Source organism: Castanea sativa, chromosome 4 (genome assembly GCF_040712315.1).
Source record: "Castanea sativa cultivar Marrone di Chiusa Pesio chromosome 4, ASM4071231v1".
Taxonomy (NCBI): domain Eukaryota; kingdom Viridiplantae; phylum Streptophyta; class Magnoliopsida; order Fagales; family Fagaceae; genus Castanea; species Castanea sativa.
This window is the reverse complement of record NC_134016.1, coordinates 17354905-17426993: the sequence shown is the minus strand read 5'-3', so window position 1 is coordinate 17426993 and position 72089 is coordinate 17354905. Positions and strand designations below refer to the sequence as shown.

Below are 72089 nucleotides of genomic sequence, written 5' to 3'. Positions count from 1 at the left end.
ACTCTTGCTCTTCATCTCCAATGCTCCCCCTTTGATCTAGCTCTCTCTCTCCCCCTATCATGACACTTCCCCTGTGTCGTAAGTCATCTCCCCCTTTTTGTTACAGAATAGCTAGTCCTTATCTTCCCCTAGCTTCCTTTGGATTTGGTCTAATTGAGTTTGGAGAGATGTGAACTTTGTATCAAATCGGGTTTGGTGAGAATACATGATAGATGCTAGACTGGATACTTTGGTGCTGAGGTCTTGCATAGATGCAAGTATGTGGTCTAACTTCTCATCATTCGAGTGTGAACTAGAGCTTTCACCACCTTGAGGAGCATTAACTTCTTGCTTGACCCCCTTCTTGTTGTGACTTGGTTGAGGGTATGGATACTTATCTTCTGTTGGATGAACACCTTTGAGTTTCAATATTTTTAAAATGAGGTAGCAAAAAGGAACACAGTTCCTTGAGGCAGTTCTCTCAGCAGTTTTGCTCAAAATATGGAAGATATGAGAGAAAATATCAATTTCTTCTTCATTGACCAGGTCATGGAGGAACAAAGCTCTACCAAGATTCATGTATCCACTGCTGGAGAGAGGGTAGAGGTTGTGGAACATGATTGTTGTGAGCACCCTTAATTCGGGAGATAGTGATGAAACACTAATTGATTTCCCATTGGGGGAGAACTACTAGTTCACTCCTAGAGTTTCCCGAAATAAATCCTCTTCCGGATACAAGTCATCATACATCGGTGGCTTTGGGAACATTGGCTGGTTGGTGTCATCATGAAACTCTTTCCTTGAACCCAACATTTCAACTCATCTCCTTTAGAAATAGCATTTGCATAAAATTCCTTGACCATATTTTCATATGGTTCCTCAAAGCTGGTCAAAAGGAAGTTCCAATCCTTGGTGGCAAACCATTTCGGAATGTTTGTATCAAGAACAAAGGCTTGATCCACCACCATTTCTAACAACATTGGGGCATCCCTAAATTAACTGTCATATCTTTGAGCTGCTGCATATGATCTGAACTTCTTGGTATCATAAAAGCATGTTGATGATCGAGTCTTCTTAGACTTGGGGGTGAGGCTATCAAGGTCAATCACGAGTTCTTTTCCTTTGGTGTTGCTGCCTTTCACAGTTGATTTCTTGAAAGGTGACATCGTCAAGCTACATCATGTAATTTCAAAGAGCAAGATAAAACAAAAACGATAGAAAGCTTGATTAGCAGCACGTTAGTCCTTAAGCAGACATTCTGAATTAAAAAAATTTTAAGCTTACTTCAAAAACAAGTTGACATGAGACATCATACATCATCAATATATGATAAAATTATGACAATAAGCACTTAAACATGTCTCAGTGTGTGTGTGTGTGTGTGTGTGTGTATCAAATGCAAAAGTGTGCAAACTAGGGCAAAGTGGAAAACCACATAGTCCTATGAAGTTTCGAGATTAAAGAAACATGATTATCCCTACACCTTTGTATTCCATAGAATCCAAAGAAACACAAAAAAACATCTAAGAGACATTTTATCATGAACATGATATGCACAACATAACATAAACATGTTATAATGCACAACAATGAAGAACAAACGTGGAAAACATGTTGAATTGACATTATGCTGAACAAGGTCAACAAAACCCATATGACAAACTCAACAAAAACATCATTAAAACCATATTCAAACATCATATTTTCAAATCTCATCACAAACACAAAATCCAAGAAATCTAGGGCTAGAAACATGAAATACTTTTGAAATAAAAGAAAACCATACCTTTTCTTGAAGAGTAATGAAAGATTGATGAAGAAAATGGAGGTTTTGTGAGTGAAAATGGAGGTTTTGGAAGAGGGAGAGGCGGACAAGACAATGTAGAAGCATGTGATGCAAGGAAAAACTGAAAAGTTTTTAAAAACTGTCATTGATTTAACCACTGCCTATGGTGGTAGCGCTGATTTGAGGTGATGAGCTCAAGTAGATCTAGCCATGGGTTTTGGTCAAGAGAGCTCGAATGAGATAGCAGAAAGAAGGAGAAGGTTCTAGAGAACTTTAGGTATACAACTAGGGTTTAGAAGAGTTTTAAGGGATGCGGGTTTGGGCCAGACCCATTTCCTTACTGTCTCTTAACCATTTCTTTTAATGGGATTTGGGCCAGGTGTGCCCCAAGCCCAATTCGAGGGTCATCTTCATTTGGAACCTAGCTAACCCATCCACCTTGGGCCTTCCTTTTCATATGTTTTGGCCTTGGTCCATTCATTTTTAAAACATGACTCCTTCCTTGCTTTAAACACTTTCAGCCTATCTTCTAATTAAAAAAGGCCCGTATATGTTTTTACTTCATTTAATAAACTTCCATCTTATTTTCTATTTTTTCATATTCATATATACTTATTATATTTGCATTTTAAAACTTTTTCTCGTGCGTCTAGATCTACATGTTGGTTGCTATGCCATGAGCTTCTATAGCCCTTTTTGCCCCTTGATATCTCTCTTTCTTGTGTTTTGGCCCTCATTGGTGGGATGTAGATCTAGATCCTGTGGTCTAGGCCTACATCCATACATTTAGGCCTATATCAAAGGGTTTGAATAATTTCCTTAGCATGTCCATGTTTGTTTGCTTGTTTCTATGCTTTATCTATATATTAGCTTCTCTAGATCTAGGCTTTGCCATGCTTTGTTCGCTTCGTAGGCATGTGCTTGTGTGGTTGCATCCATCCCTCCTAGGGATTGATTGGGTGTGACCACTTGTGAGATACACCTTTATGGTGTTGGTATGCATGATATGCACCTTTCTTCGCTCCGTGCGATATTGATATGCTTGCTTTGTGCCACCCGTTTGGCTTTCTTTGCTTCTTTGCATCTTTGCACACTTACCTACATGTTCATGCATGAGTCTGTGTGCTGTTTGTACTCCAATCCAATGGAACTACGGACACTCGATCCAAACATACATTTGTCCTCCTAGGACACCCCCTTTGTTTGATAACATGTTTGTTTGTCTCTTCGCTTGTTTCACATGTTTGTTTTCCCCTGTTTGACATATTTCCTAGCATGCTTCTCCTTCCATTTGTTTCTTTGCTTGTCTACTGGCTTGTTTCTTTTGTCTTTGCACGCACGGGTGAGGAAACTTGGAGTGAAGGTACGACCTCCTAGGTGCAAGCAAAAAGGGCAAGGATGCAAGTAAGAGGATGCAAGCCCATAAAGGGCAATGATCAGTAGATTAGGGGGCCTAGCCCCTCTAGAGCAGTCTTCTCTTTCTCTCTCTCAAAGCCTTTTCTCTAGAGCATATATTAGGGTCCCCATCCATGTACCCCATTTTTATATTCCTACTCCTTGCTTGGGTCACGTTCCCTAGGTATGGAAATGTCTATTTTACTTATCCTGTACCTTGCTAGGCCATACTCTTGGAGCGTTGGTAATATCTGGTTTATTTTCTTGCTTTGTGTGATAGCATTGTCCATGATGCATGTGTGTGTGTGTATATATATGTATATATATATATATATATCTGCCTGCGTGTGTGTGGGTGATTGTGCACTTTGTATGATGGACTCTTGTGGCTATGTGAGCGACCCTCTCTAGTCATGAGAACTTTTGACCTTGTAACATGGGTATGTGCTCAAGGCAACTGTCATAGGTGCATATTTATGTTATATTGTGTGCACGATTATAGTGGTGTGATTGTCTTGATCGATGTCACCAAGTGACATTGGATTCCCTGTATATGTGACACGCATAAGCATGTTTAGCACTTTGGAGGGCTTTGGCTCATTATGGTGCGAGCATGTCAATACGTGCCGTATACACAGACGTGAAACCTTGCCGAGCACTAAATGCAAAACTCTGCCGAATTTTCGCCATGAAAATGAGGAAGCCCCATTTGCCATATTCTCACGTCGAAAGCTTGGTGAGAATAGTGTTTGGCTTGCTATGATGCTGTTAAGGACATATTTATGTAATTGGCTAATCTTTTGACAAAACACACTTTACTTGTATTTGGGTAGATCTAGGATGAATTTAGTACTTCAAGAAACAAGTGTTCAAGTTAAGTATTGAAGCCATGCAAGTCTAATCAAGAAACAAGTGAAGAAGTGTTGTTCATTAAAGCTTGACAGAATCCTTTCTATCGAGATTTAATGTTGAAGCTTGACACAAGCTGTATCTGTCGAGAATTACGAAATCAGACTTTTCAAATTTGATTACACGCATATGCTTATGTATTTGTGTAGGGTTTCTTTTATCACAATCCTAGACATATATAAGGCTTATTTTAAAGGATGTTGCATTATGCACAAGACTATGCAAAGGGGATGCGAATAAAATACAAGCATTGTGTAACCAAATGCAAAAAGTGACCTAGTTCATCATTCTCTCTGTAGAAGCTACTGCGTCTTTCTGCCAAGGGTTTTGTGACTAAGGAGCTTCTTGATCTTCATTGTTGATGAATAGAAGAACTTTGCGGCCAACAATCTTTTTCAAGTTGGTGTGTTAGTCATGTATTGGGATCCTTGCATCATTGGTTAGTTACGTACTTGGATTCATGCATTGAACAAAGAGATTGCTGTTACAATACAAGTCCAATTGTGTATTGGGGTAAGGGTTCAAATGTAGGTTGGTATTTCAGGATAGGCCAAAGGATTTGGTAAGATTCCTTGTACATGTAATTGCCTGTGATTGATAATAGTGGATTCTCATGAGTGGTGACCTTAAATTCACCTGGTAGGGTTTTGCCTCAGTGGTTTTCCCCACCTATAAACAAATCACCTGTGTCAAATTTATTTTCCGCTGCATTTTAGTTATTTGGTGGTTTGTTTGTGCTACCATGCAATTGCACGTAATTTGAATAATTAATTAACTTTGGTAATTAATTAATTTGCAAGGGGTCAATTCTTTTCAACCCAACAAGTGGCATCAGAGCGGGCACACTATGATTAGGTTTTAATCTTTGTTGTGTAATCCATTGACCCCTGTTTGTCATGGATAGATGACAGTCTCTTATTATACCTCCTTTATTTGATGGCACTAACAATGCTTACTAGAAAGTACGCATTAGTGCTTTCTTGCAGTCTTTAGATGAAAAAGTGTAGCAAGCTGTTGAGATTGGTTAGACTAAGCCAAAGGAACTGCCGGCTGATTGGGATGATGCAAAGATCAAAGCGGCAAACTTCAACAGTAGAGTATTGAACACCATATTCAGTGTGGTCATGAATGAGGATTTCAAGAAAATATCCTCGACTAAAACTGCAAAGGAAGAATGGACCATTCTCCAAACGACTTATGAAGGAACTAAGGCCATTAAAGATTCCAAGCTTCAAAGGCTTACTACAAGCTTTGAGGAGATCAAGATGGAGGAGGATGAGTCATTTGATGAGTTCTATGCCAAACTCGAGGACATAGTCAACTAAGCCTTTAATCTTGGGGAAACTATTCCTGAACCCAAGGTTGTGAGAAAGGTGCTCAGATCTCTTCTTGAGAGATTTCATGCCAAGATAACAGCGATTGAAGAATCGAAGGACATTGACTCCATTCCTTTGACGGAGCTGATTGGAAACTTACAAACCTATGAATTGGGTTTGACTAGACTTGGGAAAGGAAACAAAAGTAAGAGTATGGCACTAAAGGCTAAAAGTAATAAAACTGGTGAGTCTTCGGATGATGAAGATTCCAAGATGAAGTCCTACATCACTAGGCAGTTCAAGAAGTTCATGAAGAATGCCAATGTGAAAGGTTTTGACAATGACTGAAAGAAATCTGGTTCTTCTCAATTCAAAAGTCAAGACAGAGAAAAGAAGGATGTTAAGGATGGTGGTCAGTATAGTATTCCCTCCGGACTAAAGTGCTTCAGATGTCAAAGTTTTGGACACATGAAACAAGAATGTCCAACATATCTAAAGACGATTGGGAAAAGTAAGGGTCTTGCTGCTACCTTGAGTGATACCGAGCTTGAGACTAAATCAGATGATAGTGATGATGAGGGAATCTTGAGTGCTTTCACTGCCACAATGAATCCTACTGAGGGGATTGTAAAAGCAGTGGATGAAGAAGAGGACTTGATGGAATCTAAATTTGAGAAAATGGACAATCAAGATGACATCCATACAGCCTATGCTAAGTGGTTAGCCACTTAACAGATCAACAGTGTGTTATCATCTGGTGGTCAAGGTCAGTTTCCACCATCTATGGCTCCTCTTGGAGATCTTCTCAAGGCCTTCATGTTCCTTTTGAACTTGAATGGTTTCAATTTTTCCCCCTCTCCTCAAGATCAAAGGTTTGCACAAAGGAAAGGTCCTTCCAAGGTGTGGAAGGAAAAAGGCTCAAAGTGATTCAGTCACTCTCTCTCTCTCTCTCTCTCCCTTTATGTTTCTGTATTACTTGTTTGTTTTGCTTTCTAGCTTTTGAGTTGGTCTAGTTTTATGCTTCGTGTGTGTCTTTATGTTTTTGTTTGGTTGCTTTTTAGTTTTTGCTTTATTTGTTTTACATAAAAATAAAAATCAATAAAAAATCAGAAAAATACAAAAATAGTGGATGTATGTGTATATTTGGCACTTGTGTACCTTGGATGGCCATAGAAACAAAGTTTTCTAAACTTTGTATCTCTTGTAACTTAGATGAGCACTTTAATGCATAACTAAGAAAGTGAGCTTTGTGGCTCGTGTTTGTGATGAGTACGATTAAGTTTTTCTCTTTTACACTTAATACTTATATCACTCTTTTTGATGAGAATGACTAGAAAATTCTAAGAGAAAGGCATAAATAACTATCTCACCACTCAAGCCTGCACAATCATGTATAACATCTGTGTGCTTCGGCATAGCAAAATTGTGATGTTTTGGCTTACATAATTGGGTATTTCTTCTCTCTCTATATATGCCATGCATTATATGTTCAAAAAGAAAATATGCAAAGAATATAAAAGCAAAAGGAATCAAAATGTAAATATGGTTGCAAGTGTGTTTCTAGGAGATGTGAGAATTATATGATGTACCTTGAAGGTGATAGTCTCCATCAAACAGTTATGATTGTGTGTGTGTATTAGATTCTCTCATATCTCAAATCGTCATAATATGAGAAACTTGTGCACACTTGTTATGTTTTCACATACAGCACACAAAAATTCTTTGTTACTTTTGATACATGTACAAGTACGATGTGTTTTGACCATCACAAGGAATACATGTGTTAATATATGCTAACTAAACTATCTTAAATTGTTTTGAAACATAAAATTGGTTAAACTTGTTTAGTGTGTATGTGTGTGTTTTTGGATTTATGGATGCTATGCTTATACATTGAGAGATGTTTTGAGAGCTTAGTATGCTATTTTTATCTTTGGTCGAGTAGCTTGCTTGTTGCATTCATCTTTATGTGTTTTTCCTCCTTGAAAAATGATAAGCCAAAAATGTATTGTTCCTTTGTGATGAATTAATTGATTAATTATTCAAGTTTATTAATTAATCAAATTAACATGCAATGTACGTGGCAACACAAACAAATTAGCAACTAAAACTAAAATGCAGCGGAAAATAAATTTGACAATGTGATTTGTTTTTGAATGGGTAAAACCTACAAGGCAAAAACCCCACTGGGTGATTTTAGGGTCACCACTCCCGAGAATTCACTATTATTACAACCAGCGGTTACAAGTAAAGGAATCCTAGTACCTTATACCAACCTATAGTTGAAACCTTACCCCAATAACTCAATTGGACTTGTTCTGTAGTGACAATCTCTCTTTTTAATGCACGGCTCCCAACATGTGACTAACCAATAGATACGCAGATCACAGTACGTGACTTGATCACCAACTTGAGAAGGATGTTGGCTGCAAAGTTCTTTAGTTTCTCACACGATGAAGATCATGAAGTTGCTTGGTCGCAAAACCCTACGATGTATAAACATAGCAGCTTCTTCAAGATGAACTCGGGCAAACTAGGTTTTCGGTCACAATTTGCATGAACAACTCTTTGCTTCACACTTGTGCAACTGTGCTCCTTGTGACAGCCCTTAAAATAATCTTTATATATGTTTAGGATTGTGAGAAAAGAAAACCCAAACACATACTCACGGATTAGCATGAAATCAGAACTGAAAATCTGATTTTCATAATTCTCGATAGATACCCTATTTGTCGAGCAGCTGTCGAGCTTCGTGCTTAGACAACTTTTTAAATCTCGATAGATACTAGCTGTCAAGCTTTAAAAACCAGTAATTCATCACTTGATTCTTGGACAGACTTGCATGGCTTTAACACTTGAACTTGAAACCTTGTTCCTTGATGTATCAAACACATCCTAGATCTACTCAAATACAAGTATAGTGCATTTTGTCAAAGGATTAGCCAATACATGAAAACATATGTTCCTAACATGAATCACATATATCCTAACAAAAAACCCATTTTCTTCAAGCTCGATAGCTTCTCGACAGATTCCTTTTCTATCGAGCCTTTCTTTCTTCAGCCTCAATAAAATCTTGACAGATCTTCAATTCATCGAGATTTCTAGGTTTCTTCTCGACAACATCTCAGCAATTTCTCGATCCATCGAGCCAAATTTCTAAGAAGCCAAATTTCTAAGCATTCTGTTTGATCGATAGATTCTCGACAGCTTCTTGATTCATCGAGGTGTTTTTTCTTTCAATAGATCCGTAACAGTACCTCGACATATTCATTTCTATTGAGATTTAGTGCTCAAAAAATCTTGATAGCATCTTCGATCCATTGAGCTATGATTTCTATATAAAGAACTAGCGTGATTTAGACTTCATTTTTTCTTTCTTCTCCTCGACATAACTCACTTCTTTCTCGACCTAAAACCTTTTCTCACTCCAAAATCCTTTTACCCATCAAGTTTTCGGCCTTATCCAGGTTCAAATCACTTGGTAAGACCTCTTAATCCCTTTTTCTACATGCATTCATGCATTTTAGACCTAGGTTTTAGGGTTTTTCAAAAATTTTGGGGTTTTTGATTTCTTGAATTTTTTGGGTTGGGCTTTGTGATTTTGTTGTTATATGTTCATGCATTGCATTCTCTATGCATTAAAATAATGTTTCATGCATTTTAGGATTGTGTGCTTGATTAAAAATGTAAGTGCTGTTAGTTTGGATTGGGTTTTTGCCCATGATGCTCTTACTTTTTGCATGCCACATGCTCAAGCATTTTAATGCATACATTCTTTCATTTTCTTTCTTTTTCTGTGTTGTGATGTGTTCTATTTCTTTCTCTTTCTCTCTCTCTCTCAGATAGACTATGCTATGGCACCTAAACAGCGTAAATCTACTCCGGCTTAGAACCTCTTTGTGGTTTTGGGTCTTCTTCTTCTTCTTCTGATCCTCCCTTTCACATCCAGTTCCATGATGGGAAGGCCCAGATTTACTTCTCGGAGAACTTCCAAAAACGTGGCGTTCATCCGGAACGCCAGGTCATCTTGTCAAACTTTACTAACACTTCTCTCCCTGCTGTTATTTGGACCTAGGGTTGGGATTCTCTTTGTGAGAGTCCCTTTAGGTGTCCTATTGTGTTTATACACGAGTTTTACTCCAATATACATGGCATCGATACCTTTATGCCTCGGTTTACAACTTATGTCCGAGGTACACATATCGTAGTTACTCCGGATCTCATTTCCAAGGTACTACATGTTCCTAGGGTAGTGCATAGACTACCTTGGCTATGAGCATCTTTGGACAGTGTCCAGAGGCAAGCTTCTCTCTTACTTTTGTAAGACTCCTTCCACATGGGGTGGTAAGCTAAACACCCCATGCTCGGGCTTTGCCAAAGGCCCGAGGTTCCTTAACATGGTGATGACAATTACTTTTACTACATTGTCTCATTATAACTCCATCATTGAGCCTCGTGCTCATTTCCTTCTTACTATTTTAGAGGATCTCTCTATCGACTTTCTCTCTCATTTCATCACATCTATTATGGATGTGTATTTAGACATTGCCACCTGTGATAAGCTCATCTTTCCTTCGGCTATCACGCAGATCCTTCAAAATTTCTCCATTGATATTCCTTCCTCTGCACGGTGGAAAGAGGCCTAGCTTCATCCAAAGCGGCCACGAGTGGAGGGGACCGATCCTGCAGCTTCCGTTGATATTCCTTCTTCCTCGGCTCCTTCTACCTCTGCAACTGGTGGAGTGACTCTGAAGGCCATCATGGCGCAGCTTCAGAGGATGGAGGCTGACTTTGGTGGTCGTCTTGACTATCTCACTGGTGAGATGTGTTAGATGAACACTCGAGTTGGTCGTATTGCTCGCCGACAGGCTTGCATATCTGGCTTTGCACCTTCTCCCTCTCATTCTCTAGAGGCCTCGGCTGATGAGGATGGTGATAGTGATGATGATGAAGATGATGCTAGCTCTTATGGTGATGATGAGATGACACTCTCTCAGTGACTTACCCTTTGTCATTCGAGAGAAAAAGGGGGAGTGATTTTGGTTTGAGAGAGTAGTCTTATATTTAGGGGGAGTGTTTATAGTTTTGAGGGCTGTAGTGAGGTTTACATGTATTTTCTTTTCTCTTCTTTACATTTAGCCAATTGTATATTGGTCTTGAGACCATTTTATTATGACATACATTGTATTTTACTTTCTTATATATTGATGATGATGTATGTTCATTTTCTTCACCTATCTTTTCATGTGTTGTTTCTTTTCTCTCTTTATACACACGTTTCTTTATGTATGCAATCTTTATTTCTGTTTCACATATGATGCGTTGATGAGTTTTGTTTAAGTGTTTAAGAAAGACAGGTTGTAAAAGTCTATCATGCCATGAACTTTCTTCTTGCAAAGTTTTTCAAGAGTTTATGTTAGGGTTAGATTTATGTTGTATTTCAACAAGTGGTTATGAGTTGAGTAATTTAAGACTTCTCTCATGATTATTTATTTTGTTGTGGTTGTGTCACGGATTGCCAAAATGAGCGATTGTTAGATACATATTTATATAATTGGCTAATCTTTTGACAATACGCACTTTACTTATAATTGGGTAGATCTAGGATGGATTTAGTACTTCAAGAAATAAGTGTTCAAGTTAAGTATTGAAGCCATGCAAGCCTGACCAAGAAAAAAGTGAAGAAGTGTTGTTCATTAAAGATCGGCTGAAGTCTCGACAGAATCCTTTCTATCGAGATTTAATGTTAAAGCTCGACAAAAACTGTATCTATTGAGAATTACGAAATCAGACTTTTCAGATCTGATTACACGCATATGTTTATGTATTTGTGTAGGGTTTCTTTTTTCACAAACCTAGACATATATAAGGCTTATTTTAAAGGCCGTCGCATTGTGGACAAGACTATGCAAAGGGGATGCGAATAAAATACAAGCATTGTGTGACCGAATGCAAAAAGTGACCTAGTTCATCATTTTCTCTATAGAATCTACTGCGTCTTTGCGCCAAGGGTTTTGTGACCAAGGGGCTTCCTGATCTTCATTGTTGATGGACTGAAGAACTTTGCAGCCAACAATCTTCTTCAAGTTGGTGTGTTAGTCATGTATTGGGATTCGTGTATCATTGGTTAGTCACGTAGTGGGAATCGTGCATTGAACGGAGAGATTGCCGCTAAAATACAAGTCCAATTGGATATTGGGGTAAGGGTTCAATTGTAAGTTGGTATTTTAGGATAGGCCAAAGGGTTTGGTTATATTCCTTATACTTGTAACCGCTTGTAATTGATAATAGTGGATTCTCGGGAATGGTGACCTTAAATTCACCCTGTGGGGTTTTACCTAGGTGGTTTTCCCCATTTGTAAACAAATCACCTGTGTCAAATTTATTTTCCGCTCCATTTTAGTTATTTAGTAATTTGCTTATGCTACCACGCTATTGCATGTAATTTGAATAATTAATTAACTTGGGTAATTAATTAATTAATTAGTTTACTAGGGGTCAATTCTTTTTAACCCAACAGATGCATTTGAGGTGAAGAGCTGCTGAATTTCCACCTTGAAAATAAGGCGAAATGTTGCCGAATTTTCACCTTAGAAATTTGGTAGCAACTGCAAACACACTGGAAAGCATCGATCGAGACCACACCTACTCTAAAATCAAACCTCAAAGCCCAACACATTTAAAGCCCCAAAAAATAATGCCAATAGCTCGTTTTCAATTTCCAATGTCCAAAATTTTTTATTTTAACAAAACAAAGGACTGTCTATACATAGGCGTTGTGGGGTGCCTAACACCTCCCTCACATGTAACCAGACTTCCAAACCCAATAATCAAGATTTTTTGCCCATCCATATTAGATTAAGAAAAATGACATTTTTCTTAAGCTAGAATCAATAATAAAATCAAATAGAGTTAGGTGACCAATCACACCTTAGGAAAAACCCAATGATTGGTGGAGACGTCACTTATCCTTAGTAATTTCCTTAAAATCGACTTAGATTCCAATCACAAACCCGAGGTACGACACACCTCCATAACAATTCTTGCACTAAGATATAGAAAAGCGTGCGAGCGTCGCCGTAATAGGTGGTTGAGCTATCGCAAGGCGTCGACAACTACCTATTTTGAAAATTTAACAATGATATGTTCTTTATACTCTTAAAAATAACACACATTAAATATTTTGCTAATCGGATTATATTTACTATATGATACATAAACTTATTTTTTATGCATAATTTTATACTATAAAAATTTAGGATTTAAACAATTGATTAATGACATAACTTCTAATTTTTGGGTTTGGCTTACCTCTAGTACTTTTTTAACTGGAGGTCTGTTTTTATTTTAAATATACAATAGCAAGTGGTAGTGGGATTTAATCTCCACCTTTTATTTAGTTAGTAGGTGATGTGACAGTTTCTCATTAAAACAAAAAGAGATTCCAATTAAAAAGGTACTGGCAGTTAGCCAAACTCCTGATTTTTAATCTTCTGGAAGTTTTGCAAACATGAAGGATATAAAAAGAAAATATAATCTTTTGGTAATTTTTTGTCAAAATTCACATCCAATAAAATGGTATTAATTGAAGTTGTAACCTTATATTGCAACTAAATTGCTAACTAAATTTTGTACTTTATATTAAACCTTGGTACAGAATAATTACTGAAATGATAAATTTTGTAGTATTGATAAAGACTATCAATACATTCAAGAAATAAAAATAAAATTTCAATACTCAATTTCCTCTAACTCTATAATATTCACTAACTTCTAATAGTAATTACATTAAAATTTCACAAGAAAAGAATTGCATCAAGACCATGAAAAAAGGTGTTATCTAGCCAGGAACTGCTTCGATTTCGTCTCAAACTCTTTGAGTAGGCATCAGATATCAACACAATGGACACAAGTGACTCATCTCTAACCACTTCACAATACAATCCTTATGGTAAATATGCAAACATAGCATAACCATAAACTCAGAGCCATCACAAAAATCATCCAAACAAATACTACATTGATAATTACTTGTGCAAGAACCGTCAAATTTCACTTTCTTTAAGGCTTTAATAGAGGACTTAGTGGCTGGTTCCATGAAATTTGTACGTTTTTAGATCCCTTAAACACAACCAGATTAACCTAGTTATTTAGCCAAGTGATTAACTTAGGTAAATTATGCAAATCTAGGTTAACACATATAAATCATATCACTGTAAAGTGCGTAAAATAAAGAACACAACAATATGATGACCCAGGAAAACTAAACCGGTAAAAAAGCTGGGGAGGATTTAATCTAGCAATCCTCAAGGTAAAACCGAATCCACTATGAAAGAATTGAAGTTTACACAATAATGACTTAGACCACTAACATCCTATTGCTACCTTGAGTAGGAAACTTACTACCATGATCATATGACAACTCTGAGTCCACAAACTACTTCTTTCTTGGATTCCCAGCAAGCACAAGTACTTTTGCTTGTATATCTTTAAGCTCTTGAATCTGCAACTGAATTGATCACCAAGCTCTTGACATCAATCTAGATCTTGATAACCCTAAGTGTATGTGAAGGCAAACACCTCTAGATCTCACAAAAGATTCACATACAGAGCATAAAGAGCCACACTAAAACGTGGCTAGGGTTTTCCCTTTTATACCTAGGGCAAAACATAAAACCCTACATTTAAAATGGGCTTGGGCTGAGTTGAAAAATTCTATAGAAAAATAATCTGCACGAGTTTCGATCAATCAAGTCTAATTTTGGATCGATTGAACCAAGCAGATTTACACAGTAAATCCTGCAGAACACTCGATTCCAACTTTACAACTTAAACATACTTTGAGCTAGTCTAAAACAAGACTAAACGTTTTGATCATGGTTTTCCAACATTACAAATTGAAATTCTAATACATTTAAACCTAAAGTCTTAGAACCCAACAAACTCCCCCTTTGGTAACTCATGACAAAACACAAACTTAACAAATTGCTCAAAGTTACAAATAAAAACAGCCCAATATAAAATCATAGCCCAACACAACAAATTCAACCTAACTACTATCCATCAATTGCAAGTGTAGACAGCAGTACGACTGAATCAACCTGTATATTCTTGTAACACTTAACAAACACATAAACACATGTGAGGACAATACAAGTAAACAAATATAACTTCTTGATTTCACATAACACAAAATAAAGACATATATCATGAATAACCTCATAAATATAAACCAATAAATAATGTGAAACAAGAAACATATAACATCAAAGTATCTCCCCCTATCATAACCCAAACACAATACATCATGAGCCAAAAATGTAAATACATCATGAAGTACCTAGATACAATCTAAAAACTCCATAACTCCAAAACATCAAAAATCTCCCCCTAACAACAAAAACTCCTCTACATATGTACTCCCCCTTTTTGTGACGAATTACCAAAGGGCACTCACTCATCATCAAAAGGAGGTGGCGGTCTAATACTCTCCAAATCCTCTCGCAAAGCATGAAGTCCATCAAGCATGTCCACCAAAAGCTGACCATGAGCCGCCTAAATGGTCATGATAGTCTCCAACATACTATGAATGTCGGAATCATTCGAAGTAGAAGGTGGAGGAACATCAGTAGCAGTAGCAGGATCGACAGATGGCTCAGCAGAAGTATCACCTGTAGAGGACGGAGGAGGAGGGGTGACACCAGAAGACTCAACCCTAGGACGTTTAGAGCTTGCTCTCATCTGAGCAGCCCTTTGCCTAAGAAAGGTGGCAACTATAGGAGCAATAATATGAACAGGCTCAGACGTGGGAAAGTTCTCTAGACCTAAATGTAAAAGAATCCGATGAATAAAAACAGGGAAGAAAAGAGCATGAGAAACAGAACTACTCAGATGAACCTCAGTCAAAGACTGAATGAAAAGATGAGGAAAACTCATAGGAGCATCGGTTAAAAGGGCATACAAAAATGCACATCTCTCGATAGGAATGGTGTGCAAATGAGAGATTGGCCACAAAGAATGACAAGCAATCCTGAAGAAAAGATAATGAATCTCAGTAAACTCAGCAGACGTGATCCGAGAATCAAAACCCCACTAGATAGAAGTACCAGTGATGTATGACATGATGTCATCAAGAGGAGGAGACTCATTGTAAGGATACACAGGATGCTAGACAATTGGCACCCCAAGAGCAGTAGCCACTATTGAAGGAGTAATGGTGTACTTGTCACCTTGTATCCAACTTCTCACAAGAGTAGTGGGATCATAAGAGTGGACCGAGAGGTTCGAGTAGAACTCTCTGATCAAGGTAGCCGGAGGGGGATGAGAAATACCTAGCAATGGTAACCAACCCCTATGCTCAAAGTTTCTCCTAATCTCAGGATCAACCTCATCTAGAATAACTTTTCTCTCAGCCTAGACGTTCCTAAAAAGGTTCAAGGTCTCATACGTTTCCTGGTTTTTGTCACAAAAAAACCTATCACTCTCAAAAGAAGGTGTAGAAGAAGAGGAGGCTTTCCTATTGGCTCTAGTTTTCCTAGGCATGGTTCTAAGGATAGGACAAGGCACATAGACAGAAAAACCAAAAGAAAAGAAAACAAAAGACCAAGGGCAGACTGCAAGTTAGCACAAAACAATATAGAAAAATAACAATCTATATGATGCATGAACAGTACAATTGAATGATGCATGATTTAATGTAGTGAGAATAAGTTCAATTAAACTTTAAAAACACAAAATTGGCTTGATGTGTCGTGGAGTCTCCACACCATTTTCATGAAGGACCCTCATAATTAGACTTGGGAGAATAATCTTTGGCCTTGAGGATGTCCTTGTAGCTTCGACAAGAATGGTGTACAAATGAGCACCAATGTCATTGTAGAGTTTCTCATGAAGCTGCATGAGGAAGATGGTTCCAGCATTGTTGATGGTGGTCAACTTCCTTACCGGATACAAGTTGGACATCATGATGTAGGCAAGGCATCTCAAATTCGAAGGAAAAGTGCTTGTGTTGAGACATTATCCTTCTCTAAAGCCACCAATTCGGGATTGTACCATTTCTAGAGAGACCATTCTGTCCTTGTAAGGAATGAAATCTTCATGATCTATTTCTCCATGTCCAAGGATATCATCAATGTCCCCCACATCAAGAGTGAATGCATGACCTCTAACCTAGCATTCTATGAAACCTTCTTTGAGTGCATTTGCATAGAATTCTCTGATCAGAGGTTCACAAACTACGAAGAGATCACCAAGGAGCTTTTCTCAACCTCGTCCTTCAAAACAGCTAGGGACGAAGGAATCCTTGAGGTCAACAAAATCCACATATCTCTCTTGAATGATTGGAGCCTTTTCAAAGTGCTTGGAGTATCTCTCAAAGTGATGAGGAGATCGAAATAGGTCATTGTCCATGCGTTTCCTCTTGTCACCATGCTGAGCAGTGGTCTTTCGTGGAGCCATTTGCAAAAACAGAGCAACAAATACCATAAAACAGAGCACAATAGCCAGTAACAAACTTGATCAGTAACAAGTTAGTACCAAAGCAAAATAAACTTTGAATTAAAACCCTAAAAATTGGAATTTAAAGAGCAATCCAAAAAAAAAAAAAAATTGACATGTGAAGATGCTAAAAATCACATCATAATAGAATCATTGGCATTATTCACTCAACATGTCAGAGGGTGTGTGCGTGTGCATCATATGCAAAAGTGTGCAAATTAGGGCAAAGTGTGAAAACACATAATCATTTGATGTTTCAAAATCAAAGAAACATGATTATCCCCACAATCTTTGTACTCAATGGAGTCCAAATATATAGGCAAAACATCTAAGAGACATTTTATCATTAACATGGTATGCACAACGCAACACAAATCATAGTAAAATGCATAAAAATGAAGAACAAACATGAAAACATGTACAAACGACATTATACTAACAAAACCAACAAAACCCATATATCATACTCATCAAAACATGAACAAAACCATATTCAACAACCATATTTCAACATCTCAACATATACACAAAATCCAAGAAAACTAGGGCTAGAAACTTGAAATACAGTGAAAATAAGAGAAAATCCATACCTTTTCTTGAAGATTGATGAATGATTGAAGAAGAAAATGGAGGTTTTGTGAGTGAAAATGGCGGTTTTGGAAGAGGGAGAGGCGGAGAAGACAAAGGGTTATGCACGTGATGCGAGGGAAACTGAAAAGTTTTTTAAAACTGTCTGAGATTTAACCCTATTTGTACAAAACATGTGATTTTTGTGACTCATATAACCCGCAAGCAAGTCACAAAAACGAGTTTCCAAAAACCCTTGAACAAAATTTTGAAAATTTTGTATGTCTTTTTCTTGACTGGGAGATCCACTCATGAGTGAATTGTGAAAGCTTCTGTTTAAGCTCGCGACTAGAGCTTCCACTCGCTACATAGTCACGAAAATGACTCATGCAAATGACCAAAACCAAGAAATTTTGAAAAAATTTCTAAGTGTTTTTCGTGACTAGAGGACTCACTCACTAGAGAGTCGCGAGAGCTTCAGAATAAGCTCACGACTAGGGCCTTGCAACTGGCATGACTCGCGAGTGAAAACAAAAACACTTTCCAAAAAAAACTAGAATACTCAAAAATATTTTTGTGTTTGATCAACATATGATTGAGTATGTACAACACATTTAATCAAGTACAATCACACAAATGAATAAAACATTCATTAAACATAGACATGTGTGATGTGTGTGGATACCAAATGTGAGATAGTCCTTAGTCTAGTATGAAACTTCAATGATCAATTCAACCAAGACATACACAATTAGCACTAAGTAAAGTGACCAATCTCAATTATAGAAGTGTGCATATATGACCTTCCACAAAGAACTTGATTACATAACTCTGAAACTTTTCATTTGGCTTCTTTCAATTCATTACATCTCATTTTGAGATTGATGTCTGAAATTTTTGATATTCCAATTTTATGAGCAAGCCTTTTGCTTTTTGGGCACCATACATTTTAATACAAGTCGCTTTCCTTTTTCCTGGTCAAATGCTAGTATGTGTGACGGCTTTTGTAGCTCATTATCTTTTTTCAAGATTTGACATTTGTTGAGCTATAAAACAAAAACATAAAAGAGTGGAAAAATATATAAGCACAAGTCTGTGCATGTTTCAAGAATAACAAAACTATTGGCTTATCATTCATGACAAAGTTAAAGATCTATTTACAATAGTCACATAGATGTTAAGATTTTTCCCACAATGATATGAGTGCATAAAGAACAAGCTAAGCTTTTGAATGCACAAAGCCATTTGTACAGAGGTACAAGGCTAAACATACGTGTGACAAAACACAAAAATACCGATCAAACTTTTTGAATTTTCTACTTTTTATGTGTTTTGGATTTTTGACACAATGCAAGTTGAATGCTCGAATTTGTGTTAAAAACACTAGAGTTGTTTAGATCCCAAATTAATAAATTAAGGCTCGGTTGATTTTACTCTAACTTAAACTAAGTGCAAAATATAGTAAATGCAAACGAACAAACAAGACAACTACTCTAAGCCATATTCAACAAATCACAACAGTAAAATGAAAGCTAAAAGAGTAGGGAAGAGAGATGCAAAAACAAGATAACACTCCAATATGTTATCGAAGAGGAAACCGAAGAACTCGGCGAAAAACCTCTCCGCCGCCCTCTAAGCGGTAAATCGATCCTCTAGACAATAAGTTGGGATACATGAATAGTAAGAGACCCTTTAAGCCTAGTCTACCCAGTGCACCTAAGCCCTCCAAGCTCCTACTCCAACAAGGCTTCTCAGAATCGTATCTTGTCTAGCTTTTCGGAACCCGCAATGCGCCCGATTGCATCCACCAAAGCTTGGCTTCTTCCAATACTTCCCAGCAGTGCCAAAACCTCACTAGACACTCAGTATGGGTGTGGTAAGTGTTTGGACTATCAACCTCTCAAGGATATGGAAATGAAGAGGTAGGAGTAGAGGAAAACCACAATAGATGGTGTAGAGAATTGTGGGTATGACAATCTCACACTCTCAAGGGTTTGAGGCTAGGGTTTTTTCTTTGAAAAGCTCTCTACTCAATATGTGGGTAATGATGGTATATATAGTGTGTATGAGGATATAGTGGAGCAGATAGGATAAAATAGCAAAACAGACTGTTTCGCGGGTATCCTGCAGGAAGGCCTTACTCGTGAGACACTCGCGAAAACCAGCTGTCACCATCTGTCATGACTCTTTGCATTCCAGTCATGTGCTGGGCACATGCATCACTTCGCGGGATGGCTAGTTACGAGCTACCCGCTAAAACTCCTTTTTCTTCAATAGATGCCTTGAGTCTTCACATTCTCTCTCTCATACACAACCCTTACAAATAAGTCCCACATAAAATACAGGGTACAAAAGATTGAATAAGATTACAATCAAATTTGGTACGGAATTAAAGCCAACACAAAATAATTGTAAATTACAACTTTACACAAGTAAAGATTGATCAAAAAGAAAAACAAACATTCAAAACTTTTTAAACAATAAAAACATGTTAGAATGAAAACATAAGCAAACAACCAATAATGTCACAACATATCGAAAGAATTGATGCATGGACATGTTCTAGTGCTTATCATGAGTACCCTTCTTCACCCACACGGCACGTGCGTTTGGGGTGATATTCTTAGAGGATTGGGTACTTGAGTTGTGATTCTCAAACCTTAGGGTGAAGTTTGCCAAACACGAAGTGATGGTGTCTATCATCTTCATCACATCACCAATATCGAGATCTACTTCTCGCCCTTTAGATTGCTTGGGGTTCCAATTCCCCTTTCCTTGCCTTTTTTTGCCTTTGAGGACCCGCATTCTTCAAGGCTTGAAGCTTGTGAAAATTTGGCCTAGTATGTCCTCGGATTCCATAATGGTGGCAAAAATGTTCAATTTGAAGACCTCTTTGTGTCTTTAGAAGAGACTTCCCTTTTGTCTTGGGTTGGCCACAAATGGATTTGGAGGCTTTGTCGAAACCTTTTGAGCAATCACATTTGGCATCTTCTCAACCTTCACATTCTCAACAGGTGGAGTTGGTACCATTGGTTCCTTGGCTTTAAAAAACTTCATCTCCTTAGACACATTAGCGCTTGAGCTACTTTCGCTGGTGTTTCCCAAACCACTTCTATTAGAAAAAGGGCTTTTGATATGCAAGCACCTCATCAAGTTTCTTTGAAGCAACCTACTCTACTTTGGCATTGGCTTGAATAACCTCAAGCTCAAAAAAGTGGGGCATTCTTTCTTCACATACCTCAACCTCATCAAGTGCTACTTCGTTAACTCTTCATTCAGTGCCTCAACTTCGCATTTTGTCTTTTTATACCTCACAGGTATGCTCTTGTAATTCTATTCAGCTTTCTTCATTTTTCTAATGGCTGCCTTAGCCACTTTAGCATACTCTCCAGTCTTCTCAAGAGGAGAATTATAGGATTCTTGAAATCCCTTTGCTTCTTCATAGCTGCATTCTTCATCTTCATCATCGGATTCCTCTCCAAGTCCCATAGACTCCACTTTGGTGTGTTCACCGAGCTCTTCCACTGGAGTACTCAAATCATCCGAAGAGTCCATGGGTGTAATAGTCATAAAGGCGTTGTAGTTTCCATCTTTGTCACAACTTTCTTCCAAATCCAAGTTGGAGCTATCTGAGTCACTAAGGGAAGTAGCAAATACTTTACCCTTTGCCTTCAAATAAGTGGGGCATTCTTTCTTCACATCGCCATGCCTTTTGCACTTATAGCACGTGACTGCTTGAGATGAAGAGGATTCTTTGGAGTCCTTCTTGAAGTCCTACATATCCCTTTTGAAATTCAAGAATTTACCTTTCTCAAACTTCTTCCCATCCTTCTTGAATTTTAAGAACTTACAAAAGTTCTTTGCAAGGTACACCACCTCCTTTTCAACCTCATCCTTATCCGAAGAATCTAGAGCTTCCGACTCTCTCATTGATTGTCTTGAGAGTAAGAGATTTGCTCTTCCTTTGTGATGGTAGAGATAGCTCATAAGTTTGAAGAGAACCGATGAGTTCTTGAATTTTTATTTCATCAAGATCTTTGCTCTCTTCAATTGCAGTGACCTTGGCACAGAAACTCTTTGGCAATGATTGTAGGATCTTCCTAACAACCTTGGAGTCCTCCATTTTTTCACCCGAGTTAAATTTGCCAATCACCACTTCATTCAACTTCCCATAGAAGGAGTCGAACGATTCATCTTCGCTCGTCTTTAGTTCTTCAAAACGAGTGATGAGAATTTGTAGCTTGGTGTCTTTCACCTTCTTTGTGCCTTCATAAGTGGTCTCCAAGATTTGCCATGCTTCCTTGGTAATTGTCACATGGGAGATCCTGTGAAATTCATTGGGTGAGACACCACAAAATATAGCATATAGAGTTTTACTATTAGCATTGGCCGCTGCAAGTGTTGCCTTATCTCAAGTAGATTTGGCAACCTCCGGCCTAGTCCATCCACTCTCAACAACATCCTATATGCTCTCATCAATAGAGCACAAGAATGCACGTATACGCACTTTCCAAAAGGCATAATTACTCCCATCAAAGAAGGGAAGTGCATTTAGGATTTGAGACCTATCCATTCTAGGGTCAAGGATCACACTTAGGATATAGAAATTTGACAAAGTGTACCTGCTTTGATACCAATTGAAAGTTCACTTGGTGTGTAAAACACTAGTGAATATTTAGACCCCCAATTTCAAAATACCAACATAAGCTTATATTCAAACAATGTATGTGTGGAATAATAAATATAAGCTATACCCAAACAAGTAAACTACTCTAAGCCATAATTTAATCACAACACAATAGTAATTAAAAGTAAAGAGTAAGGGTTAGAGAGATGCAAACACAGGATAACACCGGCAATTGTTATTGAAGAAAAATCAAAGAACTCGGTGAAAAACCTCTTCGCCGCCTTCCAAGTAGTAAAGTGATCCACTACAAAATTAGTTGGGACACATGAATAGCAATAAACCCTCCAAGCCTAATCTACTTGATGCACCTAAGCCCTCCAAGCTACTTGCTCCAATAGGGTTAAGCCTAACTTTGTCTTCTCTAGCTTACCGAATCCCACAATAAGCTCATTGCATCAGCCAAATGAATTGATCCTTTCTGAACTGCTTCCCAAGCACCAAATAACCTTGTCATTGATATAGGTATGGTGTGATAAGGATTTGGCTAAAGGTCCTCTCAAGGGTATGTCAATGGAGATGGTGAGAGTAGAGGAATTTGAGAATCAAACGTATAAGATTGTGGATGAGTCAATCTTGTTTTTTTCTAGAATTTCTCTCTCAAAATTCTCCCTGGAAGCTTTCTACATTTCATGGATATAAGGGTATTTATAGTAAGGTATGAGAAGGAATGTGAAAAGTCATTTTTTTGCATAACAGGGGGTTTTGACGACTGACTCGTGACTGTGACTAGTTGCGAGTTTTAGTCGCGAAATAACTAACTGGCCAGACTGTATTTTTTGTCCAGTAATGCTCTAGCTGTCATGACCCTTCAGCTTCTTGTATACTTCACATGTGTGGCACTTCTGGTGAGTCACCACTTGCAAGTCACTTGCGAGATCCAATCGCGAGAATCCTCTTAATTGCACACAAATTTGAATTCTTCACACTCTCGCACACAAACTTGAATTCTTCACACACAACCCTTACATGATTCCCACCTAAATACTAGGCATCTAATTGCTGAAATACAAACAAATTTAGTATGGAATAAAGCCAATAAGTGATTGAATAAATTCAACCTTACAATAAAAAAAAAAGATTTGGAGTTAATGAACGCAGTGTTTTGGTCTATTATGCTTTGTCTTTTAGTTTTTTTCTTTTTTTCTTTTTCTTTTTTTGAGCCAAGAGACATTATAATTTTAAACATTAAAATTCTCTAACTAGCTTGGAATAATGTATTTCATCATGACCAAGGTCAATAAATATGTTAGTCTTTTTCATGGGGCATTGAGATGCATGGATGCCTACGCTGGTTGCATCTTGGGACACAGTACCTGGTGCATCGGAAAACATGTTGTCCATGATTATTGTGGTTTTATTGAAGAGATCGTTGGATGATACGAGGAAAGTGGTTTGTGAGTATTCTTCTGAGACTAAGCGAAAGTATAAGTTGATGAAGAAATATGGGGTGTTGGGGATGATATCGTCAACATTGTAGTCGGGTAGTTCATCTTCTTCCCATATGTGAAAGTTATAGGTGGACTCCATTGGAGACCAATACACAAGAGTGTGTTAGAGAAATTAGAGAGTGCTTTAGTTGTGACTGAGTTACAGAGAGAATCAGAGATGGTCCTTTCTTCAGTGGAAACTATTACACAAATATAAAGTCCTTTGCTGCTATGTCGGTTGTCCTAGCTTCTTCTACTTCTTCTAGGATTCTATAATCTTAAGCCGACTTATAATAAGTGGTCTCTTCTCATATATAAGTTTGCGACTTTGTTAAACAATTACGTGAGTTGATATATACTATAGTCGGTTCAACTTAGCGGCTATATGATAGTTCCTTCCTTGTAATTACTGAATTGCTTTTGATTTTTTTAAAATTTCAAATCAACTCACCGACTCAGTGGGCTGTTTTTGTTTTTTGTTTTTTGCTTTTTAATTTTTAATTTTTAATTTTGTTTTTTTAAGCAAGGATAAACTCATAAAAGGGTTGTTTTGGAATTTTTAAAGGCTGCAGTGGAATTTTAATTTTTTTTTTCCACTATTTTTCCTTGTTGGATATATGCATTAAATTAATTAATTTTTTTTTTTCACTTAATTATATATAGGCTGGTTTCGCAAAATAATGCATTTTGGTAAGTTATTTCGTCAAGGAGGTAGCTTTCAAACTTGAGTCAATATTTCCCTACCTCGAGTCTACACTTCAAAAAAAAAAAAAAAAAAAAAAAAAAAAACCATTTTAAGAGTTGAATTGTGCTGAAAATCGATTTACTTCACGTAAAATTTATTTTCTTAATTAAAACTCACTTAAGAATTATATACTTGAAAGTTGAAACACAACTCTTTAAGGGTGAGAGTATTGCTACAATGAATTTTCAATTGAACTTAACTCATAGGGATTGGGTTAGGGTTATCTTGTTACGCCTAATAAAAACTCGACTGTTCATTAAACGATTTAAACACATTATTTGATAAATTATGATAATTTACACAATTAGGTCTAATATTTCAATTTTTATCAATGTTAAATCTCAAAGTACCATAATAAATCAAGCTAACAAATTTGAACTAAGTCCCAAAATCCAAAATAAATCAAACTAACCAATTTAAAAATACATACATATTTTAAACCATTAATGAAATGGATTGGATTGGATTATTTGGGTTGAAAATTTTGCCAATCCAAACCTGATCCACCCAAACTTTAAAAAACACTATATTAATAAGAATTTAACTCAACCCTTTTGTCAACCCATATAAAACCAACATATGGCCATAGTTACTAGTAATTTGGTGAATTGATACCTAAATTGGTTTGGTTGTTTAATTGGACCACTTATGCAATTGAACCAGTAAAATCTAATGATTTTTTTTGCAAAATGTGAAACTTAGACTGGACGTTTTCACCTAGCACGTTTGTAATTTTGAAAAAAAAAAATTTGTTTTTATAGGTCAATTTTTTCTCAATTTGGAACGTAATAAAATAAGGGTTATGTAATGTGGTTTATATTATACTTTCCAATAGAAATTTAGCATCGATTCATCAAAAAAAAAAAAGGTTTAGCTTCAAGTTTTATCTTATATTGTAATATGTGGGATTAAAGTAGTTAGTAAGATATGTAATATGAATAGAATCTGAATTTGGGTTTTAAGATATACTTTTATTCCTAAATTTTAAGACATGTCATGTAATGATGTAATGGGATTTTATTTACGAAAAACTTGGCTACAATTCTATGACATTTTATTATTTTATGTTTTCTAGTCATGTTACTTGTAAAACCTTGAATTTGAATTATAAATGTTGGGAAATTTAGACCCCGGTTGATAGAATTAACAAGTTTTAAACCTAAGTTTTAATTAGATTTATTATGCATAAAACTTGTTAAAACAAACAAACATCAATATCATGTCAAATATAAGTGCAGCGGAAAAGTAAATAAGACAAGATATGATGACTCAGGAAAACCAATGAAACCAACCAGTTTCACAGTAAAAAACCTGGGGGAAAACCTTCTCGAAAAGTAATTCACTATAGTAAAGAGAAGTTTCAGATCTAGTATAAAACCTTTGTCCCTAGACTTTACAATCCCCGTAGATGAACTCACAGTAGAAACCTTCTACCACTTCAGAACCTCTGAACTCTTCAATATATGAACGCCACCCTTTGATGCACGAATCCCAATACGTGACTAACTCCTTTGCACGAATCCCAATACATGACTCACTCACCAACTTGAGAAAGAAGAATGTTGGCTGCAAAGTTCTTCACTTCATTAACAATGAAGATCAAGAAGCACTTGGTTACAAAACCCTAAGGCGCAAAGATGCAGTAGCTTCTTTTTAAGAGAACAAGGCTTCGATCACCTTTTGCATATGTTCTCCTTGTATTATCTTATGTGGCGGCCTCTAAAATAAGCCTTATATATGTCTAGGGTTGTGAGAAAAGAATCCCTACACAAATACAAAAGCTTGGTCCAAAAATCAGATCTGAAAATTTGAATTTCCGTAACCTTAATAGATACCTCGATCGATCGAGAAGCTGTCGAGCTTCATCAAACCTCGATATATAGAGGTGTCGAACAGCTGTCGAGCAGGTGTCCGCAGGTGTCCAGCTATTTGTCCAACTTTAGTGAACACTTTTTCTTCACTTGTTTCTTGGTCCAATCTTCATGGCTTTAATACTAGACTTGAACAACATGTTCTTTGAAGTATTAAGCACATCTTAGATCTACCCAAATAGAACTAAAGTGTGTTTTGTCAAAGGATTAGCCAACTACATAAAATATGTCCTTAACAATCTCCCATTTTGGCAATCCGTGACAAAACCACAACAAACAAATGAACATATGAGAGAAGTCATAAATCACTCAACTCATACTCACTTGTTGAATACAATAAAATCTACCCTAACACAAACTCTTGAAAAACTTTGCAATAAGAGAGTTCATGGCATGGAAGACTTTGACAATCTGTATTTTTGAAACACTTAAACAAAGCACATTAAGGCATCTTTGTGTGAAGCAAAAATAATAGATTGCATACAAATAAAGAAGCATGTGTATAAAGATAGAAAAGAAACAACACATGTAGAGATAGGTGAAGATAACATACATCATCATATATATATCAAAGATAAGCACAATGTATGTAAACATGGTCACAAGACCTAAGGTACAAGAACAAGAAGCTAAAAGTAGCTCCTACAACAACAAGAGGTAAACACTCCCCCTAACAAGATGAAACACATCTCCCCCTTACAAAAGCATGTATTTCTCCCCCTAACTTGTAGAATCTTAAAGCAAGAAACCACAAATTCTCCAATTTCTCACCCTTTTTGTCATGATTGACAATAGGTACAAGAAGCTAGAAAGCTTCACTCGAGAAACATAAAGATGATAAAAAATGATCAAGGGGGTACAAAGGATTCATAAAAATGCATGAATGTAATGAAACAAGATGCTATGGATGACAAGATAAGAGAAACATGCAAAAACATGTGAAAAAACAATGCATGCAAAGGATCTCGATGAATCAAGAGGTGTTGAGTCATCTGTCGAGGAATGTGTCGAGAAAAGCAATGTCGATAGATAGAGCTATTGAGAAGGTGTCGAGGAACAAAGCAAAGACACGAGAACAGAAGCTCGATTGATCCACCAAGTGTCGAGAAGCTATCGAGAGGACATAAGTTTTCTCGATCGATCCACCAAGTGTCGAGAAGATGTCGAGATTGCGATAAGAAAAAGCTCGACAGACAGCCAGGTATCGAGGAGGTGTCGAGCCAGCTTTTAAAAGCAGTTTTTTGAGAAGGGAAAAACACAGACATGAATGTAATCACGCATGCAACTCAGCCAATGATCCAATCAACATATTAGACTCTCAAAATCATTTCTCAACAACAATTTTAAGCACATGGATCCCAAAACATACACACACACACACACACACACTAAACAAGTCTAACTGTTTTTATATTTCAAAAACAAGTCAAGATAGTTTAGTGAGTATACATCAACACATGTAAACCTTTTGATGGCCAAATCACATTGTACCTGCACATGTATCAAGTACAGCAAAGAATATTGCGTGTTGTGTGTGAAAACATTGCAAAAATGCATAAGTGTCTCTATATTATGACGATTTGAGATATGAGAAAATCACTTTAACTCACACACAATCATAACTGTTTGATGGGGACTATCGCTTTTGAGGTACATCCTATAACTCCCACATCTCCTAGAAAACAAGCTTGCAATCATATTTAAAGCACTTTGTTCTTTTTGCTTTTATTTTTCTTTGCATATTTTCTTTTTATTAAGCAAACCATGCATGGGTATACAGAGGAGAGAAAAGAAATACTCAATTATGTTAAGCTTTTGACATTGCACTTTTGCTATGCCAAAGCATACAGATGTCATATCATGATTGGCGGGTAACAGTGGTGAGATGGTTATTTATGCCTTTCTCTTAGGATTTTCTAGTCCTACCTATCAAAAAGAGTGATACGAGTGTTAAGTACAAGAGATCACTTAACCTTACTCATCACAAACAAAGAGCCACAAAGCTCACTTGCTTAGTTGTGCATAGAGATGCTCATCTAAGCTACAAGAGATACAAAGTTTAGAAAACTCTGTTTCAATGGCCATTTTAAGGTTCACAAGAACCAATGTACACAAGCACACACTGTTTTTGTATTTTTCAATTTTCCTTAATTTTTTTAATTTTGAAAATAAAACAAAATAAAAACTAAATAACCAAACGATAACAGACAAACAACATCAAAGTATCAAAGAAAGATGCATATGCATGAAAGCATGATAGAAAAATACAGATGCATGAAAGCATGATTCCAAAAGCATATAAGAAATCAAGCAAGGAGAGCCCTACTTTAGATAGAAAGAATTAAAGTAGAGGACAAACAAAAAAAAAACAATGAAGTCTTAGGCTCCTTTCTCACCCACACAGCACGAGTCTTTAGCTGTAAAGATGAAAAGGCACGTGTCCTAGTATAACTAATAAAGGACATAGAAGAATTAGAATTCCTCTGAAATTGAGTTTGTGCGTACCCAGATATGGTTATTGGGCCTGAGAGGTATTTGGGCTCACAATCTATTTGTATGATGGGCTCTTGGATGTCCTACAATGGGTGATGCTATGCTCAGCAAACACAGTATCCCAGTTTCCCTTGTTACCCTAATCTCTTTCCATCTTCTTCTAGGATGATCTCTTGCTCTAATCTCACTTCTTCGGATCTACCAGCCCCCTCTATTGAAGCTTCCTTGCCTATTTATAGCCAAAATTAGTGGAATGGTCATGATCATTCTCCTGGTGGGTGGATGGAGAAGTCCAATACTGTATCTCCTAAGTAGAGTCTTTAACTGTGAGTGGGAGAGGGAGGCAGTGGCATTGGAACTAGCTCCACCACTGGGCCTGATGCTCAGTAGGGGCATTCCCTAGGCAACGGAGTGAAGGTCCAATACCATTTCACTTAAGTGGAGGTTTGGTGATGTATGGGATAAGAGGACAGTAGCGTTGGAACCCACTCCACCAGGAGGTTCTGTACTCGGCGGTGGTATCCCCTAAGTGCTGCCGAGTGATATTCCACCCTCGCCGGCCATGCCGTGAGTGCTTCCACTCGTGATCAGTGATAGATTCTCACACGTGTTATTACATTAGTGGGCCTCTGGGTGAGTGGGCTTGAAGGAGGGTGGCACCCGTACAATAGCCCCTCCTTGATTCATGCTCCGCTTATGGTAATGAATCAAGGATCCCGAGCAGATCATGATGATAATTTCCCGTGAGTGCCCATTCCCTGCACGTGGTCAGGGCAATCGTCATTGTAGGTTTCTCGAAAACGGTGTCGCACTAGGTTGTCACATCAGTAATTAAGAATCTGGAGTTGGTGACCCGCCCGACGGTTGGTGAACCGCCTGACGGTTCGTAAACCGTGCCCTCACATGTGGGGTGGTTACCTAATAGGAGTTTGGGAGGTTTTTCCCGGTTCTACCTCATTAAATGCCTCAAAGTCCTATAAATAGCCCATTCTGGGCTCCCGTTTGATTTTTTGTGTTCCTTATGCTCCCAATCCCTCCTTTGCCGAGCATACCTTTTCTGCGCAAAAAACTCCTCCTCAGTTCTCCACTCCCTAAAGCCCAAAGTAAGTTTTCCTTACCTCTCTCTTTTTTCAATTCTTTTTCGTTTCACACTTTAGGAATGGGGTATTCTCACCTTCTCACCCATGGGGCAGCCTTGGCTAGTTTTAGAGAGACCTTTGGTGTCCTAGAGGATGTCGACATTGCGTATTGCAATATGGGCAATATCGAACTCGAGAGGGCCGCTGATTCGAAAGCGGCATTTTTTTTGCTGATGTCAATACTTGAGGGTGGGGTTAGATTCCCTGTAGACCCCCTCATAATAGGTACCCTAGGATTCTACGGTCTATGCCCCGACTAGCTCCCCCCAAATTTTTATAGAGTCGTTAGTTGCGTCAGCCAGCTAAATCAGCTGTTCGGATTGCAACTAAATCATCATGACATCAATTTTATGTATAAACTGTGCGGCCATTTTTCAAGTGACTATTATTTGAAAACTAGAGATATGCGAGTCCGGCTTATCTCTTGCCTGCCTGACTCTAATAAAAACTCAGCCAACGAGTTTGTTCAGGTGCGCGACAACTGGCTTGCCGGTGAGCTACTCTACCCACTTTTGCCGCGTAATGTTGGTCGGTACCAAGAACCTTTGATTACTTTTGACTATGCATCTTTTCATTGTTTGATCCATTACCTGATCGGTCTGTTTTCGAATTTGCTGCAGAATCAAAAAGGTTTTTGCCAGACTCCCGATTCATACATGCACGGGATCTTAACTTTGTTTTGGGGTCGGAGATTTTTGTGCACGACAACGGGAAACTTCGAGCCTCTCATCTGATCCTCGGCATTAATCCGGTGTACAATACTTGGCAAAACTTCAGCTAGACACTCTTGGTAGATAGTCCGCTCCTGTTGTACGTCGACGTTCGACAGAAAAAATTCCTTCCTCCCGCGCTTACTACTGGTGAAGCTCGAGAACTTGGTCCTCGGTATACAACTGCAGATGACATTTCTCCTGTGAGGGTCGAGTCTGTCGAGCGCGTGTCCCAAAACCAAAGAAGGCACAAAGCTGTCGAACAACCTAAAAACGCCGCTCTAGCGGCCGAGGAAAGAACGACCGAACCAGCAGGTACTTCGGGCGCTAAATTCGACAACGTGGGAGAAATGGTGAAGCATAGGGAGATGACTCTTGCTCAGTTCATTCTTGGCGCCAGATCCGTTTCTCAACCCCAACTCCCCTAAGGGACTGGTCCAATTCTTCCTGTGGGTGAAACCAGGAAGAGAAAAAGAGTCGCAGAGAAGAATGCTCCCCCCCCATCTGACACCCTACGGAAGACTCCGCCCTGCGCAAGGGGTGGGTCCAGGATCCAGGAGACACTGGTTGTCACCCCACCAACAGCTTGGGTCGGGACGAATGTGGTGTTTTCTTCCCACTCGGAGGTCGGTTGGCAACCCACTTTTTAGTTGGGTGATAAGCCTTTACCAGCCAGTGCCAGCGTTCGTCTGTGGGACAAGGGCGAAGGGCGAAGGGGGAAGGGTAGCTCAGAGCTCGGTGCACGACCTCCTGCTTCTCGAGGAAGTCCATTATTTTTCAGAAGGCGACGATGAAACGCTCGTTAGGCGGCTACAATGGCACACCATTGCTGTGATTTCCTAATCTCTTTACCGCATTCGTCGTGTTGTATAGCTTTTCTCCCAATTTCACTCTTTTGTTCCTTTTCTATTTTTAGGCCGCCCAGTTGACTGGTGTTATGGACGGGAGGTTGAAAGATGCAACTGAGGCCGCTGAGCAGGAAAAAGCATTGAAGGACGTGGCCGAGGTTACTGCTAGGGAAAAAGGGGAGGCTATCGTGGCATCAGAGAGGAAGGAAATAGATGCTGAGAAGGCCCGACGAGCAGCTGAGAACAGGTTGACCATCCTAGAGGAGAAGCTAGGCAAGATTGAGCTCAAGCTGGCAACGGCGGATAGCTTGAATCTAACTCAAGCCGATCAAATTGCCGACCTGAAGGAATCCCTCAAGGCCTGCGAGGAAAAATGGTACAACGTGGGCTTTTCGGAAGCTGAAAACTCTACGGAATCGATCATTCACCAGGCTCGGCGCCATGGGTTCAAGGAGGGGTGGCTAGCTGCTCTTCAGGCAATGGGAGTGGCTGAGGACTCCCCGCTATGGAATCCTGAGCAGATCCCTTACCCGACCCTTCCACTCCCCGCCGTTTAGAGTCGGGCCGACGCTACTGATGATGAGGAGACTCCGAGCATGAGGGATTTTGTGCGGGATATTGATGCTCATGTGGAAACAGATGAACCGGAGGTTATGAGCAATGTCCGTACTGGAGCCAACGCTGTTCAAGACCAAACCCCACCGATAATCCAGACAGCTGGAAGCGGAACCGAGCAGCCCGTTACTCCCCTTGCGTCAACTGTCCCTGCCGTTTAAAAATCTAGTTCTGTTCTTTTTCTTTTTGTTGGTTTTGTGTCTGATGAACCTAAATTGCCGGGTTGTGGCGATGGAACAATTTCATTACCTCTTGGATGACTTTGATTAATATTGTTTAAATATCGCTTGTGTTTCCCTATCGCTTGTTTGATAAATGCCAATTTTGCACATGTTTATGGTCAGGCCACTCATCATACCTTTCTCGCTTCTCGTGAGCGGGGACTAGCCCTCCCGCCCTTAGGTTCTTGGTAACTCGGTGTCGCGGGCAGTGTCGAGGGCGAGTCTCTGTCTCAAGAGTGATGTAGTTTAAGGGGTCGAACCGAGGATGGATTTTTGTCCTTGGGTGAAAAAAGTTTATGGTTTCAACATGCTCGGTGATAGGAATCAAACCGTGGATAGGTTCCTGTCCATAGAATGCGTGTAGTTTAAGGTTTCCATCTGCTCGGTGATAGGAATCGAACCGAGGATAGGTTTCTGTCCTTAGAATGCTTGTAGTTTAAGGTTTCCATCTGCTCGGTGATAGGAATCGAACCGAGGATAGGTTTCTGTCCTTAGAATGCGTGTATTTTAAGTTTTCCACTTGCTCGATGATAGGAATCGAACCAGGTTTCTGTCCTTAGAATGCCTGTAGTTTAAGGTTTCCACCTACTTGGTGATAGGAATTGAACCGAGGATAGGTTTTTGTCCTTAGAATACGTGTATTTTAAGGTTTCCACCTACCCGGTGATAGGAATCGAACCGAGGATAGGTTTCTGTCCTTAGAATGCGTGTAGTTTAAGGTTTCCACCTGCTCGATGATAGGAATCGAACCGAGGATGGGTTTCTATCCTTAACGTGACTAAGGTGTCTTCTCATTCGTGATTCTCTCTATATTTATTTCCCAGCACTAATGACCTAAAAATAATAGGGTAAAAACCATCAGTCAATGAACAAATACCGTTATAATAAATAAGTTGAAACGCAAAAATTACACCAAGTCTACATCCTCAGAAAGTAACCGATTAATGATAGAATTTTTTCAAGTTGCGAACATTCTAGGGCCGAGGAAGCGACTTCTCCTCCATCTCCTTCAAGTAGTATGCCCCTGCACCTGCAATAGTAGTCACCCGGTAGGGCCCTTCCCAAGAAGGAGCCAGTTTCCCTGCACTAACGTTTCACGTGTTCCCCATGACCTTGCAAAGTACTAGATCTCCTGCCATGAACTCCCTCTTTCTTATAGCTCTATTGTACCTCCGGGCGAGTTTTTGCTGATATTCTGCCAGCCGAATGGTGGCTGCTTCCCGGTGCTCTTCTAGCAAGTTCAACTGCATTGCCATTAGCTTCTCGTTCTCGTCCAGAGCGAATCCCATGACTCGGGCGCTGCACAGGTTCACTTTGTCGGGGATGACGGCCTCTGCCTCGTAAGTTAGGGAGAAAGGTGTTTCTCCCGTGGATCTCCTAGGGGTGGTTCGGTATACCCACAGGACGCTCGGAAATTCTTCGGCTCACCTGCCTTTAGCGCTCTCCAACCTTTTCTTTAACCCGCTCACGATGGCTTTATTGGTTGCTTCCGCCTGGCCATTACTCTGCGGGTATGCTGGAGTAGAATACCGGTTCCGGATACCGAGGTTACTGCAGAATTCTCGGAAGGCCTTGCTGTCGAACTACAGACCATTATCCGATACAAGAGACTCTGAAACACCAAATCTCGTTACGTTGTTCCTCTACACGAATATCTTGACATCAACATCTCGAATATTTGCCAATGCTTCCGCCTCTGCCCACTTGGTGAAGAAGTTTACTGCCACCAAGAAAAATCTCCGGTTGCCCGTAGCCCTGGGGAAAGGCCCGACTATGTCCAGCCCCTAGCGGGCGAACGGCCAAGGGTTGCTTACTGGGTTCAAGTTTCTGGCAGGCTGGTAGATCATCAGTGCATGTATTCGACACTGTTCACATCTTTGGGAATGCTCGGTTGCATCTTTCCTCATCTGCGACCACCAAAACCCTTGAGTCATTGCCTGGTGAGCCAATGATCGTCCCTCCACGTGGCTACCGCACACACCCTCGTGCAGCTCGGCTAGGAGCTCTTCAGCTTGGTTAGGACGAAGGCACTGCAGGTACGGCCCTTCGAACGATCTCCGATACAATTTTCAATCAGGAGATAACCAGTACCGAGCAGCATTTCGTCTTACGCTGGCAGCCTTTTTCTCGTCTTCCGGGGCTTGGTCTTCTGCGAGGAAGTCAATGATGGGGTCTATCCAGCACTTCTCGGCTATGGTTACTTGAGCAATTGGCGTTCTAGCTACAATACTTAGTTCGGTCACTAACTCCACCCTGATCAGCTAAGGTACCATGTCAGCTATCGATGACGCCAGTGTTGCTAAGGAATCGGCGTGCTGGTTCTGTCCCCGTGCTACTCGTTCAATCTTGACATTTGAAAATTGCCTAGGGTTTGTTTTACCAGCCGTCGATACTCAATCATCCGGGCGTCTTTAGCCTTGAAGTTCCCTTGCACCTGATTAACTACTAATAGAGAATCCGAGTAAACTTCCACTTCTTTGGCCCCTAAATCCATGACGACTTTTAGCCCAGCGAGTAGGGCCTTATATTCGGCCTCATTATTGGAAGCCCTGAAGCCTAGACTGAACGAGTGCTCTAGCTTTAGCCCTTTTGGGGTGATGACCACAATTCCGGCCCCTGCTCCCATTGCATTGGATTCACCATCCACAAATACTTTCCATGGCCTGATTTTCGTGAGGCGGATTACATCCATACTTCTCGGCGAGAATTCGGCAATAAAATCCGTGAGTACTTGCCCCTTCACCGAATTCCTCATCCTGTATCTGATATCAAAAGAACCTAGCCGAGTCCCCCACTTAGCTATCCTCCCCATAAAGTCAGATCTTCTCAATAATGACTGAAGTGGATACTCAGTCAATACATGGACGGTGTGAGCTTGAAACTAATGGGGCAACGTACGGGTGGAATGCACGAGTGCTAGCACCAGTTTCTCTAGTGGTAAATACCTAGTCTCAGCGTCAACTAACGTCTTGCTGATGTAATAAACCGGGAGTTATACACCATTATCCCTCAATAGCACGGCGCTGGCTGCGTGCTCGGATACCGAGAGGTACATGTACAGGTCTTTTCCTGGTTCTGGGGCTGTCAACGTCGGTGCCCACCCAAGGTAGTCTTTAAGATCTCGGAAGGCTTTGTCGCACTCCACGTTCCATTGAAACCCCTTCCACTTCTTCAAAAGGTGATAAAATGGTTGGCACCGATCAGCAAACTTGGAGATAAATCGGTTGAGAGTAGCCAGCATTTTGGTTAATTTTTGAACCTCTTTTGGATTGCCCGGTGGTCTGAGGTGCATCACGGCTTCGATCTGATCGGGGTTAACTTCAATCCCCCGTTTAGTAATAAAATAACCCAAGAATTTTTCGGACCCTACGCCGAAAGCGCACTTCTCGATGTTGAGGCACAGCTGGTGTCGCCGAAGTATCTCAAACACCTCCTTAAGGTCGTCAATGTGCTGCTCCTCTTGCTTGCTTTTTATCACCATGTCGTCAATGTATACCTCAACCGTGCTTCCAATCTTGTCTCGAAACATCCTCGTCATCATTTGTTGATAAGTGGCTCCCGCATTCTTCAATCTGAATGGCATCACGGTGTAGTGATAGTTAGCATCGGGCGTTATGAATGCCATTTTTTCCTGATCCTCAGCGGCTAAAGCAATCTGGTGATATCCTTGGAAAGCATCAAGGAAGCTTATTCTTGGGTGCCCGCATGTAGCGCCCACTAATTGATCAATTTTCGGCATCGGGAACGGATCCTTTGGGCATGCTCGGTTTAGGTCGGTGAAATCAACACAAACCCTCCACTTACCAGACTTCCTCTTCACGACCACTGTGTTTGCGAGCCATTCTGGAAAGAACGTTTCCTTTATGGCCCCCGCCTCTCTGAGCTTCCCAACCTCCTGTCTGACGGCTTCCATATGCTCCTTAGCGAACCTTCTCGGTTTCTGCTTCTTAAGAGGGCATATAGGATCCACATTTAGCTTGTGAACTATAAATTCGGGGTTGACCCCGGGCACTTCATATGGGCTCCAAGCGAATACATCCATGTTTTGTACAAGAAATAGCAGCAACTCCGCCCTTTCCCCGTTATTCAAGCTTGCCCCTATCAAGAAACTCCTTTCTCCTCCTGGCAGAATTTTTACCCTCACCAAATCCTCGGCAACGTTGGTCCCCTCCACCTAGGACCGCTGTAATTGCTATAGGGGATCCTTCATGGTTAATTCCATTTGCTCGGTTTGTTTGCTTGCTGCGGCTACCATGCACTGCCTGGCCACTCGCTGATCACCCCTTGCCACTGTAATCCCCTCCTTTGTTTGAAACTTGACTTTTACGTGCAAGGTGGAATGGTACAACCCCCATTTCGTGGATCCACGGCCTTCCGAGTATTACAGTGTATGGCGAGAAAGAGGCGACCACTATGAATGTCACCACTACCTCCTTTCCTCCCATGTTGACCGGGAGTGAAAGCTGCCTTTCTAGAGTCACTATATGCCCATCGAATCCCATCAACGGCGTATCATACTTGGACAAATCCTCCTCTTTCAGGCCGAGCCCCCTATATAGGTCCGGGTACATCACGTCTGCGCCACTCCCCTGATCTACCATTATTCTCTTTACTATGAAACCCCTTATGCAAGCTGTGACTATTAAAGCATCGTGGTGCGGTTGAGTGGTGCCTTCCAAGTCGTCATCGTCGAATGCTATGGGTTGTCTAGTGTACCTCGGCTCCTTCCCCGGGGATTCTTCGTCCACGCAGCCTTCTGCCGATACCATGGCAAACACCCCTCTTGTTGTGAGTGCTCTAATGCCCCTCGGCATTGCATGGATGACCTCTATTACTCCCAAAGGGGTGGGGAGAGGGTTGCGACGCAGTAGATCTGCTTGCCTTGTTTCCTGATTACCTGTCTCCTCCAAAAATTCTTTCAAATGCCCTGCCTTTACCAATTGTTCCAAGTGATCTTTCAATACCCTGCACTGCTTGGTGGTGTGCCCTTTATCTCTATGGTAGGTGCAATACAAATTCTGGTTTCTTCTCGATGGGTTGCCCACCATCCTATTCGCAGTTTGAAATACGACTCATTTTTTATCCTGTCAATAATCCTATGCATGGGCTCCTTGAATGTCGCATTGACTCCCCCAATGGTTGGGCCGGGTTCTTGAATTCTCAAATCCTTCCTGTGTCTGGGGCTGAAGCCAATATTCCAAGGAAAATTGATGATTGGGGCCTTCCCCTTGGTTTGCAGCCAATCGTCTTTTAAGCGCTTGTACTCCTCGATACGCCTCATCAATTGCCTCATATCCTTAGGAGGCCTCAGGGTCAAAGATTCCCTCAGCCCAGATTCTTCGGGTAACCCCATCCGAAAGATACTCGCCGCAATCTTTTCATTGCCCCAGTATCGATTGGCGTAGTTGCGAAGGGCTTCCCCAGCCCCCATTCTTATTGACAGTAACGCGTCTACGGGCTGCGGGACCCGGCTGCAAGTCATGAACCGCACTCCAAACTCCTGGATCAATTCTGAGAAACTATGGACCGAACCTTTCTTCAATCTGTTGAACCATCTCAAAGCAGTGGGGCCGAGGCTCGAGGGGAAAACCTTACACATCAATGCATCATTATGGGCGTGTAAGACATCATTTGAATATAGTGACTTACATGTTCCACTGGGTCTGTCTTTCCAGTGTAGGAGTTGAACGGAGGCCTTGTGAACCTGTTCGGCATAGGAGGGCCCTCGATGTCTCTCTAGAATGGAGACCGGACGGCTTGGCATAACGCTCGGCTCATAGTATCCATGGCCACATTTCGAGGCCGCCCCTCATCCGGGGAAGTTGACTCACGGTCTGCATAATCCCACGAACGTTCACAGCGTCGACGAGACTCGGATTGGTAGGATCCTACCGCATGATGATTCCCCACACTGGCTGACCTTTCCCTCTGTTCCTCATGGTCCCTCCTCCTACGTCTATCCCGCACTTGCAACTCCAAATCCCTCACCGCCCTATGCAGGTACTCAAGTTCTTGATCCCTCTACTCAAGCTCCTGGTTTCTCTGGTCGTGGCGACTGCGTCCCGAGGCGTCGGACATTGTTCGGAGGGTTTGGTACGATCCTTCTCCAGGCTCAGATTCTTTCGCTTCCTCGCGTCTTCTGTCCTCCTGCCTCTTTTGTCTCCTTTCCTGCCATGTAGAACCTCGCGACGAGCCTCCAGAGCCGCTCTCTGCATGGCTCCCCTGTCTACTTCCAGACATTCTCCCGTGTGCGCCTAGATAGTACCACAGTTACGTAGGAGGTCCCCATAGACGACACCAATTGTGCGTACCCAGATATGGTTATTGGGCCTCAGAGGTATTTGGGCTCACAATCTATTTGTATGGTGGGTTTTTGGATTTCCTATAATAGGTGATGCTATGCTCGGCGAACACAGTTACCCTAATCTCTTTCCAGCTTCTTCCAAGATGATCTGTTGCTCTAATCTCACTTCTTAGGATATGCTAGCCCCCTCTATTGAACCTTCCTTGTCTATTTATAGCCAAAGTTAGTGGAATGGTCATGATCATTCTCCTGGTGGGTGGATGGAAAGGTCCAATAATGTATCTCCTAAGTGGAGTCTTTAACTGTGAGTGGGAGAGGGAGGCAGTGGCATTGGAACTAGCTCCACTGCTGGGCCTGATGCTTAGCAGGGGCATTCCCTAGGCAACGGAGTGAAGGTCCAATACCATTTCACTTAAGTTGAGGTTTGGTGATGTGTGGGATAAGAGGACAGTAGCGTTGGAACCCGCTCCGCCAGGAGGTTCTGTGCTCGGTGGTGGTATCCCTTAAGTGCTGCCGAGTGATATTCCACCCTCGTCGGCCATGCCGTGAGTGCTTCCACGCGTGATCAGTGATAGATTCTCACACGTGTTATTACATTCGTGGGCCTTTGGGTGAGTGGGCTTAAAGGAGGGTGGCGCTCGTACAAAGTTAAAAAGCTCAAAACTTTTAATAACTCACCAAAAGTTTCATGACAACGGGGGTCAAGGATTACACTCAGGAAATAAATCCAATCAGAGTGTACTCACTCTAATACCACTTGTTGAGAAATTTAGACCCCGGTTGATAGAATTAACAAGTTTTAAACCCAAGTTTTAATTAGATTTATTATGCATAAAACTTGTTAAAACAAACAAACATCAATATCATGTCAAATATAAGTGCAATGGAAAAGTAAATAAGACAAGATATGATGACCTAGGAAAACCAATGAAACCAACCAGTTTCACAGTAAAAAACCTGGGGGGAAACCTTCCCGAAAAGCAATTCACTATAGTAAAGAGAAGTTTCAGATCTAGTACAAAACCTTTGTCCCTAGACTCTACAATCCCCGTAGATGAACTCACAGCAGAAACCTTCTACCTCTTCAGAACCTCTAAACTCTTCAATATATGAACGCCACCCTTTAATACACGGATCTCAGTACGTGACTCACTTCTTTGCACGAATCCCAATACGTGACTCACTCACCAACTTGAAAAAGAAGAATGTTGACTGTAAAGTTTTTTACTTCATCAACAATGAAGATCAAGAAGCACTTGGTTACAAAACCTTAAGGCGCAAAGACGCAATAGCTTCTTTTTGAGAGAATAAGGTTTCGGTCACCTTTTGCGTACGTTCTGCTTGTATTCTCTTATGTGACGGCCTCTAAAATAAGCCTTATATATATATATATATATATATATATATATATATATATATATATATATATATATATATTTAGAGTTGTGAGAAAAGAAACCCTACACAAATACAAAAGCCTGACCCAAAAATCATATCTGAAAATCTGAATTTCCGTAACCTCGATAGATACCTCGATCGATCGAGAAGCTGTTAAGCTTCATTAAACCTTGATAGATAGAGGTGTTGAGCAGGTGTCCGCAGGTGTCCACAAGTGTCCAGCTATCTGTCCAACTTTAGTGAACACTTTTTCTTCACTTGTTTCTTGGTCCAATCTTCATGGCTTTAATACTAGATTTGAACAACATGTTCTTTGAAGTATTAAGCACATCCTAGATCTACTCAATACAAGTAAAGTGTGTTTTGTCAAAGGATTAGCCAACTACATAAAATATGTCCTTAACAATAAATGGCTAGTTTTTTAGTCTTAGTTTTAATTAATAATATATACACACCCATTTTTTGTATTTACATATTTATTTTATAAATCAAACTTATTTTTTTATTGGCAAAACTACACTATCTATCCCTAAGGTTTACTCTTTAAGCGCAATTGGTTTCTCAAGTTTCAAGTAAGCATTATTGATCTTTCAAGTTTAAAAAATGAGCAATGTTAGTCTTTTTGCTAATTGTAGTTAGTTTTATTGCCTATGTGGCTAATGGAACAAGGATGTGGCATGTGACAATTTAAGTGTCAAATGACACGACACCTATTTAAAAGGTTGCCACATAATCTTTAACTGATTATTATTTATTATAATAATAAAAAAATAAACTGATTGGCATCAGAGTTTTGGCCTCCCTTCCTCCCCTATTTTTCCTTTTTCCACTTTGCCGTCTTACAGACCTCTGATGGAGTCATGACACACGAGACCACATGTGGACACAAATGTTAGTAATGTTAATTTATCACAATTTTCAGATAAGTATAATTTTAACATTTTAGTAATGTTATCACAACATTATTTTATCACGATTTTCAGATTCATCACATCTATTGGCACAAATTTTTTTAATAATTCAATAGTTACAATAATGGAAGACGACATTACCATTAAAAATACTAGAAAGTATTAATTGAATTACAAACAATATATTATTATTAAACTTATTATTAACATTTAATTTAATAATTAGTTAATTAATCAAAGGCAAAGTTCATGCCTTAGTGCACTGAATATTCATTACAACATGTCACCGTCACAAGTTCTGTGCACTAAAGTATCAGAGCCAAGTCCGTTGTTTGAAATGTCAAAATCTATAGTCTATACTCTATACCATAGTCTTCTTTCTTTATAACTCCTCTCCCTCTACAGTCTTTCGTTGCAACTCCTTTACACACAACATTCAAACACACAGAGAGAGAGAGAGAGTTTGGTTGGCTTTGCTTGCTTTGGTTGTAGCTAGAGAACCACAACTAGATATGGGTACTCAAATACCAATAGCTTACCAATCCGGCACATCTCTAGCAGTGCCAGATTGGTTGAACAAAGGAGACAACGCATGGCAAATGATATCAGCCACACTGGTTGGCCTACAAAGTGTGCCAGGGCTTGTCATACTCTATGGTAGTGTTGTCAAGAAAAAATGGGCTGTAAACTCAGCTTTCATGGCTTTATATGCTTTTGCAGCTGTGGTAATTTGTTGGGTTACATGGGCATACAAGATGTCCTTCGGTGATAAGCTCCTTCCCTTCTGGGGCAAAGCTGGACCAGCTTTAGGCCAAAAGTTCCTTTTGAACTGGGCTACACTACCCGAAACTGCGCAATATAATAGTACTGGTGGGTTAGAGACGGCTATGGCTCAGCCATACTACCCCATGGCAACGATGGTGTGGTTTCAATGTGTGTTTGCTGCAATCACTTTGATACTTTTAGCTGGATCTTTGTTGGGGAGGATGAATATTAAGGCATGGATGATGTTTGTGCCACTTTGGCTTACTTTCTCTTACACTGTTGGAGCATTCAGTTTGTGGGGTGGTGGGTTCTTGTTCCATTGGGGTGTCATGGACTACTCTGGTGGTTATGTCATTCATCTTTCTTCTGGGATTGGTGGATTCACAGCTGCTTACTGGGTCAGCTCTCTCTCTCTCTCTCTCTCTCTCTCTCTCTCTCTCTCTCTCTCTCTCTCTCTCTATATATATATATATATAAAAAGAAGTTTACTAAATGAGTTAATTGGAGTCTCTAATTCTTTCACTATTCACTCTTTTTGAAAACATAGTATCAAACAAATTTGTTTGCATTATGAGTACTCAAACAAAATACATATTTAAAGTGAGTTCCAATTAACTTAACTGGTAAAGTTTCTAATGGTTGAATAAGAAATCTGAGATTCAATCTCCGTCTATACTAAAAACTGAATGGTGTCTTAGTCTGATAATAAAAAAGCTATCATCAAAAACGAATACCATAAGTTGAAACTCTTTTAAAAAAAATTCAACCACAATTTTTATCTGATTTTGAAAATCAAAACTAGTCATTACTGCTACAAAATGGGCCTTATCCTGTACTCATTTTTCATGCACTTAAGGTGAAAAATAATAAGGTCAACATTTCGCCACTTTAGTTGAGACATTATTAATGCATACCAATATGTTATTTGAATATGAATCATTTATTACTTAACAAGGCCTTTGTTGTCTTGTAGGGTTTTTTTGTTCACCCACTTTTACTTAAATTTATAAATCAATCGGAAGATGAATTTAATTTAATTTTTTTTTTTAGAGCAAGAAAGATGAATGTAAAATTATAAAATTGTTATGAACATTGATGTGCTATACTTTCTTTGATAGATTAATTACTACCTCATAAGCTAGACTTGTTTTTTCGGTATGAGCTTGACTAATTCAATTCTTACAAGAGTAGATTTTTTGCAATTTTTTAGAAACTTCAATAAGCTAAAGAGAGAGAGAGATAGTTTTCAATTTTCTTGGTTGATCGAAAAAGCAAGTGTTGGGAGAGTATTACAATCTTTTTGCTGTTTATTTGTTCAATATTAATAATTCTGGTTGCTTTGCGATTAAGGGTCTGTTTGGAAACCGCTTATTTTCCTGAAACTGAAAACTTTTTGTTAAAAATACTGTAGATAAAAGTAAAAAATAACTGAAATAATACAGTGAGACTCATTAATTGTATCAAAAAATGTAGTGGGGGGCGTGAATAGTAGCAAAAATAAGCTGAATAGTAAAATAATTTGGTTTTTCATCTGCATCCAAACGCACACTAAATGTTTTAGTTCACCCTTGACTTAGTATATACAATGAAATATTATTATTATATGATTAATTATTTTCAATGAATCTTGTATTATATTAATTAGTGAAAGTTGCTCTTTTAGATTCCATTTGGTTTTGATTCTTTTGAATATCCATCATGCATGATCGTCATGTTTGACTTGTAATATATAATAAGATGAACCATGCTTATTGTATTTATCGCGAAATTGGATAGTCTAATTTTGTTAGTAAGATGGTAGACAGTTTTATCGGTTGATCCCATGAAAATATAACGAAAGAATTTCGATTGGATAATACTTGGAATCAAATCTTAGAACGCTCTCGCATAGCAATAGTTGCCCACTTGAACCACTTTTGTTTCTAATAGACTCAAAAAATAAGAATCAAATCTCAGAACACAGATGAGTTTAAAACGACTTAGTGACACTTTTGTTTCTAGTAGACATGAAATTGGAATCAAATCTTAGAACCTGTTGGGTTAAGATAGCTTGACCCCGATTAATTAATTTAATTACCCAAGTTGATTAATTAAGTTCAATTGCATGCAAAATGTGAAGACAACAAAAAATCACCAAAAATACTAAGTGCAGCAAAAAATAAATTGAACATGGTGATTTGTTGACAGATGAGGAAAACCTCGCAAGGCAAAAACCTCACTAGGTGATTTTAAGGTCACCACTTCTAAAAATCCACTAATTAATAATTAAGCAGTTACAAGTATAAGGAATCTTACCAACTACCCTTGGCCTATCCCAAAATACCAACCTACAGTTGAACATTTGCTCCAATACCCAATTGGATTTGATCTTGTAATAGCCTTCTTTCCCTTTATGCACAAACCTTCAATTTGTGACTAAATCTTTGCACGGATCCCAAGTACGTGACTAACTCCAACAACTTGAGCAAATATTGTTGGCTGCAAAGTTCTTCACTTTATCAACAATGAAGATCTAGAAGCATGCGGTTACAAAACCCTATGGCATACAAATACAGTAGTTTCACACAGAGAAAATAAGTTTCTTGGTCTTTGTATCTATATCTCTGTGTAACAGCCTTTAAAATAAACCTTATATATGTCTAGGGTTATGAGAAAGAAACCCAAAACAAATATGCAAGGCGGGGCCGAATTTTAGATCTGGAAGTTCTAAAATTCGTAATTTTCGATAGATTGAGATGCTGTTAAGCTATCTATCGAGCTTCACATTAAGTCTCGATAGCAAGCTTCTGTCGAGCTATCAGTTGAGACTTAAAGAACAGCTTTTTTCACTTTTTTCTTGGACTAATCTTCATATGTTTAATACTTGACTTGAACAAAATGTTTCTTGAAGTAGTAAACCCATCTTAGATCTACCCATATACAAGTAAATTGCATTTTGTCAAAGGATTAGCCAATTACACAAAATATGACCCTAACAATCTCCCCCTTTGTCAATCCGTGACAAAACCACAAAAAGCAATTATGAGAGAAGTATAACACAACTATCCCATAATATACAAAATTACAAAAGTCTAACCCTAGCACAAACTCTTGATAAACTTTGCAAGAAGAGAGATCATGACATGGTAGACTTGCAGCATGTCTTAATTGAAACACTTAAACAAGATTCATCAAGATATCAAATGTGAAATGTAGACAAGTTGTATACAAGAAGAAACATGTGTATAAAGATAGAAAAGAAACTACACATATGAGACATAGGTGAAGAAAAACATAAATCATCTCATGTGTGTGTGTGTGTGTGTGTATCAAATAATACAATGTATGTAATAAAAGTGGTCACAAGACCATGGTACATGTAATGAGAAAATAATACATCAAAATCTCATTACATCCCTAAAAAAAACTCAAAAACAAAAACTCTCCCCCTATCTAGTATATTCTATATCCTATGCTAGCTCTCCCCCTAACACCTAGACTACTTTTATCTACAAAATTACTCCCCCTTTTGGTCACGAGTGACAAAGGGTGTATCACTGAGAGGTCATCATCTCATCATCATACTCCGAGCCAGAAGCATTAACATCATCATCTCCACCATCTGAAGAAGAAGACTCCTCTAAAAGCTCCAGTGAAGGTGAGGGTGCAAAACCACCAAGCCGAGACTGGCGGCAAGCGATGCAACTGATTCTGGTGTTCATTTGACACATCTCATTGGATAGATGGTCCGGATGACTACCTAAGTCAGCATGCATGTGCTAAAGCTGCTCCATGATATTAGCATGGGAGACAATGGCTCAAGATAAGGAAGAAGGGGCAGAGGAGGAAGAAGGTTGAGAGGAGGGGGCTGCATGGCCAGCTGGGGCTGCATCAGAAGGCTCCACTCGCGGCCGCTTTGCAACAAGTTGCGCTGCACTCCTCCAAATAGACTTCTTGCTAATGGCACCCATGACTTAGAAATGAGGAGATAGAGGAGATTGGTGAGGATACGCATGATAGCCAAAGGAAAGATGAGCTTATCACGTGTAGCCGTGTCAAGATAGCAGTCAATGATAGACTCTATCATGTGTGAAGGAAAGTCTATAGAAAGACCTTCCATAAGAGAAAGAATAAAATGAGCATGATGCTTAGTGATGGTGTTATAGTATGACAGTGGAGTGAGAACAAAGGCCATCACCATATTAAGGAACTGTGGTCCCTTAATGAACTCAGTTGTGGAGAAATTAAGTGTACCTCCCCACAACATGGCTTTCTCACAGAAGAGTGAGGCCAACTCGTCTCTAGAGATGGAAGTGAGATGAGGATGGCTAGGGTAATCTGGACGATCCACCCTAGGGACATGTAGTACCGCGTAAATGAAGTCCAAGGTAACTACGATACATGTAACACGAAATACTATAGTAAACCAAGGCACGTAGGTATCGGTGGCATGCATATTGGAGTAAAACTCCTTTATGTACATGTCAGGACACCTCAAGGGTTTCTCACAAAGAGAAGCCCATCCCCGAGAGCTAATAGCACCAAGTAGAGGAGTGTCTGGAAAATCAGACAGAATGACATGGTGTTCTGAATGAATTGCTTGGTCAAAAAAGTTCTCCGAGAAGTCAGTTTGTGCCTTCCTATCATAGAACTAGATAGAATCAGCATGAAAAGAAGAAGAAGAAGAAGAAGAAGAAGAAGAAGAAGAAAAAGAACCACGACGAATCAAGATTTTAGAATGGATAGACTTTTTGGGTGCCATGATAAAGAAACTAAATGGGATAGACAAAGAAAAGAACAGAATCACAACAGAAATGTTTAGGTACAAGAAAGAAGGAACAAGAATATGCAATGCGTGAAAATGCATGAACATGTGACATGCAAAATAAAAAGCATCATGGGTAGAAACCCTGTGGGGGGAATTGGGCCCAAAAAATACATGGGCCAATCTACTAAGTCCCAATGTCAATTTGAGAAGCCAAGCCCGGTCCATTTGAAGGAAGTAAACTTTAGGCCCTGTCATAGCAGGCCTAGCCTAAAAGCTTGGGTGATAGGTCCAAAAGATGAACGCTCAGGGAAATCCTCCGGTGGTCAGCTTAACACCGAATGATGATAAGGGAATCTAAGTAAGCAGAGAATACAACTGAATCGCTAGTCAATGATCGGTAGTGCCTTGGGAGAACTCGCTACCGAACAGTGTTTGGAATCTAGAACAAGTTTCTAGAGAATCCTCAAAAGGAATGATGATTCCTTGGGATTCTAATGGAAGTGGGAATACATGAAAAGTGGTGAAAATGTGATGATTAGTAACCTACTTAGGAAAGGCTATATAAGGGGAGAGAGGCACCCAAAGAAGTGGTTAGAAAAACACGGAGTGAGAGATTGAGAAGGAGAGAGTGAAAACACTGGGGAAACAGTGGGGACAAAGTGAGAAAGATTCAACTTGGATTGACTAGGTGAGTTTGGAGCTCAACTTGTAGAATCATGACCAAGCCCACCTATAAATTAATTGTGGACCCAGATCCAACAACCATTGTCATAATCCTGGCAGGACTGGGTGTCACAAACCCAATCCAACCTAACAACACTCACATTGTTTAATCAAGCACACAATCCTAGTCTTGGGACTTATATTGAAAGAAGGCAGTTTGTTTGCAAACCTTATCACCAGCTTTGACATTCGCATTTTTGATAAATTTCTTCAACTGTCTGGCGATATATGACTTTAGCTTGGTATCCTCATCATCAAATGACTTATCATTGTCATTATTCTTGGTCTTCAAGGCCATATTCTTGCCTTTGGCACCTTTGCCAACCCTTAGTACAAGTTTGCAATCAATTCAGTCAAAGGAATAGTGTCAAGATCCTTTGATTCTTCAATGGCAGTGATCTTGGCATGGAATCTCTCTAGAAGAAATCTAAGGATCTTCCTAACAATCTTGGGCTCTAGAATCTGTTTTCTAAGATTGAATGTTGAATTCAATATGTCCTTGAGCTTGGCATAGAATTCATCAAACGATTCATCCTCATCCATCCTAATTTCCTCAAATCTAGTAGTGAGCCTTTGAAGCTTAGAGTTCTTAACAGTTTTAGTGCCCTCATAAGTGTTCTAAAGAATTGTCGAAGCTTCCTTGGCATTGTCAGTTAAAGAAATTTTCTTGAATTCTTCATTTGTTATAGTGCTAAACAAAGCATTCAGTGCCCTAGGCAGCCTTGATCTTGGTGTCATCCCATGTTGCGGGTTGCTCTTCAAGCTTTGTCCAACCAACTTTAACTGCTAACCAGACTTTCTTATCTAAGGACTACAAAAAAGCTCTCATGCGTACTTTCCTATATGCATAGTTAGTCACATCAAATAAATGAGGAATAATCAAAGATTGTCCATGATCCATAACAATAAGGGGTCAATGCATCACACAACAAAGTTTAAAATCTAATAAGAGTGTGCATGCTCTGATACCACTTATTGGGTTAAGATAGCTTGACCTCAGTTAATTAATTCAATTACCCAAGTTTATTAATTAATTTTAATTGCATGCAAAATGTGAAGTACCAACAAATCACCAAAAATACAAAGTGCAGCGAAAAATAAATTGAACATAGTGATTTGTTGATAGATGGGGAAAACCTCACAAGACAAAAACCCCACCTGGTGATTTTAAGGTCACCACTCCCAAGAATCCACTAATCAATAATCAAGCGATTACAAGTATAAGGAATTTTACTAACTACCCTTGGCCCATCCTGAAATACCAACCTAAAGTTGAACCTTTGCTCCAATACCTAAAGTAGCCTTCTTTTCCTTAATGCACAAATTGCCAAGTTGTGACTAACCCTTTGCATGGATCCCAAGTACGTGATTAACTCCAGCAACTTGAACAGATGTTGTTGGCTAAAAAGTTCTTCACTTCATCAATAATGAAGATTTGGAAATACTTGGTCATGAAACCCTATGGCGTACAAACGCAGTAGCTTTTCATAGAGAAAATAAATCTCTTAGTCTTTGAATTCATGTGTGACGGCCTTTAAAATAAACCTTATATATGTCTAGGGTTGTGAGAAAATAAACCCAAAACAAATATGCAAGGATGGGCCAAATTTCAGATCTGGAAATTCTGAAATCGTAATTCTAAATAGATCGTGCTACTACCAAGCTTCTCATTAAGTCTCGATAGCAGGTTTCTATTGAGCTATCTGTCAAGACTTACAAGAACAGCTTATCTTCACTTGTTTCTTAGACTAATTTTCATGTCTTTAATACTTGACTTGAACAACATGTTTCTTGAAGTACTAAACCCATCTTAGATCTACCCAAATATAAGTAAAGTGCATTTTGTCAAAAGATTAGCCAATTACACAAAATATGACCTTAATAGAACTCACGAGTTTGAATCACTTGGTAACACTTTGTAGGGAATTAACACGAAATTCCCAACCTATGAGAAGCAAAAAATAGAGAAAACACACGCCAAACAAAAAAAGTCACATACACAAGACAGTATTTACATGGTTCGGAAATTTGCTTACGTCCACGGAGTTGCAGGGATTTCAAATACAACTAGGCTCCACAAAGCCCAACAAATCTCCCACTTAGAGACTAGCTCAATCATCAACATCAGCCTTTATCTTCCAAAAAAATTCCCTCATCCCTGCAACTTATCCTCTTGTCCTCAAGCTAGAAGACCAATTGAAGCTGCACATAGCTTTAGCTTCTCAGTAGTGACACCCTTAGTCAACATGTTTGCCGGGTTCTTAGATCCACAAATCTTCTTAAGTTTTATCAGCTTATCTTCAACAAGGTACGGGATAAAGTGGTATTTTGTCTATATATGCTTTGACTTTGAATGAAGAGCTGAATTTTTAGTAAGGAAAATTGCACTCTGATTGTCACTATGTAGAATGCTCATCTCTTACTTCTTACCTAATTCATCTAAAAAGCCATGTAGCCAAATCATCTCCTTTCCAGCTTTAGTTGCTGCAACATACTCAGTTGTAGTAGACAAAGTAATAATCTTTTGTAAATTTGAAGCGTAAGGTATAGTTGTACCACCTAGAGTAAATACAAACCCAGTAGTACTCTTTCTACTATCAATATCACCAGCAAAATCAGCATCTACATAACCCTGTAGTTTCAAACTTGCACCTGTTTTGCAAAGACATGTATCTGATGAACCCCTCAGATATCTCAGAATCCACTTGACTGCCTCCCAATGCTGCTTTCTTGGCCTACTCATGAATCTGCTCACAACTCCCATTGCATGTGCAATGTCTAGCCTTGTACACACCATAGCATACATCAAACTGCCAATAGTTGAGGCATATGACACCTTGCTCATATAGTCCCTTTCTTCTTCTATCTTTGGTGACTATTCTTTGGTTAGTTTCAAATGACTACCCAAGGGTGTGCTCATTTTTTTAGCTTCATTCATGTTGTATCTACTAAATATTTTCTTCACGTACTCTGATTGTGAAAGCTTCAATGTACCATTAGCCTTGTCTCTAATGATTCTCATACCAAGGATTTGCTTTGCAGCTCCTAAATCCTTCATTGCAAACTGTTTTGACGATTGCTTCTTCAGATTACTAATCTCCTCAATGCTAGACCCTGTAATAAGCATATCATCCATATATAACAGTAAAATGATGTAAGAATTGTCAAAGGACTTAACATAGCAATAATGATCAGTTTCACATCTCTTGAACCCAATTTTATGCATAAAACTGTAAAACTTCTTGTACCACTGTCTAGGAGCTTGTTTTAGGCCATATAAGCTCTTTCTCAGTTTGCAGACTAGATTCTCTTGTCCCTGAACAATGAACCCTTCTGGCTGAATCACGTAAATGTCTTCCTCCAAGTCATCATGAAGGAATGTCGTCTTCATATCTAACTACTCAAGATGTAAGTTTTTTGTAGCCACCATTCCCAGTACCAGTCTAATTGTTGACATCTTCACAACTAGAGAAAATATCTCTGAGTAGTCAATGTCTTTCTTTTGCTGGAACCCTTTAACAACTAATCTGGTCTTGTAACTTTTGCTACCATCATGCTCATTCTTTATTATGTATACCCACTTGTCGTGCAAAGCCTTTTTTCATACTGGCAATTTAGTTAGTTCCCATGTCTGATTCCCCAACAAGGAATCCATCTCATCCTTTATGGCTAACTCCCACTTGCTTGAATTCTCATCTTGTAAGGCTTCATCATAGCACTCTAGCTCACCACCATCAGTCAACAGGAGATATTTAGAGTGGGTGAATAACACTATGGAGGTCTAATGGTCTTGGAAAATCTGCGGACTTCAGCTACAGGTGTACTCTGATTTACTTGTGAATCTACATTCTCTTTATCTTCTTCACCCATTTTCTAGATGGTACTTTCAGTAAATTCATCTAAGTTGACAAACTCAGATTTATTTTGATCTATCTTTGTAACATCTGGCAGTACAGTTGACCTGCCCTTATACATAACCTATTCATTAAATATCACATTTTTACTTTTGATGATTTTCCTGTTTTATTCATCCCAAAACCTATAGCCAAATTTCTCATCACCATAGCCAATGAAAAAACATATTTTAGACTTTGCATCAAGTTAACTACGAGCATCAAAATCAATATGAACATCAGAAACACAATAAAAAACTTTTAAATGGGAAAACTTTACCACTTTCCAGCTCCAAACCTCCTCAGGAAGTCTAAACTCCATGGGAACTTATGATTCTCGGTTTATCAGGTAAGCTACAGTGCTAATAGCATTAAACCAGAAAGTTTTTGGTAGTCCAGCATGCAACCTCATACTCCTAGCATGCTCATTGAGAGTTTTGTTCATGCGCTCAGCCACACCATTCTACTGTGGTGCCCCAGGAATGGTCTTCTCCATCCTAATTCCTTGTGTAGCACAATACTCACTAAACCCTCCATCTATCTACTCTCCTCCATTATTTGACCTCAAACATTTTACTTTCAAACTTGTTTCTATCTCAACCATGGCCTTCCACTTCTTAAAAGTTTCTAATACATCAGATTTATTTTTTAGAAAATAAACTCATACCTTTCTGCTTGAGTCATCAATGAAAGTGATGTAGTACCTTAAACCTCCAAGGGATGCAACTAAAGAAGGCCCCCATAAATCAATGTGTACTAATTCCAATTTTTCAGCCTTTGGTGTCCTGTCAGTTTTCAAGAAGCTCACCTTTTTTCTTCTTTCCTAAGATGCAGCTTTCACACATCTCAAAATCAATGGACTTCAAATTTGGTAGTTTTCCTCTTGACAGCAGCATCTTCATCCCTTTCTCATTCATGTGACCAAGTCTGTGGTGCCATAGGCTTGTATCAGTACTTGCTTCAGCAACTGCAATTGTGTCTCTTGGACTTGAGGTCATATATAGAGTACCAGTCTTCATTCCACGAGCCAATACTCTAACTCCCTTTGTAACCTTCTAAGTACTACCAACAAATAGTATTGCATGCCCTTCATAATCAAGTTGTCCAACAGAAATCAGATTGCTCCTCAAGTCAGGAATATGTTGAACCTTCTCCAGTAACCAAACAGACCCATTGGACAACAATATTTGAACGTCTCCCATACCCACAACATCTAAGGTTGCACCATCAGCCAAATACACCTTACCAAAATCACCTGCAACATAATTCTGTATGATTTCTCGGTGTGGAGTGGTATGAAATGAAGCCCTACACACTTGTTTCTTGTAGACTTGGAAATTCAGATGAGTTTAAAGCGATTCAGTGACACTTTTGGTTTTAATAGACCTTGAAATTGGAATCAAATCTTAGAACACACCTGAGTTTAAAGTGACATAAGTGACATTTTCGTTTCTTCTAGACTTGGAAATCCGAATCAAATCTTAGAATACATACACAGTTTAAAATGACTCGGTGACATTTTTGTTTCCAATAGACTTGAAAATTAAAATCAAAGCTCAGAACAAACAAGTTTGAAGTAACTAGGTGACACTTTTGTTTCCAATATACTTGGAAATTGAAATCAAATCTTAGAACACAAGTCAGTTTAGATTGTGTTGTTTGATCTCACAACCCATAAATAAAGATCAACAACTATCATGATTTTCACTAAATTATATGACAAAATCTACTTATTTCATGTTTAAGTTTGACCCATAATGATAATTAAAAAAAGAAATAATATAACTTTCGTGACTTATAATATATTTAACGACACTAATGAGTTTGCTCCTAAACAAACTAAAGATAACATTATTTTATGTTAACAGAGAAAAATAATGAATTATTTGAGTCCAAATCAAAAGACAACTTTCGTAAATATTAATACTAAAACCATAGAACACCAATGAATTAAAATCAAAGAAAAGGAAAAGATGCAAATTTGGGATTAGTGGGACTGAGTCACAGACACTTTTCTAGTTCTAGAACTGTTCTATTTCTAGGTTGATCGCGAAGTATTAGATGTTGGGTACGATATTATCAACGATATCATCTTTGAAATTGGGTTCTGGGTCTTTTAAAATGTGATACTCCATTGGAGACCGAGTGCTCTCTTACTTACAACAAAAGATTTGCAAAGGGAGACTTAGAGCGTGAGAGAGAGAAATTGTGAGTCCTAGTATAGTCGGTTCAAAGGGATTTTTTTTTTTCAAAATAACACCCATCTTCAAACAATTTCGTTAGTGTTACTTAGCATCGATTCCAAACTATATAGGAAAGTAACATCTCGAGTCTCTTAGACTCGAGTGCACTATAGCAACTCGAGTCTGAAAGACTCGATTTCCAGTTTGAAAGATTCGATTTCCAGTGGAACTCGACTATTAGAGACTCGAGTTCTTGCTCTGCACAAATAAAAAAAGAAAAAGAAAAGAGAGAGAGAGAGAGAGAAACAGGGGAAAATGAAACTATGGCCTAAGGAAGAAGAAAACCTTTGCACAAATCCTTCGGCTAGAGCCTTTGCCGCCTAGGTTTAGTCCAAGCCGAGGGGTATGGGTTAGGGAGATCTGGGTTAGTGGGTTTTACCATGTGGTTTCGCCACTTGAGTTTGTGGGTTTTGTTGCTTGGGTTCGTGGGTTCATTGTTGGGTTCGTGGGTTTACCACTGGATTCGTGGGTTTGTTGCTTAAGTTAGCCGCTGGGTTCGTGGTTTCTGTTTTGATCTCTTGCTTCATTTGGTTTTTGCTTTGATCTCTTGTTTGTGTTTGAGTTTTTAATGTTTCTTTGGTTGTTTGTTTACTCGTGGATTTTTTTTTAGACAGAGAAGACAAAGAGACCGGAAGAAGAAGAGACTTGCGTTTTTGATTTCTTGGTTTTCTTTTGTGGAACTCAAGTCTTAGAGACTTGAGTTTCACGTGAATTTTCATAGAAATCGAGACTTTGATATTCAAGTTACTACAGTGAATTCGAGTCTAAGAGACTTTAGTTTCCTAAATAGTTTGAAAACCATGCTAACTAATGAAATTGTTTGAAAATTGATGTTATTTTGGGAAAAAAAAAAGAAAAAGAAACTTGGTTCAAAGCCCTAACGGCTATATCATCTTCCTTCCTTATAATTACTAAATTACCCTTGAAATTGATTAAATCTCAAATCAACACCAACTCTCTGTCACGATACCATATTTGATATTACCATAGACTGATAGGGCTGTTTTAGAAGATTTCACATACAATCTTATCGGTCTTTTGTTTAATTCTTTTTATTTTTTTAATTATTTTACATAAACAAATTTCATCAATCTAAGGTAGAGATGCAAAATAAATAAGAAAATCCAACAAAAAATGAAAAAAAAATGAGAGAGAGAGAGAGAGAGAGAGAGAGAGAGAGAGAGGGAACCTTTTAAGATGAATTTGTAAAGACAATATATTTATATTGTAAACAAATTAGAAGTAAAAAGTAAATATGAAGAAGAATAATGACATGGCGGATGAGGTGGCTCAACAAGAGCGCAACAATAATAAATGCTACACTTCAACTTTTACAAATAATATATATATATATATATATATATATATATATATATATATATATATATTCAAGACATATATATACATGTAAATAAATATTAAGAATTTGAAGGGGCGAAGGAATCAAGATGCATGGTGAGTGGGTGACCACTTTAATTTAATGACAACAACGTTATACACACAACAAAGTTTCACAACTTTTCTCACAGTTTATTGAAGTACCCGATTGTGATTTATAATATATTACTTTCACATGCATGAACTATTACAAACTTTATTTTTATTGCAGATCAATTATAAATTACTAACTTCAACAGTTGTGAATTTTGTTATGAAATAATTAGTTGTACCCTTACTAACTTAGATGGATTGTTTCAATGATAATGCAGGTAGGACCAAGATTGACAAGAGACAGAGAGAGATTTCCTCCAAACAATGTATTGTTGACGTTGGCAGGAGCAGGGTTGCTGTGGATGGGATGGGCAGGATTCAATGGTGGAGATCCATATGCAGCAAATATAGATTCTTCCATGGCTGTTCTGAACACCAACATTTGTGCTGCTACTAGCCTCCTCATGTGGACATTGCTAGACGTCTTTTTCTTCAATAAACCCTCAGTCATTGGAGCCGTCCAGGGCATGATCACTGGCCTTGTTTGCATTACACCCGGTGCAGGTGATATTATTAACTATCCTTAATTAGTTTCTAATTATTTACTTGACAATGATTTATAAGATTATTCATGTGTATTATTTAAACACATCACATGATTCATTAAAAAAAATTATGTAACTAATAACATATAAAAATGATATCTTCAATCGTTACATAATTGATTGGAAGATGATAACTCAAAACTGGTTTGAAGTCAAATTGTTTTCCCTATTATTATTATCTATCTATCTAGCTTTGTAAGACAAGTCAATTAATTGGTACCTGTCTCCGATGAATTTTTTTTGCTTTGGTCATTAATTTCACGTGCAAATCCATGAAAAGTTGAAGACTTATTTAATTTGTACTCTTGAACATGGGAAGCCTTGTGTAGTTTACTAGACAAGAATTATTATCTAAGTTTATAACTAACACTAGTCGCACACTCACGAATTGCGCGTGATAATTTTTTAAGAGTTATCTTATATATATATATATATATTGAAAGCTTGGATTTGTGTTAAAAATACAAAAGCTGTTTAAACCCCAAATTAAAAGATTACGACTCGATTAATTTTACTCTAACTTAAACTAAGTGTGGAATAGAGTAAATGCGAGTGAACAAACAATAAAACTACTCTAAGTCATATTCATCATATAATAGCAGTAAAATGAAGACTAAGAGAGATGCAAACACAAGATAACACGCTGATGTGTTATCGAAGAGGAAACCGAAGAACTTGGCAAAAAATCTCTCTGCTACCTTCCAAGTAGTAAATCGATCCATTAGACAATAAGTTGGGATACACAAATAGCAAGAGACCCTCCAAGCCTAATCTACCTGATGCACCTAAGCCCTCCAAGCTCAATCTACCCAAGGCACCTAAGCCCTCCAAGCTCCTACTCCAACAAGGTTTCTCGAAACCGTGTCTTATCTAGCTTTTCGGATCCCGCAATATGCCCGATTGCATCTGCCAAAACTTGGCTTCTTCCAATGCTTCCTAATAGCACCAAAACCTCACTTAACACTTAGATTGGGTGTGGTATGTGTTTGGGCTATCAACCTCCCAAAAATATGGACATGGAGAGGTAGGGGTATGAGGAAAACCACAAAGGATTGTGTAGATGATTGGGGGTATAACAATCTCTAACTCTCAAGTGTGTATGCTAGGGTTTTCTCTCTGAAAAGCACTCCTTCCAATATGTGGGTAATGTGGGTATATATAATGTGAGTGAAGACATGGTGGAGTAGATAAGCCAAAATAGCAAAACAGAATGTTTCACAGGTATTTTGTAGGAAGGCTTTACCCGTGAACTACTTGCGAAAACCAGCTGTCACCAGTTGTCATGACTCTTCGCATTCCAGTCATGTGCTCTGCATGTGGCTCACTTCGTGGGAAGTTTACTCGCGAAATACCCCGTGAAATCCACTATTTTTTCAATGCAAGTTTGAGTCTTCACACTCTTTCTCACACACAATTCATACAATGAATCTCACATAAAATATAGGGTAAACATGATTGAACAAAATTACAATCAAATTTGGCACGAAATTAAAGTCAATACAAAATAGTTGTAAATAACAACTTTATACATATATTATTTTTATTATTATTATTGTTTTACTTTTGTCTATGTTACTTATGTAAAATTCTTATGTGGTAAATTTATCCAAATCATGCTATGTAATAGAATAATATTATATTTTTTATAATGCAATAGGATAACATTTAACAATCAAAGAGAACAAAAAAAGAAAAAAGAAAAAAACTTAAAACACAAAACTAAATTGCATCAACTCAAAATAAAGTTCTTAAAAATACAAAAATTAATAATCTAAAGCAAAGACGCAAGAAAATAATCTAATTCAGTACTTACCCTTTGTAAGTCAAAAGGCTACACATACAATCTAACACGCATCATTACCCAACAATGTTTCAACTCACCACACAGCAAAGTAATCATGCAAATGAACTTTGAAATATCCATTTGGTGTTACGATCGATGGTATGTAGCTTTCATGAAAAAATATGTAGTAGTGGTAAATTAAACAACAATACTATTCAACTACTCAGATTTATCATGATATGAGGAGAACATGAATGCATTGTGACCCCTTTGTTCCTTATGTTACAGTTGATTTTTAATTCAAATGATTTAATTGGCCTAATTAGTAGGGTATATGCTCCACAAACTTTCAAAAGATTAGAAACATTAGCTACATAGACAGACCAAACATTAGTTTCTCTCACACTACTTTTAAGGAACAATGTATAACTTAAAGGAGTCGATCCCTATAAAGCAAATTATTGTAGAATTTATTTTACTTTTATTTTATTTTTCATATTAATTTCTCTATAGAATCCATGGCCCATACAAAATTTAAACGATTGGAATTAAGAAGAAATAGATTTCTAAATATATAAATATAATAGTTTTTGTTAGAAGTAAATCACTGCATATGAGGGGAGAAAAAAAAAATCAAATGAAAAGATAATGTATCAAGTCTAAAAGGAATTTCATAGAACAAATGTCATGTTGTACAAAAATAACATATATATAGAACAACTAAATAGGTGAATTCAAAGCAACCCAAACTAAGAATTTAAAGAAAAACACATGTAATAAAATTAAAAATTAAAAATTAAAAAGAAAAAAAAAACTTTAATCACAAAACTAAATCGCATCAGCTCAATATAAAGTTCTAAAGAACATAACAATTATCAACCTAAAGCAAAGATGCAAGAAAAATAAATAATTCACCAAAAAATTGAGAGAGAGAGAGAGAGAAACATTTTTTTGTGAGGGAAAAGTATGTAAAGAATAGAAGAGAGAATGACAAATTTATAGTAAAAGTGTGTCAATAAGAAAGTACAAAAAGAAAAAGGAAGATGCAGGGAAAGATGAAGAGTGATATAAAGGTAGAGGATAGTGGAGAGATGAAAAAGTAAGGGATAGAGAAAGGTTAAAGAAAGTGTAAATATTTTTTAAAAAAAATGAGTAAATGTTAAAAAAAATTATAAGAAAATTGGAAAGCAAAAAGATAGTGACGTGGACGCTGATGTGGCTCAACTGGAGCGTAGCAACAATAAATGCTACATTGCAAGTTTTAGATATATATATATAGATGTCAAAAAACTATGCGTGTATGTTTACAGTTCGTTCTTATGCATGCTTCTTTATGCGTGTATGCTTTTTTATATTTACCGTTACTAATTTTATATATATATATATATATATATATATATATATATATATATATATATATATATATTTTGTTGGATATCTTTTATATACACCTAACGTATCAATTTCTCCTTCATATGATTTTCTTTCAGCTAGTGTGCCTTCTTAGCACATGCAAGCTGCATGTTAGTTCATTTTGAGCCTTAACTTGATTAAATTATCTTTCTTTTGTTTCATTTTTAATTGTATCTTTGCTTGATGCAAGAAAAATCATGAAAAACAAAAATTAATATGTATGCATGTTCACTGCGAATGCAAAACCTATTTATCAATTTTTAACAGAAAAACTATTAAAGTCCTAAAGAAAAGTACTACCTTTCAGAACCAGCATCGCTAAAGTCCACCTCATGCCAAATCATGGACTAATAAAATATAATTTTGCATATTTTTTGTAATATTTCTAAATTACAATTATATATGCTTGTATCTTACATAATCCTCTTGTACATGTAGACTTTAAAAACTATTTCTATTACATAATCCTCTTGTACACGTTATGCTCAAAAACTATTTCTATTCAAAATGAAATAGGATTAATTAAGCCTTAATGTTATTAAATTTCATGATTCTTTTGAGTAAAATACAAGTTTAAAATAATTTTGGGAAATGGAATCTAGAATTCTTGCCAGCTTATGGAATGTTGGCATGATATCAGTTGGCTTAATTAAGTTCTCTCTAATTATTATTATTATTATTATGGAGATAGTTTCTCCCTTAAGTTGAAACTCACTTCAGTCAATGTAAGCAGGAGTATTCAATTAACAACAATAAACTTTATTAGTCAAGTGAATCAACTAACACCACATTACATGATTTTCATTTAATTCATCTATGTAAAGCTACATTACTAGGGGAAAAAGTCACCACCGTGCACCCTTAGTGTAGTGGTCACTCTACAAGTATAAGTACTTGTGGGGTGTGGGAGCAAAGACCGGGGTTCAAGTCTCTAGAAGAAAGCTTTATACACATATACACTTAGATTGGGCTAGAGTAGAAATTCTATCTTGTAAAAAAAAAAAAAATCAACAAAAAATGAGGATGCTTTTATTATTATCTTACATGCGTTGCATCGTTTTAGCAAAAGTAATTAATCACACCTTATGCATAAAATGTCAAATATATAGGTCCTTCAAATACATGATGTTCAAATTGACCATATTAATTTACTTATGATTATTCAATTATCAATGAGGGGGTACATCATGCAATTATACTAATTGAATTATCTTCAATTAATCTTAGGTCTTGTTCAAGGATGGGCAGCTATAGTGATGGGAATTTTTTCAGGAAGTGTTCCATGGTTCACTATGATGATAGTACACAAGAAGTCAAAACTACTCCAAATGGTTGATGACACACTAGGTGTGTTCCACACCCATGCTGTGGCTGGATTACTTGGTGGAATTCTTACAGGTGTCTTTGCTGAGCCTGAACTATGCAACCTCTTTCTGCCGGTTCCAAACTCTAGGGGAGGAGTCTATGGAGGAAACGGAGGAATACAAGTTGGCAAACAGATTGTAGGTGGCTTATTCATCATTGGATGGAACCTTGTTGTCACAACTATCATCTGCCTTGTGATAAAATTGGTGATCCCTTTGCGTATGCCCGATGATTTATTACTTATAGGGGATGATGCTGTTCATGGTGAGGAAGCATATGCATTGTGGGGCGATGGAGAGAAGTATGATTCTACTAAGCATGGCAATTATTCAGATGAATCAGTGCACCCCAAGCTATCAAATGGTGCTACTCAGGAGGTCTAGACTCTAGAGGGACCTGAATTTATTTTTCCAAGGGAAAAACTTAGTGCAGCTATTTAACTCTATTATATTAAGATTTTCAATCAACATATATATAAAAGTAGAGACCTCATAAGAGAGAGCATGAAGATTTGCCATGTAGCGCACTCTATGAAAGAATTGAAATACTCTTATGCCACATCAGTGATAAGAATAAATTTAAAAATAAAGACTCTTTATTTTTTTTGGTTCAATGTTTCAAGACAAATTTTTATTACATTTTTTATTCAATGTTTTAAGACTACTATTTGTTTCATTTGGTTGTTTCGAGATTTTTTCTCTTTCTCACACACAAAAAAACTCTTTGTATTTCCATTCACCCTTCTAACTTCTACTCCTTTATATACACATGCCACAACCCTTGGTTTCATGCCATTCCATCTCAAATACACTAAGACAAAAAAAGATACCATTTACCTTCAACCTTTCAACGACACTTACATAACTCCAACATTGTAGTACTATTTGATCCTAACTCATATGAGTAGGCTTTGCTAAAGGAAAGGGGCTTGGGTTTTTATTTAGTGATGGTAGCTTACGATTTTGATGTTATAGTCGAACATTATGGATTTTGTGAAGGTTGTGATTCACTTTGAGTCTTTGAATTTTGAGATTTTGGTTTGGGAAAGTCATAAATGTATTTTGTTTTAGAACTAAAGAAAAAGAAAAAGAAAAAGAAAAAGAAAACGAAAAAGAAAAATTCTAATCGATTATTTATGAAGTTAGCTATTTTTTTATTCTGTGTTAGAACTCATAATTTGTAGGTTTCTTTGTAGGTTTTTTACTGCTATTTTGTGCAATATGAGTCATAGTGATAAAAAATAAAAATTGATGATGATTGTAAAAAATTTTCCGCTTTTTTTTAAAGGATACGAAATCCCAACTAAAGACAATTAAATTTTGTTAAAATCTTATTTTATGCTTTAAATTATTATCTAAAGATTTCAAAATTATTTAATCCATTTAAAAAATAAAATCTATTTTTAACGGAAAATATTATAATATGCTATAGTCTTATAGTGTTATACATTTAAAAAAAAAAAATATATATATATATATATATATATATATATATATATATATATATATGAATTAAGAAAATTAAGTTTCAAAGTATTCAACAATATTGTGAGCAAACATAAATATTATTATACAACAAAAAAAAAGTATTTTATGTAGGTCTTAATATATATATATATATATATATATATATATATATATATATATAAATTATTTCAAATGAAATTATAAAATAGTCCGCGCGTCTCGCAGGACATCATCTAGTTATATTCAAACAGGTCTATATTGATCAATACATGTCTATATGCAAACGAGTCTGTAGCACCCCGGTTGTTAATTGTAATTTGAAAGAAACATGATGGGCAAATTGGTAATTTTACTTGCAACATATTTTAGGGACAAGCTTGGAAATAGGCTTCATCCCGTTAAGTCACCCCCCTCCCCCTCACTTTCACATTCACGTCTCTCTCTCTCTCTCTCTCTCTCTCCACGGTCTTCCACTAAAGCTACTTCGGCCATGAGTTTCTTTTCAGGCTATCACCACCAATTGTGAAGAAAAGAATTTAGGAAGAGAGGAACCCATTTGGCCAAGCAAGGAATTTGAGGTAAAATTCCTATTTTCCTAACAAAACTAAGTAAAATCTAGCTATAGGGTTTATGCTAGAGCAAGCTTATTGGGTTTATGTAAGAAATTCTTTTTTTTTTTGAATGAAAAGTTTGGTTTGGTCTTGAGTCATTTGGTTCTAGTGTTCACCCAATCACGATTTTGTCTTGGGTAATGGGTTTTGGAGGTCTTGGAGTTGTGGAGAGGTGGGTATGTGAAACTTTGATGGTTTGGGTGCTATGAACTTGTTTTAAAACAAGTGGGTAATGAAAGTGTTAACCATGAAATTTTAAGTGCCTTGAGGTTGTGTTTTTGCACATCAAGTGTTTGATATTTTACCTCATCGAGTTATGAGGTTGGGTTTAATTGTTTATAGTTGTTTATTCAATTCAAAGCTGGACTTTGTGAGATATACAATGGGTTTTAGAACTTTGAAAGTCATTTGATGATGTTATAATTGATCCCCATATGATGTAATATGTATTTGCATTATTAATACATGAGTTAGTGTAACACTTAAACATGGTTTTTTAGTTGTGAACGCTTGGGAATTTATAAGAATTATTATAATGGCTTGGTTTTATTAGTTATTACCCAAAATAAATTCTTGAGACTAGCTACCTCATTTTTTAAAGTGACTATTATGTTACCTAATATATGCATATTGTTTGTAGTAGTGTATTAAAATACTTCGGTTGTGTTTTGGTCCTTTGGACCATTTGTATGCTTGTTCGGTATCCTTTGGGAATAGGTGCCTTTGGATAGTCATGTTAAGCTCTAGGCCCTCAATTTGATTTTAGGGGACATTTTCGATCTGTGGAGACAAGTTTGATGGTACTTTTTGATGGGTATTGTTATTGATAGGCTTAATCATTTTGTTTCTAGGTTCCAAGATTTTTTATGACGAACCTAGTGATGGGATTGGTTGATTTTAGGTGCCTGGTTGAGGTAAAATTGCCTCCCGAGGTAAGTAGCTTTTAAAGGGAATTTTTAGAAAATAATCATGCTGCATAAACGTTGTTTTTGGGTTAAACATATTTTGAAAATTTTATTTGTGGAACTATATCTTTCTAAAGAAAAAAAAAACAATTATTGTGTTGTAACCTTAATGTCTACGACTATTTATGAAAAGTGCATCATGTTTAATATTGCATATGGAGAAATGCATGAATATTTGGCATGGAAAAGAAAAGCATCTTTGATCAAATTCTTGAGAATGAATTTTATTGATTTATTGCATTATTTGCAAAGTTTAAAGGTGCTATGATAATTGGGAAAGATGAAACAAAATATTTTGGATAAGGAATCAGTTTGAAAGCTTTGAGAACCTTGTGAATATCTTTAGATATTAAAGGTTTAGTGAAACTACTTGGAAATGAACTATGTTTTGAATTCATGTAATCTATGAGCGTTTTATGTTTTACGTACCCTTGTACCGTGACGTGTGATTACTCGGTGATTACCTAGCTAGATACTATAGTCTGTGTGACATTGGTATCTTAGCACCCGTCTTTGTGATGGTTATTGAGTTCTGTCTTTGTGATAGTAGATTAGTTCCGACTTTGTGACGGCATACGAGTTTCGTATTTGTGATGGAAAATTAGTTCCGGCTATGTGTCAGTGATGAGTTTTGTCTTTGTGACGGCAAATGAGTTCCGTCATTGTGATGGCAAATGAGTTTTGTCTTTGTGACGGCATTATCATGTGGCCTTGGGTTGGATTTTCTGGTTTTGGAACGGTGTTTTACTATTGCTCACAGTATATATAGTATGAAGTTTCATGTCGAGATATTTTGAAAAAGTTTTGTGCTATACTATTTCAATCATTCTTGTCATTTTATCCATGAAGATTGATTTTGCAGAAATTAAGTGGAAACTCCAAAAGTGTTTTGTGTTTTGTGTTTTGTAAGAATGCTAATTATCGTGAGACTTGCATTTCCCCCACCCTCATTAATTATGCTACTTGCTGGGCTTTAGCTCATTCCACTCTCCAACAATTTTACAAATAAATTAGCTATACATCTGGCACGAAGCTTAGTTTATTGTTGGTGATTGGAGTACCATGCTAAGTGGGAGATTTGTGCTATAAATTGTTGGTGCTCAATTTACTAAATCATTCGAGGCCATAGCTAATTCTACTGGAGGTTGGGCTCGTGAGGTTCTTTAGCCTTGGGCATGATAGACCTATATTTTTTGTTGAGGTTATGTATCTTAGAGAGGATCATGATTTTGTGTTTATTTATTTGGAGCTTTGGATTTTCATGTATATTTGGAGACACATGATTTGTAGTTTGTAAGTGTGTCATAGAGCTCTGATTTATATTGTAGAGATATCAATATATTTATTTATTTTATCAAATTGAAAGAAAAAAATCGCTACAATATCTCTTGAAGGCTCAGTCTTTCATGCTTTGGACCCTTTTGGGTTTGGGGCGTGACAACATCTATATTCAAATTGATCAATATAGACGTGTTTAAATATAATTGAAAATTTCAATATACTATATCTAAGAAACTGTAGGTAAGTTTTGTCACTTTTTTAGTACGTCCATCATCCAAAAGATAAAGGTATGAGAAGGTTGGCCTCTGATTGTCATTCTGATTCTGGATGGTGATAAAACGGGTTGTCCACATTTGTGTAAAAAAAATTGTTTTCTGTTTTTGAGGGCAGTGTTGGCTTTGCAATATTCCTAGTTTGATTCAATCATTGATGTTTGGGAAAATTTTAAAAAAAAAAAAATCAATCATTGGTAGGATATATTCTTTTTTTAGGGACACTCAAGTGTCTTACATGGTTGTAATTTTCTTTTTGCTAGGCATTTTGTGTTTGTACGTATGGTGGCGGTTGTAATTTTTGTTTGTACATGTTATTTTCTTCTTCTTTCTTTCATGTTTAAATTATTTTTTGTATAATTTTATTTTTGTCTGGATTCAAACTTTGGAGTTGAGATTTTCTGCTTTTTGTGAGGAGACAGTGTGATTGGACCAACTCAGTTGAAAGCTAGCACTAGCAGATAGTAGCAATCTTCCCTTGTGCGATTGCAGCTAGAGTTGGCAAAACTGTGCATATAGCCACAGTTGGCTTTATCTAGAAGCTCTTAGAATGCCCACCCACTTCTGAGCTCAAATGTCAAAACTTTAATTGGATCAAAAGCTACTTAAAGTTGCTTCTCCCCCATGTCTCTCGGTTCTCCAAAATACTTGATTAAAAAAATTGCAGATTGCGTACCCCAAGAAAAACAGTATAGATCATGGACTAGTTAGTGGCAGAATCAGAAATTTTTTTTCTTAAGATAAGTCGTGTTAATTATATAAAAAAAAAAAACCTTAATCTAAAAAAAAAAAACTTATTAATTAGCTTATGATGATTGAACTACAGCTCATTCATGCCCGAGTAATAATGACAAAAAACATAGGAGAAGCACCTAGTTTCATGGCTATCTTTGCAAAGCTCTGTATATCTGGAGGAAAGTATTGGTTCATCAGCTTATGATGATCCAACGTAACATGTCACGTCAGTAATTTCAAGCTTCACCCTCCTGTTCTTGCCGCACAATAGTTTAGTTTTCATCATCTCCTTTAACAAGATGTTGACACTAGCCTATATAAAATTCAGTAATAACTTCAGAGTATAACTACAATATCAATTGCTTAAATTATAAACGTTTGTCGCAACCATCCAGATTGCCGCAAATGAAACTTGGATATGCAACTGGTAGCTCAATTACTGCAAAATGGCTTTGTAATGGTAAAGCTGAAGATAATTACATAAGAATTCTAATGATGATAAAATCAAGCCAAAAACAAGTTCTCTCAGTTCCATCTGAATATTAAGAAAGAATAAGAAGATTGAGAGACAGAAATTTAAGGAGATAGGCCTCATTAAGCAGAATCCAGATTCTCTAGTGTTAGGTTCTAAGAAATTAGGAACTAATGTATTAGAACTTCAATGATTATATGTTGGCAAACCATGATCAAAACGTTTAGTCTAGATTTAGGCTGCTCAAAGTGTGTGTTTATGTAAAGTTGGAATCAAGTAATTGCAGAAAATTACTATTCAATTTTTGCAAGGCTCGATCAATCGAAAATTAGACTCGATCGATTGAAGCTCGTGCAGAATGTTTTTTGCAAAATTTTCCAACTCAGCCTAAGCCCATATGAAGTGTAGGGTTTTATATTTTATGCCTCATATAAATAGAAAAACCCTAGCCACGTTTTGGGTTGTTGTTTATGCTGTATGTGTGAATCTCTTGTGAGATCTAGAGGTGTTTATCTTCATACATACTTAGGGTTATCAAAATCGAGATTGATGTCGAGAGCTTGGTGATCATTTCAGCTGCTGCATAAAGAGCTTAAAGAAAAACAAGTGGTATACTTGTGGACGTTGTGGATCTGAGAAAGAAGTAGTCCGTGGACTCGGAGCTGTCACGTGATCGTGGTAGTAAGTTTTCTTTTCGAGGTAGCAATAGGATGTTAGTGGTCTAAGTCGCTACTATAAAATTTCAATTTCTTTCATATTGGATATGTTTTACCTTGAGGATAGTTAGGTTAAATCCTCCCTAATTTTTTTTACCGGTTTGGTTTTCCTAGGTTATCATATCGTGTGTTCTTTATATTTCCGCACTGCTTTACATAATATGATTTACTTGTGTTAACCTAGATTTAAATAATTTACCAAAGTAATCACTTTGCTAAATAATTAGGTTAAACAAATTTTGTTTTAAGGGGTCTAAAAAAGTACAAGTGGTATCAGAGTGGGTTAGCTATAGTGTTTAGATCCTTTGATCTAAGAGTTGATCCTTGACCCCTGTTGTCATGGATTCTTTGAAGTTCTTATTGCTAGAACTCCAACTTGTCTGCTTTTGGTTTGTGTCACTTGTTGCATGTGTTAAAGTCTTTCCTTGAACATCTTGATATACTTACATGTGATAATAATTATGTGTGTTATACTGCATTAACCGCCTTAAAGGCACGTGATTCTTGTCTTTGGTATTTGGATAGTGGTTGTTCCAGACATATGACAGGAAATAAAGCTTTATTCAAGACACTTTTTGAAGGAAAGATTGGGACAGTCACGTTTGGAGATGGAAGCAAATCTGTGATCAGAAGCATTGGAACTGTGGACATTCTAAGGTTGCCGGTATTTGAAGATGTCTGGTATGTTGATGGGCTGAAGGCTAACTTACTAAGCATCAATCAGATTTGTGATAATAGACTGAATGTTCTCTTTACCAAGTATGAATGTGAGATACTTGATGGAGGAGGTGACTATAAATGTGTTGGTAATAGGACTGCTGACAACTGTTATGATATAACCCTCAGTATAAGCAACAAGTGTTTTAGTGCAAAGATCAATCAAGTAGACTTATGGCATCAACAGTTGGGACATGCAAGTCACAAGCAATTAGAGAAGATTTCCAAGTGTGATGTAGTGATTGGGTTGCCTAATTTTGAGAAATAGAAAAGTGCATATGTGGGCCATGTCAGATGGGTAAACAAGTGAAGTCCAAGAATCTATCTGTAACAGAGGTTCAGACTTCAAGACCTTTAAAGTTGTTGCATATTGATCTCATGGGTCCTGCTAGAGTTCAAAGTTTAGGTGGAAAGAAATATATTCTAGTTGTTGTGGATGATTTCACTAGATATACGTGAGTTGTGCTTTTGAGAGATAAAGCTGAGGCTCCTTAAAAGATGATACACTTGTGCAAGAAATTGAAAGTTGAGAAAGGTACAGTGATAGCCAGAATTAGAAGTGATCATAGAAGAGAATTTGAAAATACAAAATTGGCTACCTTCTGCAATGATCAAGGCACACATCAAGAGTTCTCTTCACTCGAGACACCACAACAGAATGGCATAGTGGAACGGAAGAATAGGGTTGTTCAAGAGATGGCTCATGTCATGCTACATAACAAGAAGATGCCCAAGTCCTTATGGGGAGAAGCAGTTAACACTGCTTGCCATACACTTAACTAGGTGTATTTCAAACCTGATTCCAAGAAAACTCCCTATGAACTCTAGAGAGGAAAGAAGCCTGTTGCCAAATACTTCAGGATATTTGGCAATGACTGTTATATTCTGCGTGATAGGGAGAACCTAGAAAAGTTTGATGCAAAGAGCGACAAGGGATACTTTCTGGGCTACTACTCTACTAGTAGAGCATACAACGTATACAATTTGAGAACTAAAATAGTCATGGAATCTTCAAATGTGGTGATCAATGATGAACTATAATCTGAAACTCATTTAGAAAACACTCATTCGGTTCAAGAAAAGACTATGGAGCTTGATGACTCTATTCCTGATGATTATGTTGGGAAGCATAGTGATGAAGAACTATTGTTGTTGAATGATGCTGTTTTAGCACCATCATGTTCAGAACCATCCGCATCAGTTCGTGAAACTCAACAAGAACAAAGTGAGCCTAGTTCTTCAACTGAACAAAAAGGTACCTCCACATCTTTGTGTTAGGATTAGTGCCCTTAAATCCTATTGTATGATGTTATGTATGACATTATGTATGACATTATGTATGACATGATGTATGACTTTATATTGTGATTGATAAAGTTATTTTATTATTATCTAAAATAATGGTAACATGAATATGAGACATTATCATATAGTCCATGAGATGCATTGTATGTGATTTATGTGAAAAGTCACAGAAGATGTGAATCACAAGTTCTTTGTAAACTCAGAATTTATAGTTCGTAGTCGGTGATGAAATTGGGCATTTCATCTGCGAAGACTATAACGTGTCAACTACGATGATTTGTCTTGATCATGGAAGTGGAGACTTCTAGTTGATATGTTGATATGTTTTAAGAGTTAAAACATATTGAACAGGACTATTGTGAGATTTATTATTTTCCTAACTTGATCGTCAAATGAATAATAAATCTCACGACTTCTATTTGCATGAACTCTTAATCCTGAGAGAATAATGGACCTAATCATGAAGTGTAGGTTGCTTTGATATATCAGGAGTGAGATCTGAAGTGATGGTCAAAACCTCAGTATGTTGGGCAGCCACATTTAGTGTTGATAGAACATATATTCTCAAGATGGAATTCATAGTCTCTTGATGGAGATATAAAATATTCCCTTGAGATAAGTTTAATGGTTTCAGTTATTCAGAGAGTTAGGCCTAACCACTTTAGTAAGAAATTACTAAAGTATATATTTATGAAATTGGATTTCATAAATATATAATGAATGACTTTAAAGAATTAAACCGGGTACTCAAGGATAAGATGTAGTAATTTACAAAGTGACAGTCTACATTTATGACTTTGTGTTACTACGAATATTTTATGAAGAGGTTACGTGTATAATAAAGTCTTGGGATATAATTTATTAATAAGGCCTAGAGTGTAATTATATTTATATAGTGGTATTAAATATAATTAATGGTAACTTTGGACTTGTCAAGAGTTGACGGAAAAGCCCAAGGCCTATTGGAGCTAGTGTCTTATTGGTCCCTTTTGGTCCCACTCCAAGCCACACGCTAAAGCCCAATTGGAAAGGCCAAATAGGTCAGCCCAATTAGATAATCAGTTAGTTATAAAGGGAGAAACATACAGAATTTTTATTAGATGAGATAAGAAAAGAAGAGAAACGGTGAGTGAGAGAGTGTAAGACACACTTTCATTCTCCCTTTGAAAAACTGATTGAGAGACCACACATCTTGGGCGTAAAGTGGAATTGGAGTGAAGATTAAAAGTGTTCCCAAGTGCTTCTAATCTTTCTTTTGAATTTCTCCACACCAAGGTACGATATCTTGTTCTTAAATTCTGAAATTTACATGGTGCACGTTATTAATCATGAATGAAATAGATCCTAGTTCGTCGCTTCCGCTGTGGGTTTTGTATGAGATGCAAAACCAGATTTTTTCCTTCAATTGGTATCAGAGCCAGGTTTTCATATCATGATTGTATAATATGTAATTAAATTTTAGAATTTAAGAAAAACCGTTGTCTTTGTGGTTTTAATTTTCTGCATCATATAAATATAATGAAGAGAATTGCATCACTTGTATAAGCATATCCGTTTCTTCACAAGGATATATTGTTCTTGTGTGAAGCCGTGTCTTGTAGAAAAGTGCTTGGATATGAATACAATTGAGTGTTGATGCATTGATTGCTATATTCATAGTTGATGTACGGATTGCCATGCTTTATGGTAGTTATTAATTGATGAAGTAACCGCTTAAAAAAAAAAAAAAAAAACTGCTTCAGTTTTTGTACTGCTTGGGTTCTTAATGTCACGGATTGCATGTAGAATATGTGTAATTGTCATGTACGGATTAAACATTTTGAATAGCGGTTTCAAAGATATTAACATACAAACGGTACGGATTGCATATATTGAATCTGCATGTAAACTTCCAATTGGAAAAGCGAATTCTTACGTTCTGACCATCAGTAAGTTTTATATATATAATAGTTGATTTGGTCCACTTGCATGCATTAAAGTAAGAGTCCACTTGCATGCATTAAAGCAAGAGTCCACCATCAGTAAGTTTTATATATATATATATATATATATATATATAAAAAGTAATAATTATATATTATATATATTAATTTGTATATTATATTATATATATAATATAATATAAATTTTTATATATAATAAAGGTTTTTTATTACGTTATATATATATTTATATATATTAATGCTAGTGTTATGAAATTTATTCCTAATTAGATTAGGATTATTTTTTCAACGTGTCTAGCATTATTATGGTTCTTGATCTTAAAAACTTTTATTTTAAAATATCTAGTGTGAGAGAGATTCAAGGGTTGGATCTCACAGCCTTCATTGTTGGTTCATAGTAGTGTGAAATATATACTTTGTCTTTGCCTCGAGCTTAGCATTCCATGCAGAGAGTATTTATTTCATGGTCCTACAAGATTGAATTTCTTGGTTTATAGTGGTTTGATAAACACTTTGTCTTAGTTTCGAGCTTTGCATTCCATGCGGAGGGTGTTTTATCATGGTACTACAAAATAAGCCTGTTAAAGGGATGAGATGTGGTTACACATGATTCTAGACAATGGTATACACTAGACTAAGTATTTTAGTATCCTCTATACTGAGTTCTTACTATTATTACTTAGAGGCTGAATGTAAAACGGCATATTATTAGTGTTTGATAAGAGTTATCATGATAGCACTAATAATGAGAATAGTTCTCAATCAATCATAGTATTTTATGTTCACTCTATGCTGAGGGATATTGAATATGAGATTGGGTTGTCGTTGCATATGTTATTTTATGGTTTTATTAAGGTTCCATATTATATGCTTTTATGCTAAATTGATAATGTCCAATTTACTTATTATATTCATGTTTATTATTTTCAGATTTTGTCATGGCATCATTTAGCCCACTTATTTCTATTCTTAACCAAAACAAACTGACTGGATCCAACTATGTTGATTTGGAAAAGAAATTTGGACATTGTTCTTACTTTGCGAAGAGCACAAGTATGTGCTTACTCAACCATGTCCTAACTTTCCTTCATTAGATGCTCCTCTTGAGGAAAAACAGCCGATATGATCGTTGGCGAAATCTAATGAGATGGCCAAGTGCTACATCCTAGCATCTATCTCAAATGTTCTACAGCATCAAATGCAGGATGTAGAACTTGCTTCGGACATAATGCATAGTCTGAAGGAGATGTTTGGTGAGCAAGGCCGTTCTGCAAGGCAAGAAACCATGAGGCAAATTTATAATACCAAAATGCTGCAGGAAGTTCAGTGATGGAGCATTGTCTTAGGATGATTGCTAATCTGAACACATTGGAAGTTTTAGGTGCCGACATTGATAGAGAATCCCAAGTGGATATGATACTCCAGTCACTACCGTAATCATACAAGGAATTCAGACTCAATTATAATATGAATAAAAAGATTTATTCTTTGTCTGAATTAATGAATGAGTTAGTGGCGGCGGAAGGCATCCTTGGTACTTCTAGTGTTGAAGCCAATATGGGTGAAGCTTCTACTTCTCAACCTAAGTCGAAAGGCAAGGGTAAGAAGAAGAAGAAGAAGGACTTCACTAAGAAAGATGGTAAACAAATTGCCTTAGGGGTTGCCAACAAAGGAAAGAAAACCAAAGGAAAGTGTTTCCATTGTGGTGAGAAAGGACATTGGAAGAGGAATTGTCCAACATTCAAGGCTGCCAAGAATAAGGGTATGAAAAGTTCATTTCTTCTTGAAATATGTTTGGTACAGAATCCAACGGATTCC

General features: G+C 37.5%; 3 protein-coding genes across 3 annotated transcripts; 1 reads left to right on the top strand and 2 right to left on the bottom strand.

Moving 5' to 3' along the window:
* Positions 1-36484: 36484 nt before the first annotated feature.
* LOC142632540 (uncharacterized) lies at positions 36485-36976 on the bottom strand. The gene has a single exon (XM_075806922.1). It carries the CDS (start codon positions 36974-36976, stop codon positions 36485-36487), a length of 492 nt encoding a protein of 163 aa, XP_075663037.1.
* A 188-nt stretch (positions 36977-37164) lies between these two features.
* LOC142632539 (uncharacterized) lies at positions 37165-37971 on the bottom strand. The gene has a single exon (XM_075806921.1). The coding sequence runs from the start codon at positions 37969-37971 to the stop codon at positions 37165-37167; it is 807 nt and encodes a 268-aa protein (XP_075663036.1).
* Positions 37972-41332: 3361 nt separating this feature from the next.
* Positions 41333-60342, top strand: LOC142632198 (ammonium transporter 3 member 1-like). The gene is made up of 3 exons (XM_075806619.1): positions 41333-41983; positions 54901-55186; positions 59651-60342. Exons 1-3 carry the CDS (start codon positions 41333-41335, stop codon positions 60169-60171), a joined length of 1458 nt encoding a protein of 485 aa, XP_075662734.1. The 3' UTR covers positions 60172-60342.
* The last annotated feature ends 11747 nt before the right edge of the window (positions 60343-72089 follow it).

Bases quoted from the DNA above. Each gene is read 5' to 3' on its own strand.
- LOC142632539 (XM_075806921.1), bottom strand. From the start codon at position 37,971: ATGCCAAGCCGTCCGGTCTCCATTCTAGAGAGACATCGAGGGCCCTCC.
- LOC142632540 (XM_075806922.1), bottom strand. From the start codon at position 36,976: ATGGTATCGGCAGAAGGCTGCGTGGACGAAGAATCCCCGGGGAAGGAG.
- LOC142632198 (XM_075806619.1), top strand. From the start codon at position 41,333: ATGGGTACTCAAATACCAATAGCTTACCAATCCGGCACATCTCTAGCA. The intron at 41,984-54,900 runs GTCAGCTCTCTC...ATGATAATGCAG, and splicing joins GATTCACAGCTGCTTACTGG to GTAGGACCAAGATTGACAAG. The intron at 55,187-59,650 runs GTGATATTATTA...AATTAATCTTAG, and splicing joins TTGCATTACACCCGGTGCAG to GTCTTGTTCAAGGATGGGCA.